Source organism: Hemicordylus capensis, chromosome 5, assembly GCF_027244095.1.
Source record: "Hemicordylus capensis ecotype Gifberg chromosome 5, rHemCap1.1.pri, whole genome shotgun sequence".
NCBI classification, from domain to species: domain Eukaryota; kingdom Metazoa; phylum Chordata; class Lepidosauria; order Squamata; family Cordylidae; genus Hemicordylus; species Hemicordylus capensis.
The window spans coordinates 91015188-91087276 of NC_069661.1; the positions used below are offsets into that span (position 1 = coordinate 91015188).

General features: G+C 43.8%; 1 long non-coding RNA gene across 8 annotated transcripts; it reads left to right on the forward strand.

The window, feature by feature from the left end:
- The first annotated feature begins 30369 nt into the window (after positions 1-30369).
- LOC128326838 (uncharacterized) lies at positions 30370-45487 on the forward strand. Of its 8 annotated transcripts, none has more exons than XR_008308308.1 (6): positions 30370-30402; positions 34938-35226; positions 35311-35397; positions 36360-36472; positions 42581-42833; positions 45347-45487. It is a non-coding gene; the product is annotated as an uncharacterized LOC128326838 (long non-coding RNA). The 8 variants fall into 8 exon arrangements; XR_008308304.1 differs by lacking the exon at positions 30370-30402 and adding an exon at positions 30415-30531; XR_008308306.1 differs by lacking the exon at positions 30370-30402 and adding an exon at positions 30596-30933.
- Positions 45488-72089: the final 26602 nt, after the last annotated feature.

A 72089-nucleotide genomic window follows, 5' to 3' on the forward strand; every position in this document is an offset into this window, starting at 1 on the left:
TTCTGCCTGTCCTAAACACAGGACATGCAAATAGGGATCTGTTGCACTGACCTGCTGCTAAGCATGTGCCAGCTGTAATTTTGAGCCAGACAATCTGTTGACTGCCGACCACTGTTGGGGATCACCTAGACCAGGACTGCTCAACTTTGGCCCCCCTGCAGATTTATTTATTTATTTATTATTACACTTGTATACTGCCCCAAACTCGTGTCTCTGGGCAGTTCACAATGATAAAACAGTTAAAAACACACAGTGGCGTATTGGGGGAAAACGGCACCCAGGGCTGGCCGGCCCTGAAATGGCGCCCCCCCGCTGCCCCCTCGGCCCCCACATACCTGGCGGCGGCGCGGCGCCCCCCAGGCGGCAGATCACCGGCAGTGGCGGCGATTCGGCGGCGGGCGGGTGGCGGTGTTGGCGATGGCCTGTAGCGGGCCGAGCGGCAGCGCGGCGGGTCGCCCGCGGCATTGGCTATGGCCTGTAGCGGGCCGAGCGGCGGCGTAGCGGATCCCGCCGAGGACTACTGCAGAGCGGTGCCGAGCCTGCCTGCTGGCCCAGCACTGCTTCCCAACTGCGCAGGCACGCCTGGCGGGGGGGGAACCACGGGGTGTGGGGGAAAGCCACTTTTTGGCACCCCCCACATGACTCGCCGGGGTGGCACCCGGGGCACATGCCCCCCCTGCCCCCCTATAGTTACGCCCCTGAAAACACATATAAAAACACATTAAAGAAATTAAAAACTAACAATGTTGGCCTACAGTTCCCATAATCTCTGGCTATTGGCCACTGTGGTTGGGGATTATGGGAGCTGTAGTTCAAAAACAGCTGTGGAACCTAAGTTGAGCACGCCTGACCTAGACACTGACCTGAAGGAGACCAAATAGGAGGAGACGGCCCCAAAACCAGTCCCTGCCTGATCCCCAGGCCCAATAACCAACCCAGATCCTTCAGGGCTGGAGCAGCCAGAGCTGTCCACTCCCTTGGAAGAGCCCTTGAGCACTGCTGACTTGATAACCACTCCCCCAGCAGGCTCCTGCCTCTTCCTTGCATCTCCCTCCATCTCCCCAGGTGACACCATGCCAGCAGTACTGGACTAACCTAGTAGCAAATGTAGCATTTGCTACGGGCCCCTCATTTTCAAAGGCCCCGCACTATCAGTGATCACGCTGATAGTCTATATAGTCTATAGTCTATCACGCCACTCGCTGCCCGAATGGGTGGCATGGCTGGTTTGCCTAACACCCCCCCCCCCGAAGAAGCACAAGGTGCAGGAGAGCCTTTCATTGGCTGCCCGGCCCACGCAGGAGCGGGGCTTAGCCCGCGCGTCCGACTTCGGTGTCCAGCCTCTTCAGTCTGCTCCGTGAAGGCAAGGAGAGCAGTCGTGGAGGCCAGAGCTCTGCTGGCTGAGTGGGCAGGCTGTGCAGGCTTGCGGCCTTGTCTCCGTGGGCGCGCAGTATGGAGGACAGGTTCCCACCCTGTGGGGTGGCGGCGGCAGCTGCAGCACAGTGGGGACAGCAGAAATGGGGGGGCGATTTGCACGGGTGGCATAGCAGGCCCCCTCACATGGCGGTTTGATTCCCAGGTTGTGAGCAACGGTTCCCCATGGGCAAGCCTGAGGAGGAGAGCGGGCGTGGGGCTGTGCTAGGGCCATAGCAGCCCCTTTCAAACAAAGATGTGGTTTAGTGGTATTGAAACACTTCCAGTGAGAGTTTATGTGAAAAGTCCAAAATCTCCAGAACTGTGTAGATGGGGGAGGGGGAGTTCTTCCTCTTTTAATTTTATTCTGGATGATTAAACACATAACTGTTCCTCAGTCAATGGTAACAAAAGCTTCCCACATGATTCTGCTATACAAAAGTTACCATAGTTCATCTTAGTAATTCCGTTTTCTTGAACTTTCCCTACTGACCCAATTCTTACCTTTCACTCCAAAAATGCGTAATTTAGGGCCCCTTTATTACATATGCTACAGGCCCGGCACTAGCTTAATCCAGCCCTGCATGCCAGGATGAAACCCCAGATCTGAAGGCAGAGTGCTTGCTTGACTGCTCAGAGCCTCCTTCTGATGGGCCTACGCAAGAGGAGGGGGAGGCTAGCTTGGGAGCCTCCTCTACAGTAGGGTTTAACTGAGGATCTGGAAAGGGGTGGGGGTTTCACCAGCTACATATATTTCTCAGCACCAGTTTTTTGCTAGTTCAACAGCTCCCATTCAGAGTTTGTGCCTCAAGCCTGCCCTGCCTGACCCAGGTTTACAGGGCCACACACGACATGCATTGAGATGATCGTGTAAATCTATGCCATGTGCATAACTTTGGTTTTTGTACACTATTACAAGGGCTGAAACCCTTTGCAACAGCATGGAAAAAGCTGGTTCATTTGAGATCTGTATGTAGCATTGGCATTGTGTGTGCTCCCTGCAGCGAAAGCCAGCACCAATCAACTCAAAACCCTAACCGTCTTCAGCCATTCCAATTAGGTATAATTAATGGATGAAGATGTAATGTCATTGAGGCCGCAGACACCTCCCTGACCTCATGTGTTCATTAAAATGTGTGTGCAGAACTCCCCTGCATACAGCTCTGTGTGTGAAGAAACACATCCTTATTGATATGTGTACATCAGGGCAGAGCCTGCTGGCACATTCCCCCAATTTTGAATGTCTAAGAAGGGCTCTCCTCCTCCACTGATACATGGGTACATTCTTTTGAATGTACTTATTTTGAATGTCTAAGAAGGTCTCAATGTCTATCACATACTGAAGATCAAACTACGATGTTGAATATACTCAGTGTTTCTTTAGTAAAGCCACAAGAGGCCTTCTCTGGATTGGGACCATAGCATGGGGAGAAGGCATTCTGACTGTACCCCCCATCTGCTGCTAAAAAGAAATTAAGTGTACCATTTCCAGTGACATGCTCATATAATGTGTAGTTTTTTTAATGCACAGTCATTTTTTTACACATGTAGTTTTTTCAAACAGTCATGAAAATAGGCCTTCAGTATCACTGAAATCAAAATAACAGAAGCCCCATTCGATATATCGATTCCTGGACTGCATTTTTTCAGACTGCTGGTGGAAGACTGAACATTGAATCCTCTCCTTCATAAAGTCACCACACAAACAGAATAAGAAGGTTCTGATCTAGCTTTTCTCCTGGTGTGCTAACCTTTATATATAAGCAGGGCCAGTGCTACCATTAGACCAACTAGGCAGCCACCTAGGGCGCAGACCTCAGAGGGGTGCAGGGTGTATCAAATCAATCAAAGTGATTTGTGTGCCAAAATGTTTTCTTTTGTATTTGAGAAAGATAATCAAAAATTGATGTACAGGTCGGGAATCCTTTATCCGGATTCCCAAAATCCGGAAAGCTCTGAAATCCGGACACCACACTGAGAGATTGGGGGGGGGGGGGATGCTTGTAGCTTCAACCTCCTCCAGTTTGCAGGAGTGATCGCTTACGGCCCCTAAACTTGCTGTTGTTGATTCCTCAGCTCATTAGCTCTCCTTTTACTTCTTTTTCTCAGGCCTTACTATCTGCCTTTTGTTTACTTAAGCTTCACTCCCAGCAGGAGGGAAGGAAAGGGAAAGGTGGGGAGGGGGGAAGACAAAAGAAGGTGTTTTTTTAAAGGTATATACACAAGAGTTTAGGAGATAACAGGGGCGCACAGAAAACAGATGAGTAAAGATCTAGCAGAATAAATACAAACAAACAGGAATAGATGAGAAGAGAAAGAGAGAAATGGTGCCTAGGCTTCAGCAACCGAGATGATGAGATTATTTTCATCTGAGTTTCATTTCGGCCTAAAATGCCATGTTTGAGTAAATTAAATGCTTATTTGATTATATACTTTAAATCAAACTGTTAAAAAAAACAAAAACAGTAACCTTTCATGCCCGAGGTATCTCATTTATAAAAATATTCTGAAATCAGGAAAAATCCAAAATCCGGAACACCTCTGGTCCCAAGCAGTCCAGATAAAGGATTTTCGACCTGTATTATCTGTTCTTGCAATTTAAAATAAATTTAGCAGTTTCAGGTTTTGTGCTTTTCATTTTTTCTACAAAACATCTGTTTTTAAAAATCAAAGTTCAATTTTTTGAGGGGGGGGGATGCAAATACTTAGCCTTGCATAGGGCGCAAAATAGTCTTGCACCGGCCCTGTGTGTAAGGACCTTTTTGATGCCGGGGGTGGGGGTGGTTCGGACAGCCTAGCTATAAATATACTGTGGAGGTTTCTGCCCATTGATTTCAGCTATTAGTTTCACTTAATATGAGGAAAAGATCAGCCAACAAAATGCACTTGGAAGCACCAGTTGGAAGCTTTTACAGCTGAGAATTTTGCCATCATTTATAATATCACTATCACTTTTCCAGGTAGGCATCTGATAAGTTTTATCTAAAGTGATAATGAGTATATTATCTTATCTTGGTTTGCTTCTTTGTGTATACTGCTGCTGCTTTCTACACATTTCTGTGCTATAAATCAATAAAACAATAAAATCTGAACTGTATCTAGATAACTTGAATTGCAGCAGAAAATTCAACAATAATATACATTTACTTATGATCATTGAATACCTTTGGAAATAAACAACCCTGGATAGAGATTATGAAGATTACTATAAATGTGGCTGTTAAGTGGAAATTATGTCGCTTCTAAGGTTCTGCGAAGCTTTAGAAGTTAATTTGCTTGGATAGAAATTGGACCCAATTTGACTATCGAAGCTTTAATTCAGATACAAATCAACTGACACACTGCCAGTTCGATCTGAATAAAGTAAATGTGACAGAACCAACCAGTTTATCCCCAAACAATGTATCTGCTTCAGCACCTCCCCTTACCTCACCACCCTTCCCAGACACCTATAGATATTTAATGGGCATGGATAGGAGACAGGCTGGCCTTTTAAATATTTTTCAGAGCATGGTGAGGCATCTTCTTTGAGATTATTTTAAAATCACTCCCAAAAACATTGGGTGGGGGGAGGGTTGTTTGTTTACTGCTTCTCCTGTGAGGCAGGGTGCCTCTGGGTACCAGTTGAGGGGGAGTAACAGCAGGAGAGAGGGCATGCCCTCAATTCCTGCCTGTGGCTTTCAGCAGCATCTGGTGGGCCACTGTGCGAAACTGGATGCTGGACTAGATGGGCCTTGGGCCTGATCCAGCAGGGCCACTGTGCGAAACTGGATGCTGGACTAGATGGGCCTTGGGCCTGATCCAGCAGGGCTGTTCTTATGTTCTTATGATTCTGGGGGAAGTGCAGGGCTTTCTGGGAATTGTAATCATTTCTGGGGCTGCAGTCATTGCAGGGGAAGAAGCAAACACACACAAAAACACTTTCAAATATTTTAAAATAATGCCACAAAAGATGCTGTTCCCTCACTGTATTCTGATTTTTATTTTATTTTATTTAGCCTTTCTCCTGTCCATAGCCAAGAGGTAACTACAGATGTCAGGGGAAAGTGATACGGTTGAGATAGAGACTAAAGCAACCAAATAGCTTCAGGATAAATTTGCCTGCTTCTGCCATGTTTGCTTTGATGTTGCTGTGTTGCCACATTTGATAATAAGTTATCATCACAGATTTCATAGCACCTCAGGGGCTAGGCCCATGGATGTTAATCTTTCCAGTGCTTTGGCAGCTTAGAAAACAGCATTTTAAATTAATTCTGCTGAATTTTGATATAAAGTAAGGTAAACTGTGCCATCAAGTCGATTTCAACTCCTGGTTCTCACAGAGACCTGTGGTTTTCTTTGGTAGACTATAGAAGGGGGTTTACCATTGCCATCTCCTGCACAGTATAATGAGATGATGCCTTTTAGCATCTTCCTATATCTATATAAATTCCTATATCACTGCTGCCCAATATAGTACTAGCGGGAATTCAAACAGGCAACCTTCTGCTTGTTAGTTAAGCATTTCCATGCTGCGCCACTTAAGGTGATGAATTTTGATGAAAGACAGACCAGAATCAAAATGTGCCATTTTGATTTGGCAAAGGGATTGTGAAGCTTCATTTTCATCCCCAGAAAAGGCTTGGGTTTTGATTTCACCCCGCAACCTTGCCTTAAACTTGTGCAAATCAATTCAAATTCAAATCAATTCAAATTTGGCCAATTTGAACAATTCAAATTCAAATCAAAGCACCCCTAAAAAGGGTAATTCAATTTGAATTTGACACAAATCAACCAGATTCAAATTCAAATCGATTCAAATCGATTCAACATCAGTTTAGGGACATTTTAGCACCTATTAAAAACCATTCACCCTGATTGGTCAAAAAAGGCACTAAAATAGGTCATATCAATTTGAATTTGAATTGGCCAGTTTCAATTCAAATTTGAATCTAATCTGAAAATTCTATTCCTGCACATTGCTACCTTAAATCCATCTCAGCAGGCCTAGATTTATCTGTTTATCTAGATATTTTACAGAGAGTTTCATAAATATGTGCTTCTCAATAAAGCACTCCCTTGTGGGTTTAAAAAGAAATTTTGTGATCCTTCCTTTTGTTTACCATATACCCAGTGATAAATCAAGTAGGCACAGACAATGATTTAATAAGCTGAACTAAAAAGTTATTTCACAAAAATGACTTAAAATACACCAGTTTAAAATGCAGGATTAAGCAGATGTACTGGACTATAGGCTTGTTCACATGACTGTGAACTGGGTGTCCAGAGAAGAAACACTTTGTTCTGTTACCTTTGGTTTTGCAGATCCTTTTCATTGTTCTTATGTCTAGTAGACAGATTGTCTAGCATGCCTTAGAAGACAGCATCAGAATTCAGCAGGGCTTCTACACTGGCTAGTTCTGGCTGAAGTAGAAAGAGACTTACAGTACAATCCCACATTGGTTTCCATTGGTTTACTTGGAAATAAATTCCTTTGTGTTCAGTGGGCTTACTCCCAGGTCAGTGAACACAGATCACAGTTTTTTTTATTGGTTCATTGATTGATTGATTGATTGATTGATTAAGTGCTGTCAAGTCAGTGTTGACTCTTAGTAACCACATAGATAGATTCTCTCCAGGATGACCTGTCTTCAACTTGGCCTTTAAGTTATCTCAGTGGTGGATTCATTGCTGTCATAATCGAGTCCTTCCACCTTGCTGCTGGTCGTCTTCTTCTTCTCTTTCCTTCAACTTTTCCCAAGATTATGGACTTCTCAAGGGAGCTGGGTCTTCGCACAATGTTTCCAAAGTATGATAGTTTGAGCCTGGTAATTTGTGCCTCGAGTGAAAATTCTGGATTGATTTGTTCTATGATCCATCTGTTTGTTTTCCTGGCTGTCCATGGTATCCTCAAATGTCTTCTCCAGCACCAAAGTTCAAAAGTGTCAATACTTTTTCTATCTTGCTTCTTCAAAGCCCAGCTTTCGCATCCATAGAATATAACTAGAAAAATCATTGTCTGAACTATTCTAATCTTTGTAGGTATAGACACGTCACAGCATCTAAATATCCTTTCCAAGACCTTCATTGCAACCCTACCAAGCATTTTTCTTGACTGCTGGATCCTTTACTGTTGATGGTTAATCCTAAAAGGCAGAAGCTATCCACCACCTCATTGTCTTCATTATCAATTCTAAGGCTGGTTGCTATACCCGTTGTCATTAGTTTAATCTTTTTTGCATTTAGTTGTAGTCCCATTTTCTCACTGTGCTCAACTTTCATTACCTGAACTTGCAGATCATCTGCATTCTCACCTCCCACGGCTTTAGATAATCATTCCAGCTGACGGCTAGCAACCAAATAAATTTCACTAGCATATTACATTAGTGGTTAGTTAAAACTATTGCTGTACTTGGGCAAATCAAGAGATATAAAGAGCTTTCTTTTGGTCCCAGGGTGGTGGACCACAATCATGGGTACAACTAGTCCAATCACAAGACAGCTTAGAAATTTCCCCTCAAGAAGACACTAATTCTTTTCCTATGGGTTCCTCTAACATTCCCCTATTGGTAGAGGGATAATACATAATATGCCACAGACAGTATCTGCAAACTCAGAAATTCTTCCCCCAGCAGACTAGAATTTCCAGTTCTCTATGTGATCAGAATAGTGGGATTTCCAGACACAGGTTGATTGATGATGGTGCCTTACATTCCGAGTGGGCAGTAGGTAAGCTGTGATCCACCAGTAGACCACCTAAAACCTGCTAGATGCTGGGATTCTTGCAAAAATAAATAAATCCTGGACTAGGCAGTCTATGGCCTATTGGTCTTACTGAGCAAGATACTTTTTATGGTCATGACTAAGCACCATTAAAATCAATGAGACAAAGTAATGACTAACTCAAATCCCATTCATTTCAGTGGGACTTAATCATGACTAACTTAGTCTGAATTCTGCTCTATGTTTGTAAGCATTGGTAGAAACAAATAATTAGTTATGCCTTAGGTGTTCAGGGATCCCGATTTGTATTCATGCTTACTTTTTAAATTTAAAACAAACTTGTGCATCATGTAGATTCTAGTTTGAAGAGGCGGGGTAGAAGCAGACCATGCAAGACTGAATACAGTCTAGCCCCACCTTGCACAACTCTTCTAGTTGCAGCAACTGAGTTTCCCTGGCATGAAATTGGAAGGGTGGGAACAGAAGACACTGCATAGAGTTTAGATTATTATAACAAAAGTAAATTATGGGCCTCACAGTAGTAGGATCTTCTTATTTCTGAGATTATTCTTTTCAGTCAAACTGTTAGATGAATGTCCATCTTTTCGCTACATTAACCCAGGAATATTAGACACCTCAAATCCCCAAAGCTGAGTTCTTTTACTATTTTCTGAAGCCACTTGAGCTTTACAAAGAAATCATTTTGTATTTGTAAGCCTTAAGAACAAATTAGGTCACCATCACTACAGGGATATTCGGCCTTTTATAGTGAAGTACATAATGGTCACCGTGACCTGGTAAGGGAGTCTCAGAAACCCTTTAAATCTCATCTCACCATTCTGAGCATGTGGGTGGCCTGGAAGGCTCTGGAGATAAGAGGAAGTGGGAGACAGGTTTCTGATGCTTTAGATCTGCCATGAGACAAAGATCGAAGTATAACATTAGGGCATGAACTCTTGCCGCCAGGATCTGATTATCTGCAGCTGTCCTTGGATAATAGTGTGAGCCGAGGGAATGTCTTAGCTAAGCTGCCGCTCATATAAAAAGAATTATTCTCCAGGTAGAAACATAAAATGGCACTAAAGTGGCTTAAGCATTAGAACTAAACAGATTGTAGGATGCCAAAATCCTCTGGGGAAAAGTGTGATTTAATATAAAGAGCTGCCTTAAACTGAGTCAGATCAATACAGCATAGCCTACTACTGTCTGTTCCTCCTCTCTGGCAGTGGTCCCTCCTGTTGGCCTTGTGGGCAGGGGGCAGCAGGTACATCACAGCCCTTTAGAACCGCCAAGGAATTGCTTCCCCATAATTAAAATGCAGATTCCGTGAAGCATTTAATATAACACAGTACTGTTATATATATATAAAACTGTAATGTTAACTATTAATGCCATCTCTCATGGCCAAGATCCTATAATGTCTATTCACAAGTAAGTTGCATTCTTGAAAAGATTTCTAGCAAATAAAGATTCATTTTTGCAGTGTCTGCCCATTTTATCCTTTTGTTGATTCTGTTTGGGGGAGGAGATTAGTGAGTAATTTCCCCTTGCATATTGAATATCAGTTTCTGTTCCCATATCACCTTCTGTTTTCTACCAATGGGGAATCCCTAGTTACTAATTTCTGCTCATTCTTTTGTTTTCTTTTTAGCCTACTTTCCAGTAGGCTTATGAGATCGCCCAGCATTCCACATGTGCGTGTGTATGTGTGTGTATCCTCCATCAACTTTGCAATGCCTGGACCAATATGAACCAAATCAAGTACAGCTGTAGGGTGTAGGGACACATAGGGACACTTCAACGGTGTAGTTTGTAATGATGTTATCCACCCCAATTCAAGATGAGAGGAGAGCTGATCTTGTGGTAGCATGCATTACTTGTCCCCTTAGCTAAGCAAGGTCTACCCTGGCTACATATGAATGGGAGACTTGATGTGTGAGCACTGTGAGATCTTCCCCTTAGGGGATAGAGCCACTCTGGGAAGAGCAGAAAGTTCCAAGTTCCCTCCATGGCTTCTCCAAGATAGGTCTGAGAGAGATTCCTACCTGCAACCTTGGAGAAGCCACTGCCAGTATGTGTAGACAATACTGAGCTAGATGGACATATGGGCTGACTCAGTATATGGCAACTTCCTATGTTCCTAAGATGGCGGATGCGTAAACATTTGAGGTGCAAGCCGGCTAACTTGTGAAGCACCCAACCAATTTGAACCAAATTTGCTATAGCTGTATGGACACAAAGGGACACCTCAATGGTGTAGTTTTTGATGATGTCACCCACCCTGATTCAAGATGGTGGATGCATGAATATTTGAGGTGCAAGTGGGCTAACCTGTCTAACTGATTTGAACCAAATTTTGTACAGTTGTAGTGAGTGACACACAGGGACACCTCAATGATGTAGTTTGTGATGATGTCATCCACTGTGATTCAAGATGGCGGACATGTAAACCTTTGAGGCACAAGTAGACCAACTTGTGAACTGCCTGTCCAATTTGGACCAAATTTAGTCCAGTTGTAGGGGTAGTGAAAGGAAAGTTGGCAGATTAGGTCATACTAGAACTACTTGTTTAAATAGTTAAATCATGCTATTAACCACAAAAAGTAGCACTATTTCACTAATTAAAAAAAATGAGAGGAAATCAGTGATTCAAGATCCCCATCCCCCACTCCCAACTTTGGAACAGAAATTGACCTAGAGGCTATTCAGAAAGCAATTATTCACTAATATCTCAGCCAGGCTCAATAGAAGCAATAAAACAGGTTGAACTTGCAAAGAAGAAATGTTTAATTTAAAGGCACAGGAATGCTGGAAGGCTTCATAGCACTTTGTCCACATTAGAAAGGCTACAGCTGCAATTAAAAACCACAGGAGAGGAATGCAGAAAATGCTATAAGTCAACTAGTATCATTATCTAGTTTTGGAAAGATGAACTGTATGCCCTGTGAAAAGGTGAGTCAACAGAAGGTCAGAATTCCAAATAAAAGGACTAGTGAGGGAGCATCCTTTTTGAAGGACACCAACACCTGGCTCCTAAAAGCTGCAGCTATGACCCCAATCAGCTTTAATCAGTCAAAATGCTCAAAACCCCTTTGCTGTTTCTCACACAAACACAAAATAATCTTATATAGATTTAACTAAGAGTTTATTCAGGAAGAACTCCAATTTCTCCTTCTCCTTTCCCTCCCTTATCCTTTCTGACTCCACCCACCACACTTTCTACAAGATCCCAACTGGGAGAAACTTCTAAACAACAAAACATAAAAGATGCTGGACAGAATACAACTCCACCACTGGGAAGAAACCTCAAAGCCCTTTCGACTCCTAGAGTGAATTAGGCATCTCCCTATATGCACCTTTGAAATTCAAGGCCCTTTCAAACTGCACTGTGACAACCATACTCACATGAATCAATCACTAGACTAGAGGATGCTCATGAATGGATCAAAATTTCACTGTAAATAAGGTTTTGTCCTTTGTGTGTAATTTGTAAGTAATGATTTCAGGATTCTGTCATGCAAAACTATATTAAATTTGTGCCTTAACTCCTAAAAAAAAACACCTGAGCTTCTTCCTTAATCAGACTGATTATGTTGTCACTCCCTTACTCAAGACATCTAGTGTTGTCCAGAGCGTAGATACTGTTGTCCAGAGCTGGCATCACTGCATAGCTTTCTGCCTGAACTGCCTGGGTGTAATATTAGAGTACCCCCATGCAGGCAACTTCATGACAAAGGAACTAAACAGTTTAGGCCCAGGGTATTTAAGAGAATGTCTTCTTTGCTATGGGCCCTACCACCCATTGAGATTATCTAAAGATGTCCATCTGCAGTTGCCATTGGCTCATCTGGTGGCTACACAGGGACAGGCCTTCTCTGTTACCACCCTGAGGCTTTGGAATGTGCTCCCTGCTGATATAAGAGCTTCTCCATCTCTGAGAGCTTTTAAAAAGGCTCTCAAGGTGCATCTATTCATCCAGGTTTTTTAACTTGAATTGTTGTTTTAGACTGATTTCATGTTTTAATTTCAGTTTGAATTTGTCTAATGTTGGAAACCACAGTATACAAATATACTAAATAAATAATAAGTGGGGGGAAAGGGTTGGAGGCATCAGCTGGAAGCATGAATGAGACAACAGAGAGGACAGTCACACTGATGTATACTGTAAACAGATAATGTATTGGCCCTCAGGTATATAAAACAAAAATCCTCCCGGCCTCCAATGGTAACATCTCAGTGGGGGAGGTGATTCATCTTCCAGTTAAGTGGGGATCTTAAGTAGGTCCAGGGATGTGTGGCCTCACAAACCCTATAGTCCCAGTAGAGAGACCTAAGAGCTAGCTGGCCTGTAGGAAGTTGTGGTTACTTCACCCTTCCACCAACAGTCTCTTCTTGGCATGAACAAGATGCCCACCAAGACTGTCTCTGACCTGCTCTTTGGGCTAGCCCACCAGGTCACCCTCAGACTCTGAGGCTATTCCCACGATCAGGAGAAATCGGGCTAGGGGAGCCTAGCCAGATTTCTCCTGACTGTGGGAACCACCAGGCTCGCAGGCGAGCCTGGTGGCCTCCAGACAGTTAACCCGCCAAAGTAACCCTCCCCTTAAACCGGGTTTGTGGAGCAAGCGCTCTGTAAACCCGGTTTTAAAAATTGTGAGTAGCTGAGGCGCGGCTCCACACCACGGCTCCTCATGAGTAGACCCCCAGCAGGAGGCTGAAAAGCAGCCTTCTGGATCGGGGATCTCCCCAGTATGCCCTGTGCGCTCACGCAGGGCATACTGGAGCTTCCAGGGGCCACGCAGCCCCAATCCTCCCAGCCCCCGCCGGCTCCATCATGGAGCCGGCAGTCATGTGGGCAGCCGATCTGGCCGCCCAGGGCTCCCGCCCTGCTAACTTTCACAAACCGGGTCTCACTGATCGTGAGACCCGGCTCTCTGACTTATATTGGTTTAAAAGAGGAAGTACCATTCTTCCTCCTCCTTCTGCTGCTTAGGGCTCTGGATTCCTCCCATTCCTTCAGTTCCTCCCTCTTATGGGCAAGGCTTGACTCAGCACAGCCCCACCCCTCGGCTATCACCAGCCCTGCCTCTCAGATGAGCTAGCTGCAATGCTACGCAAGCTCCTCCACTGCCTTCTGGCAGCTGTGTGTTCATCATAGCCAGAGCTGGAGCTGCTTGCTAGCCGCCAGAGTGCCCCACCTGCTTCTTGAACCAGGCATCCCAAGTTAGGAGGGTGGTGCTGCATCACATTGGGATTCTGATCCCAAACAACCCTTTCCTTATTCTTGCAGGGTATGCTTAGACACCAGTCACTTGGAGACAGACCTCAAGGGTCCACATTTTGAAGCCCTGAAAGTCCCCTGGAGTCTTACTGGGGATTCTCACAATAGGTTTCAGACTCTTCACCACTGTGACAGTTTGCTAGAAGAAGATGCTGCTTGCTTGGCCTCTGCTGTGTTTCACCACCACTGCAGGTGGTGAGAGGGTGGTATTGCAGCTGCCAGTTCAGCCAGGATCAGGTGACACAAGGGACCAATAGGGTTCCACCAAGCCCTATAAAGCTACTGACCCTAGCCTGACTCCTCATGCTGAGCAATTGGTCTCTCTCAAACATTAATTTCAGAGAACAGCTCGTTCCCTCTAGAGTCCCAGCCCTGGCACATCTTCTAACTAGAAATACCATGAACTGAATAGATAAAGCATGTGCTGGTGACTTCATTGTATTTACTTATCAGGGCTTCTTAATCTCTTTTTACCTACAGAACTACCTACCTACAGAGCCAGCATGGTGTAGCGGTTAGAATGCTGGACTAGGACCAGGGAGACCCGAGTTCAAATCCCCATTCAGCCATGATACTTGCTGGGTGACTCTGGGCCAGTCACTTCTCTCTCAGCTAACCTACTTCACAGGGTTGTTGTGAGGAGAAACCTAACTATGTAGAACACCACTCTGGGCTTCTTGGAGGAAGAGCAGGATATAAAATAAAATAAAAAAACTCCCAGATCCTCCAGGATTGCCCATGGAACCCCATCCTGTTTATATATTTTCATAAGACTCCAGTAAAAATGAGAGAGAAAGTACTCAGGATACTTATTTTCAAAAACTTTATTCTGGCTCACTAGAAAGCAAATTACGTTCACTTCAGCAAATATTTTCCATGAGTCACCTGGACCTACACCATGGACCCCCTGGGGATCAATAAACCACTGGTTAAGAACTCCAGACTTAAACAGTTACTCTGTCAGCCCTGAGTCACTTAGTTGTAGTCGAAGTTTACACAGTATTTCTTCTCTTCTCTTCCCTCCCAGATGTCTGTTCGGGAGAAAGAAGAGATTTGAAGTCAGGGGGTGGGGGGATGCAAAACCCAACTGTACACTAGGGATCTTACAGAAGGCTGTGGGGTAATGAGGAAAGACTCTGTTGGTCACAAAGGAACCCTCAGGGTTAAGTGCACTATGTTCAGTGTCTAGCCTGGTTTAGATAAATAGGTTTCATTTTGATTGTTTACTTGTGTGAGATAAGGTTCTTGGATAGATTCATATTGGTTCATGATGCCCAGCAGGACAGGCTGTTATTTACAGAAACAAATGTAATGCTTCTCACAGTCACAATCCTTACCTTTTATATCCCACATTTACAGTGTTCAAAGCGCGCCGCATACATTGTCAGTAATCCTTATGACAGCCCCATAAAGTAAGTCCATATTATTCTCCTCCTTTTGCAAACGGGCACTATTCTCTTTTGCAGAGAATAGTGGTTTGCCCAAGGCCAACTAGGGAATTCATGGCAGATGCAAGATTTCAACTAGAGACTTCACTGCTCACAGTAGTCATAGCCATTATGCAACCCCATCTCTCATTTCAGGATTTACCAACACTGGCTGACATCCTGACTAGATTTACTAGAGGTAGTCCTATTGAAATGTAGTAGTTCTTTTGAGTATCTCCTGAGTAGCACTATTGAATAATTGAATCAGAATGTCAGCCACTGTTTTGCAGCTCTCGTGGATCACATGAAATTGGCTGTCTCAGAACTAAATAACCAGAACAGCCAGAAATGCCAAGGAGCTGCCATGAAAATAATTATTTTCTTCTTTTATCTGCAGAGTTGGACAGCACAAACTCCCAGTGGAAACTATTATTCAAAAGCCCAGCCAATGGAAAGAGAAGTGATGAGAGACTAAGGACTTGCACACCACAACATTCTCTTCTTGCTGATAGGAAAATGCATTTCCCCCTCAATTGGAACAGATACCCAGCAGGAAGGGCACCTTCAGTTACAAGCATGTAGAAAACTGAACTGTATGGTGTATCTATTCCTGAATGCACATACTGTTGGGGTTTGTGATTATTTAGCAAAGTACCAAGGAAGCTACCACTCCAGTTACAGAGTGCAGAGTTTAGTTGTTGCAGCTATTTAAGTGACACGCATGGAACAATCACTGTAGAGTCTAAACTAAATAGGTTTATTAGTGAAATACTTTGGGATAGGAAAGACCTATCCTATCTATAAGCTACATAATGAATAGGTAAGGAGCGAGAGAGCTGTTTCCACCTTCTCTCTTGGAGGAAAGGAAGAGGACTGACTCACTACAGGAAGTACCTGAGGAGTCAAAGCAGGGGTCATAGAGCAGAGGAAAGCAGAGACAGGAAAGGAGACCGTCACTACCTACTTCTGCTTCCAATGCCCCTAGTGTTCATTAGGATAGTTATTGCAAAAGGTCAATGCACTGGAACTCCATGTCCAACACATACTGATAACTTTTGTCAATGAGGGCAAATCTTAGTCTATGAGAGTAATAGCCAAGGTCAAACTTGCATATTTCTGGAGGCTGCTTTGGTTCTGGTGTACCACAATGTGTCACTATAATAGAGAATCCCCATTTTTATCCCATAGCTTTGCCCAGCAATCTACTCTCTAAGGGTAAGAGCCATTTGCACTGGCACGGTTCTAACTGATCTCCATCCAAGGGCCAGCTTTCCCTATGCCTGCCAGCAGTTGATAAGTATGTGAGGACAGTTTCAGATTATCCTGACTTTTGCAGGGACTGAGCTAGCCCATCCTTGTGCATTCCTTTGCCTTTCTTCCTGCTGCCTTTGTTCATTTTCCATGACACCAAGGATGGGATTTGTACTTAAGTGAGACAGCACCTGTGTTTTTTATGTTCCTTGCAGGATTCTGAAAAGTAGTTGCATGTACAGTTAATCTGAAAAGTACATTTGATTCTAAAACAACTCTCTTCTGCTTTCAATCCCATATCCATCGTGTTTAGGTGACCACATCACAATCCAGAAAGCTGTTTTTATCTCATTCACATCCCCACAGCTCTACCAGAGGATTCAGCCAAGGCTTCTCCGTTTCATCTCCTTCATCAAAACCACAAACCTTTACTGGAGCAAATGGGATTCTTGTGCTGCCTTTCAGCACAGCAGGCAGAAGAGAAGAATGGCCAATAGGGTAGTGACCATCGGGTACCATTGCCACCTTTCAACCTGGACATCATCCACATGTCTTTAAATCCCCCAATGCAGGGAGAAAGAAGACATCCATGGCTTTTCTCTTCCATTTCCTTTGGCCCTCTTGTCTACCTCTGCACCTTGCTGTGCCTGCTATGGCAAGCAGTACATGAAGCAGGACCAAAGAGAGAAGGAGTAGGAAATGCCGTGTTTATCTCCCGCAGCTCTGGAGTGAATAGTGTCATAAGAACATAAGAACAGGGCTGCTGGATCAGGCCCAAGACCTATCTAATCCAGCATCCTGTTTCACACAGTGGCTCACCAGATGCCTCTGCGAAGCTCACAGGCAAGAGGCAAAGGCATGCCCTCTCTCCTGCTGTTCCTCCCCTGCAACCCGTATTTAGAAGCATCTTGCCTCTGATGCTGGACGTGGCCTATAGCCACCAGACTAGTAGCCATTAATACATCTGTCCTCCATGAATTTGTCCAAGCCCCTTTTAAAAGCCATCCAAGCTAGTGACAATCACCACATCACTGTGGCAGAGAATTCCATAGATTAATTATGTGCTGTGTGAAGAAGTACTTCCTTTTGTTGGTCCTAAATTTCCTGACCTTCAGTTTCATGGGATGACCCCTGGTTCTAGTGTTGTGAGAGAGGGAGAAACTTTTCTCTCTGCTCCATGAATAATTTTATGCACCTCTATCATGTCTCCACATAGTTGCCTCTTTTCAAAACGAAAATGCCCCAAATGCTGTAGCCTTGCCTCATAAGGAAGGTGCTCCAGGCCCCTGATCATCTTGGTCACCTTCTTCTGCACCTCTTCCAGTTCTACAATGTCCGTCTTAAGATAGTGACCAGAACTGCACACAGTACTCCAGATGTGGTCACACCATAGATTTGTATAAGGACATTATAATATTAATATTTTTATTTGGGTGGTAAACCTGCTACAGAGGAGGGAAGAGGAACAGAGGGGGAATGGCCATGGTAGCATCATCCTTTGTAGTAGCTGGACAAGTAAACAGGGAATCTGGCAATCCAAAATTATTTACATGGGCACGCAAATAGTGCTAGAGAAGGCGTTTTTGGCATCTTGTGGAAAAGCACCCTTATTTTCCTTTCAGATTCCTGCAGGGAGGAGAAATAACATCAGGTCCAATATGTGATGACAATAGAAAATCCCTCCTTATTTTACAGTGAAGCTGAGAATCATCTAACAATCCAGACTAACTTTACACCTGTGTCTGGGCTTTCATTTTAAATTAGCTCCTCATCAGCTCTTATTACTAAACAAGCACAGAGCAGCTGTAGCTCTCCAACTGTGATTAGCATTAAACCCCTCAAAATCCAGCCTAGCTCAGACAGCATTTCTGCCGTTGTACTCAATTGATTAACTCCTACTGGTTTGCAACTAAAACTAATCTATTAATTTAACAACTTTGGAAAAGCTTCAAATGAAGCGTGCTTCACGTCAGAGGAATCCAGATAAATCAAGCAATTCATACATCAAAAGGATGGCACTTTGGAAGTGTTTTAAGAGGGATAAATAACTGAAAAGACTTAAATTGCCCCATTTTGGTATGCCTTTTGGCTTTAAAACTGGGGATTGCTTTATTGATTTAACACACATTGCTCTCCTTTGCAGAATACTACAGGACTGGAATAATTTTCGTCTTCTTAGAGAGATGAATTAGAAGAGGGAAGTCACAAACCAATCAGCCTCCCCTACCAGCTGCCTGTAGCATCTGAGGCAAAGTAGTGGTCTACTGACATACTGCAAAGATTGGCTCCATCACACGAAAAAAAAGAAGTGTTCAGCCTAAAGCTTCCACATCACAAACCATCACTATGCAATCAATGGAACAGGGATAAAAGACAACAGGCTGTGATCTACAGATATCCACCACCTCTTTAAGTGGTTGATGGAAGAACATGAAATATTACCAAAATAAGAAAACACCCAGATGCAAATAAGATACCTTTTCTTTTACTAACTGAGGTTAACATGTTAAAAGTGCACATTGTAAAGTTATAGCTGAAAGGCCTGTGAGACTGGCCATTATTTCACTGGCGCATGTATCACAGGAGCAAATTACACTTAACAAAAGAGATCAATGATTGGTCTCCCGACATTTTAAAAAACTGAAATGCAATTGCAGGGGTGCTGCAAATTTGGAAGCAGCCATAGTGCTGGGGAGGGGTGCTTAACACAGACTGTTTTTCCTCCACACAGACTGTTTTTGAGGGGGTGGATATTGAGAACAAGCTGCTTCCCTACCCACAAAGGAAAAGCATTAAATCCCTGTCTTTTATTCTTCCACTGGGGAAAAAGAAATTTACGTGGGGGTAGGATTTTGGTTGCACAAACAGCCTGCAGGGAAAGGGTTAAGCATCCACTTCCCTAGAAGTGGCTTTTAAATTCATAGCCTCCCCTGCCGCCCCACAGTCCATGGTTGTATTTCAGTTTTAGGAAAATCAGCAGAGACCAATCACTGCCTGATATGTACTTTGGTCAGGGAGAGGAGAGCTGGTCCAGTGGTAGCAAGTGTGACTTGTCTTCTTAGCTAAGCAGGGTCTGCCCTGGTTGCATATGAATGGGAGACTAGAAGTGACAGCACTGTAAGATATCCCCCTCAGGGGATGGAGTTACTCTAGGAAGAGCAGAAGATTTCAAGTTCCCTCCCTGGCTTCTCCAAGATAGGGCTGAGAGAGATTCCTGCCTGCAACCTTGGAGAAGCCACTGCCAGTCTGTGAAAACAATACTGAACTAGATAGACCAATGGTCTGACTCAGTATATGGCAGCTTCCTATGTTGACCTCAGGTTCCATTTTGGAGGCTCTTTGGCTATTGGCAGTGGTGGTTTTATAGGAATCTATAGGTCTATAGGAATCTCCAGGGAATTGGTCTGGAATCCCCAGGGAGTTCTCCATACAGCAGGCTTTACCACAAGTTTTCTGCAAGGCTTTACTGCGAACTCAATGCTATCCAAAAAATGTAATGCAAGAACTGGATTTTTTTACCCTGGATATAAATTGGGTTGCCCTCTTAATGAGCAGTGAAAAACCTGAACTGTGTGTGAAGTGCTCCCCGATAGCTTACAGGGACTCCAGGGTAAATCTGCCCAATATGTGAATGCACCCATTCCATTCTGGAGGAGATGGAGCTAAAAGCCGGGTGTGGAAAACTTCCAGTTGGACTATTGAAAGCAATGCAGGAGGTCACAACATCTTGATATGTTTGAAACATATTTGAAAAATATTGAGGGAGAAAGCCTCCAAAAAGAGCTCCAGTCAGAGCTGGCTCTTTGGCTAGTGGCAGTGGTGCTGCCAATAGTGCTGGCAACCCCATGATGCTCAGCACAGAGCAGGCTGCCATTTGGTGTAGAATAAGGTGTTTGGATCTACTAGCTAGTTAAGACTGTGCTTGCATGCAAGTCAGTTTGATCCCATTGAGAGATTTCAAGTTTCAGAGCAGACATGCCGATTTCAGCACAGGAGTAAAACCCACAGAAAAGTTAAACACCTTGCTTTGGGATAAAGTCGAGTTAGTATAGACTGCTAAAAAGCATTGGCTTTCAAAAGGATTTGTTGTGGCTACCTTTGTATACTTCATAAAAACCAGAGGTATAGATATTCCTGAGGAATAATCAAGCGTAGCCTGAAACACAGGGGAGAAAGCCGGTGTCCAAAAAGACCATTTAGGGAGTTAAATGGCACCCCTTGATGTTAAGGGACTAAACCAGCTTTAATTCAGGAACTTTAGTTACGTGTGCAGAGAATGTCTGGAGGCAGGACCCAGCATCCAGGAGATAAAATATAGCGAAGCCGTTTAGAACAAACCACCCTTCAAATCCAAATGGGCAAAGCAAACCATGCCTAGCTGGGGAGCAATCACTCCAGGTCAGTTAGGAACATGTTGTATAATGCAATGATACAGCACTCCTGTGGGACAGCAAATACCATTTCAAAGGAACAAAGCTAACAGTTTTATCCCCAAGAAGTACAGCAGCAGTGAAAACTCACATCCTGCCAATGATTCCTTTTCTTTTTAAGCACTGCCAGTGCATGTGCCGAGGGAGGCTATAAACATCATCCAGAGCTGTCTCCTAAGATTTGAGGTTGGGGAATAAATTATAGAGACTCAACCGCCGAGTGCTAACAAGGCAAAGGGGGAAGATGCAGCCTAGCCTTCTTTAAAAGCAGCATGTAGACCAGCAAAGTGTTGTGATGTACAATCCTTCTACATACACAATAAGAACACGGGGCTGTTCTCATGCACATCCTAACCCAAGCTAGGGGAGCTCCAGCAGGGCAGCACCACCCAGCCCAGCTTTTCAATCTGGCTCTTAGCCTGGGCCAAGGGCTCAAGCGAGTCCTTAACCCAGGCTCCAGGACCATGCGTTCTCTGGGGCTATGTTCAGCCCCAGCAGACACAGGGACGGGCCCCTAGAGCATCATGCATGTTGCGCGGTGCATTGCCCAATACATCCTGCATGTTGCGCGGTGCATTGTGATGCATCGTCCCGGCCTCTGGAGCTCTGTGCTGCACCACACAGCATGGATCATCTGGGAGCACAGTCTGCACTCCCATCAACAAGCAACTGCTCATCTGTGGGAAAGGTGAGTTCAACTAGCCTTCCCCCCACCGCCAGTGGGGGTCATGTGAACCACCTCTAAGAGGCGCTTCACACACCACAGAACACTGATGGGGTTCTGTGGGGAGACCGGGCTTAGCCCGCTCTCCCCACAGACACGCAGCCGCTCGTAGCTGGGCGGCCAAATTGGCCACCCACACAGCTGGTTAGCAGAGCGCTACCTCCACTAACCTCATTTAAGGGGAGGGGTACTTTAGGTGATTTGATTCTGGGAGCCGCACAGCTCCTGTGGCAGCAGACGACCACCAGGAGAAATCGGGCTAGGCCCCCTTAGCCCAATTTCTCCTGGTAGTATGAATAGCTTCAATGTGTTGCTGTGGATATCAAGAAGGACAATCCCCAGAATTGTACTACTTTACTCAAGTATTCTCCTTTCACCCTTTCTCCCTCCCCTCTCCATCACAGGTCCAAAGTGGAACAAAACAACTTCAGAGAGGCATTTATAATTTGAGGAAACTGTACAGGGTAAATTCACATGCTTGAAACGTGGTACTCAGCATGCAGTGACTCCAGGGAAATTTCAGTCTGAGAGTATGGTTACCAATCATTTGATTACTCCATCGCACAGCCAGATTCCCGTGTAGCAGATTGCAAGATGAATAACCCTCAAAGACAGCCATGTTCCTCTTAAGCATTTTTTTCAATCATGCTTTAGTTTATCTAGAGTAAACCTTATTTCTGTCATATGGGAATACATTCTTGAGAAGGATCCAAGGTTCTGGTAGTCCAGTGTTACACAGCAGTTCTTGTTTAAAGCAATTACAGTAGTCAGGCAAAGCAAGAAGGATTTGAAATACTAAAGGGCAGTCTGTGGCTCAGGTCAAAGAAACAAGCTGAAGTAAATTGGGGCTGGAGCAGAGGTGGGAAAATTTGGCCCTCCAGCTGTTGTTGAACTACAACTTCTATCATCGCCAGCCACAATTTATTTGGGAAGATGGGAGTTATAGTTCAACAAAAACTGGAGGGCCAAGCCCTGGACTAGAGGCAAGGAAAGCAGAGTCAAGAAGAGCTCGATTGCTGGAAAAGAAGCAAAAGGCATTCTGTAGCAAGGATAACAAGATCACAGCTGAAATGTCCAGGAGCTAGGACTAGATAGATAGATAGATAGATAGATAGATAGATAGATAGATAGATAGATTTTATATGGCCACCCCACAGTAATTTTTATCTGGGTGACCATAAAACAACAAACAGTAGAATAAAACATAGGATTAAAAATAGATCAAAACTACAATAAAATACAACAATAACATTTAAAACCACTTCAAAAGCATTTAAAAAACATGAGTGGTTTTCACCTGGTGCCTAGAAGATAGCAACAACACCAGGTGAGCCTCTCTCTGGAGACTATTCTACAAACAGGATGCCCTACTGCTGAAAAGTAGGGCATCTCCCTAGTAGCCACGGGGCACATGTCTCACTTCATTTGGCAGGGCACTTGGAACAGGGCCTCTAAAGAAGATTAGGGGCATAATCTTCCAGTAGGGGCATATTGGGCAAAGTGCTCTCTCAGGTAACCTGGTTCCAAGCCATTGAGGGCTTGAAAGGCTGCACTTTATATTGAGCCTGGAAATGGACTGGGAGCCAACACGATGAACAAAGCACCAGCATGATATGATCAAAACACCCAGTCCCAGTTAATAATCTTGCAGCCCTATTTTGGATCAACTGCAGTTTTGAAGCCATTTTTAAAGGCAGCACCAAGTAAAATGCATTGCAGTAATCTAAAAGTGAGGTTACCAGAGCATGAGTAATTGTGGCCAGGCTATTTCCACTCAGGTAAGATTGCAGCCAGTGTAACAGCTGAAGCTGATAAAAGACTCCCCAAGCCGCAGAGGACACATGAGCCTCTAGTGACAACACTGGATCAATCTATTGATCCAGGCTTAAAACGGTTTACCAGACTTAAGTTCTTTATAGAAGGCTACCGGACAATCGGTAGGCCTATAAGAGCCCCCAAACGTTCCGGCAATGCTGAAATATGACCGTTTGGAGGATTTGTATCTTCATTAAGATGTTGAGGTTAATTGGGAATGGATCTACCTCAGGCTGGAACAGATCTGTGGTTTATCTACCCTAACTTGCAGCAGCTCTCTTGGGTCTCGGGCAGGAGTTCTTCCTAGCTCTGCGACCTGACTGAATCTAGGACCTTAGACACATCAAGGCCGGGTTCAGACATAACATGAAACTGGAGGTCCCTTCACTTCCAGTTTCGCTAACTGAATATCCGAACGCAGCAAACTGTAGTTAAAGGAGGAAATGGACTCGCAGTTTCCCTCTCCAAACTCCTTTCGATACCTTCAATTCTCTCTAAATTTCATTGTCCCAACATCTGGTTTGGTGGGGCCAGCATTACATCCGAATGCTGGCACCACTCTTAGCCTTGTCCCAAACCAGAGATAAAGGAGGAAGCTCCTCCCTCGCTCTGGCTGCTATTAGCTATGCGAGCTGTCCTTTGGGAAAGAAGGAAGCCTGCACAGCCAGCTCTCCCACCTCTCTGCAGTCTCACTGACAGCACAGAGGCCCCTCTCCCCATCTGAATGTGGAAGGTAGAGCAGGGGGGTGGAACCATGGGTCCATTGGACCCAAGGTTATGTTTTACATTTGAACCTGGCCATATTATGTATTCTGCACTAAACAATGGTTCCCTCAACAGGAACTGAGGTTTAGGGATGTGCACGGAACCGAACCGGTTCAAACAGTGGGCGGTTCCACCAGTTTGAAGGTGGGGGGGTGCACTTACCCCTCCCTCTGCTCTTCCCCCGCCAGTACTCCATTTCTTAAAGTCCATCAGGACAGCAGCGTACCTCCCTGCTGCTCCATTGCCCCCTTTACTGGAAGTAACCGGAAGTATCCAACATGCCTGTGCACACCTGGCATGGGCTCTGTATTGCCACTGTTGGCCAGCCAATGTACAACAGGTTGTTTGGGATTCACAGACAATAGGCTCAAACCAGTGCTGAATGCTAACAGAGGTTTTATTAAGCAAAGCTCAATAATAGTTTAAAGAGGATTACAGATGAAATGTGTTGGGAATTCTCTCTGGTAAGAGAAACCCTTTTTCATTATAGCAGAGTGCACAGAGGCACAACACAGCGGAATTTAGTTAGGCATGCGTGTATGCTAAGAGTAAAGTAACTTGGAGCCAGGTCATAGTTTCAAATCAATAAAAATGATATTTATTGGAGAACTCCATTCTAGATAGGAAAGTGAGGAGTTAGGATCTCTAATCTATCTGTCTAGCTGGATGCAGATGGATTCTGCATCTCTGCACAAATGATGCAGGGAGAGGAGCTTGCATGTTGCAAGGCAGAAGGAACAGGAAGAGAAAGGGAAGAGGAAGTGCAAAGCAGGAAGGAAGGAAGTTAGTCCCTAAGAGTAACAATCTACATTCCAAAGGGACAGTGTCAGAGCAGTAGAGAAGGGATGACCAATGTCTTGACCCTCTAGCCCTCTGACTCACTAGTCTGTCCTCCTATGTCATTGAGACAAGAGACAGCGTATAGTCCTTCACTTCCAACAAAATGAAACTAAATAATAAATCAAAAGGGAATCATAGAATAAAGAGAAGATTACAGAGTAAAGAACAGTCATACGTCCCTCCCCTGCTGGGGACCTTGTCCTTGGGAAGTCCACTCAAATGGATGGAACGATCCTCAGTGCCCCTGCTGGTGTGCAGCGTCGGCCACGGCTTTTTCAACCTACACAGAACTCCCAGCTTTAGGGTGTCTGTGTGCCTTTTTTATACCTTTGAACAGCCCTTGGAAAAGGCTGTAGGCCCCCTCCCCATCAATTGTGTGCATGTAAAGTTGGGCATGCCATTCCTTTCATCTAACAGGAAAGGAAGGAAGTGATAGGCCTCCTTATCAGCAAGTGTGTGCTTGGGTGCCAAGTGCATTCCAACCAAAGCCTGATTCATCTTCCCTAGATGTTTTGGGAAGCATTATTTGTGTCTTTAGCAAAGTCTCTCATCTTTCCCAATTATTTTGGGAAATATCAGTGGGGTCTAGCTGTACTACTTGGCCAGATATAAACACCTAGTCTGCACCTGGTCTGTGAGAGGCAGGGTCGTTCATCGTTCACTTCTTCTAAAAAGGCCCAAGGAGAAAAGGCCTGAAATTAACATTCTATATGCAGAAATATATGATTATAAACAATATATTATTATTAGCATGTGTAGAGGGCAGGAATGGGTTACACCACTGAACTCCTCGCCAGTCTTCCGCGGTGCCACTACAGGCGCGCACACATCACAGGGATGCACATAAACGGCAGGTGCATGTGCACCCGGTGCGCACAGGTGTGTCGGATACTTCCGGTTACTTCCGGTAAAGGGGACTACGGGGCAGCAGGGAGGTACACTGCTGCCCCGATGGACTTTAAGAAAACAGAGCGCTGGCGGGGGGAGTGGAGGGAGTGGTAAGTGCACCCTCCCCCACCCTTAAAGATGCATCCCACGCCTTCGAACCACCCCCGCCTGGTTCTGTGCACATCCCTACTGAGGTTTACTCCTTTGTATGCCAGCATCTGACATCTTTAGTTTAGTCTCTAAATGCTAGCAATCCCACACTCAGATTGATATCATCTATCAATTTAAGGGTACCCACTGCTCCTTCATCAAAGTCAAGAAGATGATGAGTACATTCTTGTTGAACTCCACTTCAATTATCAATTTTCCAGTTTATTTCCGTAAAAGATGTTTACCCTATCTTACCAAAAGGTCAATACTGCTTAATTCCAACAATAACTTCCTCCAAAAACAACAACAAAACAGTATCACAACTGCAGTAATAAAATGTTTTCCAACTATCCACTGTAGTTTGATGTTGCTTCACCAATTACTGTTCTTAGAATGCCGTTTTTAAGCCATTCCGAACTTGACATCATATACATTCCAATTTCTTCAATTCAAATCATTAGAAAAGTGCTGGTAACATCATTCTTCACTTTCTTCTCTTCATAATCCATTAAGTACTAAAGACATGCATATCCTGGTGAATATGGTATATACTTTGGAAATGCCACCCACGTTAAATATGCCACATCTGTGTAAGAGGCAGCAGATGACAGGCACCTAAAGGAAATCACATATGACAACTTGAAAACCAGAAAGCAAACTCAGCTACAATAAAAACTTTATATATTTTCTTCATTTACAAGCAATGCAGTTCAATTTATTTCCATTACCATCAAGAAAATGAGCCATTCTCATCTTTTAAAAAAACATAACTTGCACATTGAAAAAATATTTGTGTGTTTAAAAAAAAAAAAATACTAGCTGGCAAATTGCAGAATGGTTTTTTCTCCCCAAAGGCCCTGATTGAGACACTGATTGCTGATGGATCGAAAAACCTTACCCTGAGACAGAAGGGCTTGTCGACTCATATCTATACTTTTATGAAGAGGTATCTCACAAAAAAGATAGGGTGGGGAACATTCCACATTTCAAATGCATAATTATTGACAATAAAAAATAGCTATTGAGAATAAATCAGTTGTCACTGACATAAGGATTCTTTTTTATTGCTTTGATTCATGCTTTTTGCTCCCTTCTAGAATGTCATGAACGAAATATTTAGGTCTCAATCACATGTAACAACTATGGTTCTGGATGGAAATGCAAATCTAAAAGCACATCCAGTCCATTCAACTGGGAGTGGGTAGATATCGCAATGCAGATGCACATGTTTTGTCTGCACATGTGGAAGCTGGATACCACACACAGATCTTACTTGCTGAATCAGGCTAGAAGACTGGAAACTATTTTCTGCTGTTAGGATTCCTTCATTAAGTGGTTAAGTCAGCCCTAACTTTGAGAAGTAGAATATAAACCCTACTTGCTTTACATTTGCAAAATGCTCAGAGACCTTTCTGTCAAAAGCCTCTTCCTTTTCTGGATCGGGAATTATTTTTGTAGTGACAGCAACACCTAGTGGAGAAAGAAGGAATTCTCAAAAGCAGACATTTATTTTCTGGGTTGTTTTTTTTACAGTGTAGAAAAGCACATCTATCAACTTTTATTGAAATTTATTAGAATGAATGAGCCAGCCATTAACTGTGGGAAGCAAACTCTTTATACTTTGGAGGGAATGTTCCCTTAACCTGTGTTGATTGTATAATGGCTACGTGGTGTAGTGGTTAGAGTGCTAGAGTGTAGCCAGCGTGATGTAGTGGTTAGAGTGCTGGACTAGGACTGGGGAGACCCGAGTTCAAATCCCCATTCAGCCATGAAACTAGCTGGGTGACTCAGGGCCAGTCACTTCTCTCTCAACCTAACCTACTTCACAGGGTTGTTGTGAAAGAGGAACGCAAGTATGTAGTACACCGCTCAGAGCAGGATATAAATGTAATAATAATAATAATAATACACGGCCAATGTTTGTGGGGAAGTAAGCTGCAGAATGAAGACAAACACTCCAACAATATGCAGGAGGAAGTGGGATACCCACTGTTGCTATTAAAACACAAAACAGAAAAGCAAGAAGGATAGAACTAGCTGTATAAACAAGACTGAGAATTCTACATCACCAGGATGAATGTCAAGGCCAAACTATTTGCAATGTTTAAAATGTTATTAGCCCTGATGGGGCCAGTTTTGCTGGTAGGGAGCTTTAATTCCAATTCCCCTCCACAATATTGAACCATGAAGGCTCCAGCCTGCAAAGGCGCTCTTACCCCTGGACTTCTGGGCCGGTCCAGGGCCTCCACAGCCCCTGGGAGCCCCCAAATCCTCTGTCCCGGGTGGTGTGATCGCTTGGCCGAACATGATGATGCTTAATTTGAAGGGGAGGGGGGCCTCCAAAGGCCTTTAGGTCCAGGCTCCAAAATTACCTAGGTGCACCTCTGCCAGTCTGGCTTACTAAAGAAAAATTTGGGGCCACAGGGAGCTTTTTACAAGGTATGATGATCCCTTGCATATGATCCCTTGCATATCTGAACCAGAAGGTGAGGTGAAAACCCAGCTTCTATTGACTAAAGTAGAATTAAGCTCAGTAGGGCTAATGACACTTTAAATCTCTCTCATGTTTTTCAGGCCTCAAATTACAGGGAAGTCAGAAAGGGCCCAGATACCTGATCAACTGGTTTGAGGCTAGTGGGCACAAGATTTAACTAAAAATGGGAATCGGGTAGTGAGGCTTATTAAATTTATTATTTTCAAATTATTAACAATAATTTATTATTTATAAATTATATAATTTATAATAATTTAATATTTAATTTAATAATTTAATATAATAATATTAAGTATAAATATTAAATATAAATATAAATATAAATATTATTATTATTATTATTATTTTTACATTTATATCCTGCTCTTCCTCCAAGGAGCCCAGAGCGGTATACTACATAGTTAAGTTTCTTTTTCACAACAACCCTATGAAGTAGGTTAGGCTGAGAGAGAAGTGACTGGCCCAGAGTCACCCAGCTAGTTTTATGGCTGAATGGGGATTTGAACTCGGGTCTCCCCGGTCCTAGTCCAGCACTCTAACCACTACACCACGCTGGCTCTAAATATTAAATAATAATATTAAATAATAATAATATTAAATAATAATATTTAATAATTTAATATAATAATTTATAATAAATTATTATAATAAAGATCCGGCACATCTTGTGGCAACTTGGAACCGGGCCTTCTCATTAAATAATAATATTTAATAATTTAATATAATAATTTATAATAAATTATTATAATAAAGATCCAGCATATCTTGTGGCAACTTGGAACCGGGCCTTCTCTGTAGCTGCTCCTGGCTTGTGGAATGCACTCCCGACAGATATCCCATACTTTGGACTCATTGTTGGCTTTCAAGAGAGCCTTAAAGACTTGTTTGGCCTGGTCTTCCAAGGTTTTAACATTGTTTTTAAGTATTTTAATTGGTTTTAAATGACTCTGAATTGTTTTAAAATTTGTTTTTACATTGTTTTGAGTAGCTTGTTTTAAATGGTGCTTTTGTTTTTTACTTGTTGTACACTGCCCAGAGCCATTGGATGGGGCGGTATAGAAATGTAATAGATAGATAGATAGATAGATAGATAGATAGATAGATAGATAGGTTTTCATTAATTTTAATTACCATTGCACTGCCCAGACAGAAAAAGCAAGTGAGCAAATGAGAAGGTGAGGTGGCCACTCCTTCCAAGAGCACATACTCCAATGCACTTGGCTAAGGGTTGCACATCGTACTTTCTCCGTTGCACGTGGTACTTTCCCTCTAGGCACTGCAGCAGCATTCCCTCTAACAGAATTCCAGAGGTTGTTGATTACAATTCCTAGCATCCCCAGCTGCAATGGCCTTTGGCTGGGAATTATGGGAGTTGTAGTCAACAACATCTGGGATTCCCTATTAGAGGGAACACTGCGCCTGCCACACTGAACTGCCAAATTGGACCTGCCAGGGAGAAAGGGCAAGTAGGTGGAGGGTGGCAGCTCTCTCTCTGGAGAGTATCATGGGCCCAGTGCTCCTCACTACTGCCCACTTGCTCACCTTCTCTCTCTTGGTAGCCTGGTGGGAAGGAATGGACTAATTGGAGCTCAGGAAGAGGGGAGGCCCAAACCATGCTGCCGAGGACACACACACACCCCGCAACCTAAACAGCCATGCCAGGAGAGGGCATCCTATTGAGCACACAGGGCCAATTTACTAATATTCAACAACGATAGCATGTATATTTTATTTATTTATTTATTTATTTATTTAACATATTATTATACTGCCCAAAACTTACGTCTCTGGGCGGTTTACAGCAAAATAAAAACAGAAAGTAAAAGATTAGTTAAAAGAAAAACAAAAAGTTTAAAACATTACAACAATTTAAAATTATTAAAACAATATTTTAAAACAGCATTAAAACCATTAAAACTATCTATATTATTTCTCCAAGTGCATGGCGACGTGGTAGGAAGGAGGTGATTGGCTGTTCTCCAAGACGGGCCATGCGTGGCGACGTGGTGGGAAGGAGGCGATTGGCTGAGTTTGCAAGCAGAAGCACCTGATTGGGCAGTGGGGATTCCATATGCAGCGTATGCAAGCAGAAGCACCTGATTGGGCAGTGGGGATTCCATATGCAGATAGGGAGAAGGAGCCTGTGAGAGCAGAAGCGCCATGGTGATTGGGCAGTGGGGATTCCCTATGCAGATAAGGAGGAGGGGCCTGTGATGGTTAAGGTCAGTTGGAATGCAGCTGTTACTGGTTGGAAGATGTTCTTGATATAAAAGGATAGCAGGCAGGGGTCTGCAAAAAGACAGGTCATGAGGGAGGAAAGAGCCCCTTCAGGAGAAGGAGAATGCCGTTGTGTAAATGAAAAAAATCTGTTAACTCAGGGAGGGAGGGAGAAAAAACATGAAGGGAGGGGGAAGAAAGAGTGGAGAAGAGCAAGTGGAGGAGAGAGAGAGAGAGAGAGAGAGAGAAGGGAGGGGGAAGAGAGACAGAAGGAAGGGCAAGGGATGGGCCTGAGCCCGTCAGCAGCCTGAGGGGGATGAGTGGCCATGGCGGCACTGGCAGCAAGGAAGGGTCCAGGCAACCACTGCTGCTGTTTGGGGTTACTGAGGCCATTGTAAGAGGGAGGCAGTCAGGGATGGGCCTGGGCCTGTCAGCGGCCTGAGGGGAACAAGCAGCCATGGTGGTGGCGGCAGCGAGGAACGGCCCGGTCAACCACTGCTGCTGCTCCTGAAGGGAGGAGCAGTAGCGGGGAGCAGGTGAGGATGGGGAGGTCTCTGGGGATAGGGGGCTGCAGTTTGGCCAATAGGCAGCAGCAGTGTTGCAGCCACGACCAAGAAGGGTGTGGAGGATGGAAGCAACGGGATGGCGGAGGAGCAGGAGTGCAGCTCAGGTGAGGGTGGGGAGATCTCTGAGGTGAGGGGAGCAATCAAGTACTAATGCGCAGATGCTCTAGAGCGTGCAAGAGTTCCAGCATTGAAGTGGAGAGAAATAATGGCAGCAGTCAGGATGCAGAGGTGGAGGGCCGGCAGGCGAAGCCCCTCCAGCCAGAAGAGGTGGGTGGACGGCGGGCAAAGCCCCGCCGGCCAGGAAGAGGAAGCGGTGGCGGGGAGAAATGATGGCGGCGGTGAGGAGATGGGCAGACGGCGGGCAAAGCCCTACCAGCCGGGAGGAGAAGGTGGGAGGCGGTGGTGGGATGGCCTGGCCTTGGCCCACCCAATGGGTAGAGCTGCGGGGTGGAGCAAGCGAGCGAAAGTTGGGGGGGAGAGCGAGCGGCGGGGGGGAGCAAGCGAGCAGCGGGGGGGAGCGAGCAAGAGAGCTGCGGGGGGGGAGAGCGAGCTGCAGGGGATGTCACAGGCTCAGTACACAACTGCACAGATGCTCTGTCCGGGGTCAGCTAGTATTAATTAAAAGCCTGGGTGACAGATGCATTTTTAAAAACTTTTTAAAAGCTGTCAGAGATGGGGAGGCTCTTATTTCACTAGGGAGAGCATTCAAAAGCCTTGGGGCAGCAATGAAGAAGGCCCATCCCTGAGTAGCCACCAGACGAGCTGGTGGCAAATGCAGACAGACCTCTCCAGATGATCTCAGTGGGCGGTGGGGTTCATGACGAAGATGTTCTCTTAAATACCCAGGCCCCAAGCTGTTTAGGGCTTTATAGGTTATAACCAACACCTTGTATTTTGCCCGGAAACATATCGGCAGCCAGTGTAGCGCCTTCAATATATGGTCTCTCCGAGATGACCCAGAGTGTAACCTGGCTGCTGCATTTTAGACCAACTGTAGTTTCCAGACCACATACAAGGGCAGTCCCACATAGAGTGCATTACAATCATGTCTGGAGGTTACCAGCAGATGTACATGATAAATCCATTCACGCTATCAACACCTTACAAGTAAGAAAGGAGGAGCAGCTGGAGGACATTAAAAGCACAGCCTAGATTACTTCAACATGCTTTGTTGAATTAAAAACAGAACCTGTGAGAAATGGGTAGGAATGGATAGGAATAAAATCTCAGATAAGAAACAAGCACATTCTTCTCCATGGGAAAAAATACAGAGGGGAAAAGTTCTTAAGATGGCGGAGAGGGGGGAACCTTTCTAGCCCATGATAAAACAGTAGTGGGGCAGGAAATTCCACAAATAATACCTGCTAACTTGGCAAAGAGGCACCTTTTAAGGTGGTAATTCTCTTTACTTAGCATGGGGAGAGTAACTGGCCCTATCCACCCCCAGCACAGTACCTCCAGTGAATGTTGCTGGTATCTTATGTTTCTTTTTAGATTGTGAGCCCTTTGGGGACAGGGATCCATCTTATTTATTATTTTTCTGTGTAAACCACCTTGAGCCATTTATGGAAGGACAGTATAGAAATAGAATAGATAGATCATTGGACCGTAATTTCTCAATACTCTGTTTTCATGGGTGCTGTTTTCTCATGGCCAGTAACATGATTTTCAAGTAGCCTGGTGCTGATAAATCATGTTCTTGTCCATCTTACAGGGTACTGAAAACTTCTGTCTTTTTCCATGACAAAACAGCATCCATGATAAGTCATGTTCTCGTCCATGAGAAAACAGTGACCACAGTGATGAAAAAGAACTGTCTAGTCCGTCTAGTTGGTTTTTTAAAAAAAGAAAGTAAGATAATCTCAAAAATAAGAAAGGATCACAAAGTAGATGAGCAAACAGTACCAGAAGAAAATCTCAGCCCTATCTGGAGATGCCAGGGAGGGAACTTGGAATTTGCTCTTCCCAGAGCAGCCCCATTCCCTAAGGCAGTGGTTCCCAAACTGGGAGTCTCCAGATGTTGCTGAACTACAACTCCCATCAGCCCCAGCTACAATTTATTGTGGATGGGGCTGATAGGAGCTGTGGTTCATCAACATCTGCAGGCTCACAATTTGGGAATCGCCCTAAGGAGAACATCTTATAGTGCTCACATACAGTGCTCCCATTTAAATGCAAACCAGGGCAGACCCTGCTTAGCAACAGGGACAGTTCATGCTTGCTGCTACCACAAGACTATCCCATTTCATGCTACAGCTCAAACTAACTTATTCCCTGCCTTTCCCAGTGCTTTTCTAAACTCTCTCAGCCTCTCTTTCTTCCCGAGCGCCCAGTTCACCCGCCTCCTACAATATGTAAGGGCAAAAGCTTCAACTTCTCTAAAATGCATGCGCTCAGGCTATTTAGCAGTCACGACAACGTAGTGAAGTGTGTCCCTTAGGAGCCACTGTACAATTGACTTGAGTTTGTCCATCAGCTTCCGTAGTAGGAAAGCAAATATGACGGGATATACTTGTAAATACAAAGCTGGTTCTTAGAGGGGTAAAGCTGAAAGGTGACTTTTCTTATCCTGCTTAAGTTACTCTGTTTTTGGAAAAAGAAAATCTATATATTTTGCTCAGGGTTGAGAATTCTTCGGAGCTTAAATCTTGGAGCCTGTTCTCAATGTTGGGTCTTAGAAATCATCATAGAAAGTCCCTCTGAGCTTGTACAGAGTTCCCCATAGCTGTTCAGAAACCTCAGCTAGCTTCCACACATCTGCGGTTAGGAGGATTCTGCTTGTGAGTTAGAAATGCGACTAGTGAGAGCCAGCGTAGTGTAGTAGTTAGAGTGCTGGACTAGGACCAGGGAGACCCGAGTTCAAATCCCCATTCAATCATGATACTAGCTGGGTGACTCTGGGCCAGTCACTTCTCTCTCAGCCTAACCTACTTCTCAGGGTTGTTGTGAGGAGAAACCTAAGTATGTAGTACACCGCTCTGGGCTCCTTTATATATATATATATATATATATATATATATATGAGGTTCTTTGAGGGGAAAGTAAGACCTGAATGCTCACAAGCAAGGCTTAAGTTCGTGGTTGCCCTCTGTTTTTTACTCCTAGCAACGGTTAGTTGGAAGTATGCTACTTCTGAACATGAGGGTTCCATTTAGCTGTCTCTGAATACTGCTTAGATAATTCATTGCCAAGTCTTGTGGGGTTTACCTGGATTTTTCAAGGTTTTACATAGGTAACTTATGAATTCAGCTGAAAGATCTTGGTTATCTGTCTCCTCCCACCACTCCAGTAAAGAGCTCCTAGCAATAGTGGCATGCACCTATTATTAAACAGTCTTGGTGCCTGAATGGAAATAATTGTGCATATTCCTTGAGCCTTTGGTATCTGTTGGGCTATTCAAGGGTGTGCTTCTTTCCCCATGATGTGTAAAGTCCTGGTAATCCCCCTACCTTTGGTCATATGTATCTGTGCACCCAGCCACCTTGAGATTGTTTTTGTTTGTTTGTTTGTTTTTACTGTTAAATTTATATACCGCCTTTCATTAAAAACAATCCCAAGGCGGTTTACAAAAGTTTTAAAAATATAATAAAAATGACAGTTAAAAGTATTAAGCTAAAAATATGAAAATAAATCTGATTTAAAATATATAATATACAAACACAAAAACTACATGGATAAAAATGAAAGGCGGTATACAAATTTAACAATAAATAAATAACAGTTTTAAAAACGTGTTCTCTACAGGCTGTACAGTCTTTTCTTTGCATCTGTGTTCTTTCCACCACTTCCTCATTTTGACTTGTTTTCATGTTAAATTTTTGTTTTGAGCATGTGGGAATCTGTGCTATCCTGTGTAGGAAATTTACAGATTTCCAGAGTGATATTCTGAAATGAATAGTAATAGTTACACAGTTTACAGCTGGTAGAAAATATGAATTCCCATTTAATAAGCTATGTTGTCCCTTCACATACAGATTCTGGAGCAATTGCAGAACATTATCCCTCCATATGCAATTTGAAAAATGATTCCAGGAAAACACTGCCAAAATATAACCTGGAAAAGGCCATTGTACCTTTCTCTAATGGACCTCCATATCTTTACTGGATTATCTGGATTCACAGGAAATCTTAAATTTCAAGAGATCACACAGGAAAAAGGTTTGGGAATTCCAGGTTAAGAAATTCAGATGAAAGAATCCTACAAGCAGGAATTTTCCATGGTCATGTCCCCTCTCTCTTCAATATTGCTGTGTTTAAGGATAGGTATGTGTAAATAATGAGCTGTATGAGGTGGTGGGCTGATATGAAAGCATACTCCATATATTTTTCTTGTGTCCCATTTTGTAGTAAGAAGAAAAACAAAGATAAGAAAAGGAACTGAGAAGATGCAGAAGATCAGCTTGATATTGTTAGTTAGCTGACTTTTTGGTGGAGGTACATTAAGAGCTTTAAAGTACTGGAAATTGGGCGGGGGAGTGGTTCTTAAGGTTGCAAATAAAGAATTGTTTTTTAAAAGAACAGAAGTTACTATCAGATACAAATATGCTGGTATAAAACGCTTATGTCAGCCTGCCTGCCTACTACATAAATAGTTCTGGCACAGCTATTAGTATGTTTGTATTTTTGAGTCGTGATGAGTGTTTTTATGCTCATCCCTCAAGTCTGAAAATTGGGTTGATCACTACTGAAGGGCACAGACATTTGTCTTTAAATTTTTTTAAAAAATATCCAGCAACAATGTGGGCACTAGCAACATAATAGCTGAACACCATTGGTTTTTCTCTTTTAGTCTTGTAGTCTATCTTCTTTGCTAGGAAACCTGTTTTACCACAGGCATTTGTTACACTGTGGATGGTACACAAATGACAGTATCAAAAGAAAATAAAAATATCTTTTTAAAAAGGGAATATTTATAAAATTAAGATTCCTTGTAATATTTACACATTACTAAGATAAGTACAAATACAATACTATCTTCTCTTTACTGGACAGCTTAATTAGATTCCGTCAATATCTTCCATCACAAATTAGCCTGCACAGACAAAAATGAAGTAGTTTATTGGTGTATTACCATGCATTGAGAGTCGAGTTTTGACTTGACAGTTTGACTATACCTATACTATGGGCTGCTTTTGAAATGGTGGGTGTTAACCCGTTCCAAACTGAAGACTATAAAAATATCTTTTCAACAGTTTAATGTGTTCTTACTGGGAGTCTGTAAAGATGCTTTTTAAGCAACTGTCATGTTTGGTTTTTCCCTTTAATTAAAAAAAAAGCTATGAAATAAAGCTGTTGCTTGATATCTCCCAAGCTTTCCTGATATGCAGTTACTGTCTCTATACCGTGAAAGGGGCCTCAAATGTGTTCCTGTTTGGTTTGGTTTCCTCTTATATTAGAAGGCTGGTGGACAGTGACAAATTTTGGTGAATCATTGCAATAAAGATGGGTCATGGAACTTATATCAATACTCTTGACAATGGCTTTCTTACTCTTGGAGCACTACATAAAGGTTGGTATCACTGAAGAAGTTTTCACTTAATCATTCTTTGAATGAGTACGTCTAATTTTTAGATGATGTTGTATTACCCTGTTGCACCACCTCTACTAAACCAGCCTTACAAATGTCCTAAAAAATTCTAAATCATGTGTTTTTATCAGCTTCCCCATGTGTAACTGTGTTTCTCAGTGCTGGGAGAGCGTTACAAGAGAAACAGAGTCCTCTCTTAAGAGCTCTGTGAGGAAAGCACTGGGAAAGGCTACACTTCCCAGCACTCTCTGTGTATGCCTTCCAAGAGGATGCAGGGGCTCAAAAAGGTTCCATTTCCCTTAAAGTACCCTTTCCCCACCCACCCCCACCCCGTGCTGGGCAAAGCCCAACACTGCATGTTGAGAACGTTCCTCTCTGCATGGTGCCAGGAGACTGCAGAGTATTCAGTTTTTGCTGAAGCTTCACAGAAACAGTTAGGGAGCCACACTAAGGGATGATGGGGGCTGCCACTGGCCCTCAGGCCTTACAATGAAGAACGCTGCTTTAGATAGTGATGCTAATTGTGTTGTTGAGATACCAGTTTTGTGATAATGTTCCTGGGAGATCTTTCAGACTGTACGTGGTTTACTTTGTGCTCCAGGAGCTAGGTGCAAAATGTATGTGCATGTGGTGTTACATTTCTCATCAAACCCATCCACTGCTATATAAGCGGCTTATTTTTTGATAATTGTTTGAAGGATTTATATCCCACCCACCCCCAAATAATCTTTAATATATGCACATACTAAGCATGTGGTGTGCAGTTCATTGCAGTAATATAGTACAGTAGGACTCCGTTATTCGCAGAACCACTACTCGCAGTTCCACGTATCCATGCGATGTCTAATAAACACCCGTTTCCAGTATCCGCAGATATGGAGGGGTTAAAACCCATGGTTACATAGTTCCTAGAGCGGTGGAAGTGACTGTGAAGGGCACTTCCGGCCACCATTTTGTCTAAAAGAGTCTAGGAGGAGCCATTTTATGGCTCATTTATCAACACACACAAAAGACTTTTTGGGGAGCATTTACTCATTTTGGAGGCATTCTGGGCACATGCAGGGGAGGGTGGAATTCCTGGACATATGCAGACGGCCATGGAGCATGCCACAGTAAATTTGTAGCCATTTTTTGCTGTGTTTTTTGCTGTTTTCCCTCCACCCTGGAGGGAAACCTCCCTTTTCCCATTGCTGTATTGCCTCATTAATCGCGGTTCCGTTCTTCATGGTAGTAGGCAAGGAACAGAACCCCCATGAGTAACAAGGTTCTCCTGTAATTCTAAAAAAACAACAAAACCATACATACACACATGAGCTCACCAGCCTTTAGTCCTCTGACTGATGCAGAGGCCAGAAGGTGCTTCTTCTTAGATGTACCATCCCCAGGCAGATGGGCTAGCAGAATTCTTTCTAACAGGGAGAGTGGAAGTAAGCTTGCTGCAGCTGCTCCCTACATGGCCAGTGGTTATGATCAGGCTCATTTTCTCTTTTCCCTGATGTTCTTCCTAGGACATAGAGGTGCAGCCCTCAGCTCGATGGCTGAGAGCATAGCCAAAGAATGTTTCCTTTTAGAACCACAATTGTATATAAAAATATACAGAACTAGTATTTTTAAGCCCGTTATGATAACGGGCGCTAGCTTTCTATCCCGTCTTTTCTGTCTCTCTCTCTCTTTCTGTCTCTTCCCCCCACCCTTGTCCCCTCTCTCTTTTTGTTTTTTGTTTTGTTGTTGTTCTCTGTTTTTGTTCTTCCTTATTTTGCTTTTACTTTTTTTGGGGGGGGGTGGATGAATAACGGCCAAAATGGCCCATGAGAAGGTGGCCGCCCCCTCCTATCGCCCTCCCGCGCACCCAGCTGCCGGAGCCCACCTTACCCGCTCCAGCCCGAAGGAGAAGAGAGGAACTCGGAAACAGAGCTATTCTCTGTGTTAAGCTGCTGCCTATACTGTCGCAATGGACGCAATAGGCGTCCTTTGCGTCCATAGCGGCAGTTTGAGCAGTGACTTAGCACAGAGAGGAGCTCTGCTCGTGAGCTCCTCTCTTTTCCCTCGGGCTGGAGCGGGTAAGGTGGTCTTCAACAGCTGGGAGGGCGATAGGCGGGGGCGGCAACCTTCTCATGGGCCATTTTGGCCCTTAATCTTTTTGGGGGGGAGCGGGGAAGGTGATTTTGGGCAGCTGGGAGGGCGGGTGAGCAGGCGGCGGCGACGGCTGTGAGCGGGCGGGGGCCTCGTTGGCGGCTTTGCCGCCACCTCGCCCAGCTTCCCTGTCCCCCGTCTCGGTCTTCCCCCGCCGCCATTGCCCTCGCCTTTTTCAGGGCGGCCGCTTCTGGTTGCCTCGGCCTCCTCTCGCCGTGCCGCAGCTCATGGCCGAGGCGGCGGCTCTGCCGCCGCCTCGGCCACTTTCCCCCGCCGCCACACACCGGCTAATGGCCGCCCGTGGCTGTGGGACACTGGTGTCTGCAGTCCTGTGTCCCTTGGGCTCTTCTGGGCCTGCGCTTCGCGCAGGCCCAGAACAGCCCAGGGAGGCAGGGACGCAGATCCCCAACGTTCCAAAGCCATGGCCACTCACTTAGCCTTTTATTATATAGGATAAGACTGGCAAGGTAAACTGTGGGAAAACTCTTAATGTTTCCAGTGTCTTTGATATGTTTTCTGGGCCTCATACATCAGTAATCATGAACAGGATTTTTCAGCCTTAAGTGCCTCATGTCTTTTTGTTACCTTCAGGTGAAGGCCTTAACCTTCCTGAACAATTTACTTTCGTCAATTTGTCTGATATGAGATAATTACTTTCCTGGGCTTTAACAGAATTATAAACTTGATGTTTTGAGGTTCCTATATATAATAGAGAGCCAGCATGGTGTAGTGGTTAGAGTGCTGGACTAGGACCAGGGAGACCTGAATTCAAATCCCCATTCAGCCATGATATTAGCTGGGTGACTCTAGGCCAGTCACGTCTCTCTGAGGCTAACCTACTTCACAGGGTTGTTGTGAGGAGAAACTTAAGAATGTAGTACACCGCTCTGGGCTCCTTGGAGGAAGAGCGGGATATAAAATGTAAATAATAATAAGAAGAATATTGAAGTTCATGATCTCTTTCCAGATTTGCTTTCTAAACATAGCTTTAGAAATAATATTCTGTCCCCATTATAAATGGGTGCATGATATATGGATACATTGTATTGAGATCCAAAGGAAGCTATGTGATCTATTTTCTTTTGCATGTCGTGTGTGTGTATAGATAGGTAGATAATCCATTTTTTAATGGGAAATAATGCTTTTGGGGAGGGACATAGCACAGTGGTAGAGCATATGGTTTGCAAACAGGAGGTCCCAGGGTGTGCACTGATGGTTGTGTGTGGTTCAGTCCAAATTCAGTTCAGATACAGACCAAACTGCACCAAAGTGAATCGATTGGCTCGGCTGGTCAGCTTGATGAACCAGCTTGAACCGGTTCACATTTTAACTGCTCAAATTGGCCTGGTTCACTGCGGTCCAGTTCATGAGTGAACCGGTTCTGCACATCTCTATTCCAGGGTCAGTTCCTGGTATCTCCGGGTAGGATTAGAAGACTCCTGTCTGAAGCCCTGGAGAGCTGCTGATGAACCAATGGTCTTTTAATGTTTGAAAATAAAGTGCATTCCTTAGAGTGTGCCTTTTATCAGGAGGCTGAATCCCCACAACTCCTGAGGCATATCTTTGTGAGCTAAATATTGTTAGGCAAGGCCCTGTATTCTCTGCAAGAAGAAGAAGAAAAAGATTAAAGTTCTCTGACAAGGTATCCTGAATTCTTTGACCAAGGTGGACAAGGGTCTAAAGCGAAAGCTTTGCCCCCAACTCTCAACTTTTGAGATTTCAGTAGGCATTGCTTACAAACATAATTGTGTAACCACACAGTCTAGAAAGTTGCTTGATGATTATTTAAAAAGCTGAGATTCTCAAGAAACTGGATTACGTGTCCACTACCACATTCTGGTACTTTTCTGTGCTTCTGCAAAATCACAGCATGTACACAACAGTCCCCACAAAGAATATTACTTGTCATTGAAAAGTATTTTTTAAGTGAAATTAAAGAATTTCTTTAAAACATGTACAGCTGCAACTGGTCATTTTCTCAACAGTTGGCAAATGGTGTCCAACAAACAATGGACATGATCCAGCCAAAATTAAGTTTGAATGATCTTTTAAAGTTCCATTAATATCAACAGAAGTGGCTGTTGCCATGCTTATCTTCCTTTTTATTGAAATTAGGGAGCCTTAAAAACTGCATAACTTTGACTGGATTATGTACCATGTTAATGAAAACTAACTGGAGCCCCTCCAACCTCATTTCTCAGCATCAGTCATGTTTATTATTTTATTATTATTCACATTGTATCTGTGTCTGTATTTTAATGTCACTTTTTAACAGCTTGGGTATATCAAAAATCAGAATATAAATAAAAGCATAGTGTCCTTCCATCTTAAAGGTTGCTTCCACTTAGGTCAGTGGTTTTTAAACTTTCTATCTTTGAGAAACCCTTTTCACATTTCTCCACCAAAGAACCCCTGTAAGCCTACCATGGACCTCAATGTGTGTTAGAAGATACTGGGCATGTTGTTAGGTGTATGGTCAATTGAGATATGAATATAATGAATATTTATATACCACTTTTCAACAAAAGTTCCCAAAGTGGTTTCCATAGACATAAATAAAATAACTAATTAAATAAAATGGCTCCCTGTCCCCAAAGGGCTCACAATCAAAAAATGAAACATATAATAGACACCAGCAACAGCCACTGGAGGGATGATTGCTTTATCTCTGAAAAAGGTACTTTAATTTACACAATGCCAATGATGGAACATGTACTGTGAGGCCATAACAAGATTTTCGGAGTGGCTGTTGTGTTGTGTTCAGATGGGTAGAACTAGTTCCATGGCTTTGAAAATAATCCCAACACTGTTTAAATGTTAAATGCTAATCTGCAACTGCAAGATTAATTCTAGATTCCATTTTCATATGCAATTTTTGTGATGCTCATAAAATAAGTTGCAGCTTTAAATTAAACATATATAATGGCATGCATATGTCAACTTTAATGAGATTTTGTTTCAACACCACTGAAGAATTATCTATTATAAAATTGCTAAACATTGCTTACTTAGGAACATAGACATTATAAATTTAGATCTCTTTTTTTTTTTCCCCTCCATGGAAAAATGGCTCTATTGGCAGCAAACAGCTGCTTTATCTGCTGCAACAAAGAAGGTGATATAGTAGCCAAAAGTAAAACTGCAGGAAATTAGGAAATTTTTAAGGTACTTTGCATGGTCTGTGTATGCAGCACTTGTATTTATCTGTATATTAAGGAACGATTCAGAAACACATAGCAAATCTCCATTTGAAATTTCTTCAGTATCTGTTGAAGCTGAATATTTATGTTACAATATTATCTAACTGGATGACTTGGATCGCTTGTTTTACCTGGTATTCTTCTTACCAGTCTTAGTTCCCTCCCTGATATGATTTCAGCTAAAACCTATTTTTACAAATAACAGATGAGAGAGAAACTGCTCTTGACCCACTTCAAACAGCAGGTGGAAACTGATGTGGTTGATTGCATTCACACACTGTATACTGCATTTCTTCAGTATCTTCTGCATTTCTTCTACATTTCTTCCCTGCATAGTCCAGGGAAATACCCACCAGGCTTTTAATCGAAGCTGGAGAACAATTTGGGGCTCCTTCTTCTTTGAGGTATTATGAATCTGGGCAGCTTCAGTAGTATCTCTACTTTCCCCCCAGTAGCCCTTGTAATATACAACCCTACCTTCACACATAGATTGCCCATTAGTGATAAGCAGTTTGCTAGTGTAATAGAAACATGATTATTTTTTCAGTCTGTGTGTACAATGTAATTACAAAGGCCTTAACCACAAACTTTTGTCAAAGCAGATCTTTTGTTTACTGATGTGATTGTTGCATTCTTATGCCCTGTGAAGTGAAAAGCAGAATTCTGAAAAACTTAATTATTGAGATGAACTTAGATATATTGTGTGCGAAGTTTTGGCATCAAGTTTAAATAAAGTTGTTCCCCCTTTTACATTTAGATCAGAACATGTACTGAAAGAGAAGCCAAGCAGAAAGATGACATTCCAGAAGAAGACAAATGAAATGTTAAGTCATGTGAAACCAACTATGTGTGTCTAGTAGCCTTCTTGATTAGCAGTAAAAGCCATTTTTATCAGAGTGCAAATAAATCTGTGTCCCTGACTGAAAATCTTAAAAGGCCTTGGGGTCCTGATGGCCACTTCTAAAGCTGAGCAGACTTCATTCCATATGCTGCTGGCACTCAATCGTCTGGTGAGTTTTGTTTAAAGAAGCAAATTTCTCTCACAGAACAAGGGAGTGAGCTCTTATAGTAGTCTTTCATCGGAAAACATTACATTACTTATCACTGGCATAGTCCATAAATGGAACTCAAAACTCCTGATGCGTACTACTGATTATCATCATGTTTCATTGAAATGCCCTGTTCAGACATTTCTTAAAAGATACTGTCCCACCCCAAGAGTGTACCAGCAATCCCCACCACAGCACTGATATACTGAGAAGCCTTCCCACCCCTCGCCTTTCAATAATGGAAACAAGCTACATCATAGTTACAATATTTGGCACCTCAGACAAATGCCGTAAGCATTGGAGAGTACAGGGCAGGTAAGGCTTTTCGATGCATCAGCACTGGGGCAGGGCTTCCTGGCATGGTCTCAGGGGCATAACTACCATTAGGCAAGGGGAGGCGGCTGCCTGGGGGCCCCCACGCCTCTAGGGGCCCCCCAGAGGCAAGTCACATGAGGCAAGTCACATGACTATATATTGTGAAGTGTGTGTGTGCATCAGCAAGGGGCCCATTTTAAAATTTTGTCTCTGGGCCCACTCCAGCCATGTTACGCCCCTGCATGGTCTCAAAACACTGTATATAAGTACAGCATCCCTTCTCTCTCTCCCCCATAATGTCTGAGCAGAGTTAAAGAGAGCGTGTCTGTATTATCTTTCCTGGAATAGATTTCAGAGTTTAAGACCGTAAACTCCGAGTAAGCAAAGGAGACGACAAAGCTCTGAGAAAAGCTAGGAAAGAAGGCACTTCTCGTGAGGCCCTGTTGGACAGCTACTCTTCACATTTAGATAGCATTTAGAGAGCATATCAATTGTCAATCAAAGGTACTGAGTACCAGTGCTAGCAATAACTAGGCTGAAGACTTCTAATCGCTTTTACAGTCATTTAGTTTGGGTAGGTCCCTTGTTCTCTTGCTACTCCTGCCAAAACTGTAAGTGAAATTTTGTGGGAAACTGCAACTGGTGCACTGCATATGAGAATACTGGACAATGACTTTGCCCTCTGCTATTTTTAAAAGCAAAAGGTGTCATCTCTTTCTGCACAAGCACAATGGAGCACATGGAGGAATCATCATAGGGCCTAGGGGAACCCTTCTCTCTCTCCCTCCCTCTCCCTCTCTCTCCATCCTCTGCATGCACAATGCTCCCAGAGCTTTCCCACTGGAGCCTGTGTTCCTGAGTGAAGACTGGAAAGAGAAATGGTGTGCTAGCCTCCCACTCTAGGTAGTGGCCGGCGCACTGCAGTGCATGAATGTTGAGGGAGGGAGTAGGGCTCCATTAGGCACTATGGCAATTGCACCATAATGACAGTTGGGCTGAATCACACCCAAAAAGCTTTGTAATACAGTCTGGTGATTGCACTATTATTATTTTTTTAAGGGGGGGGGACCCAGAAATTGAGAGCCTTTAAACACTGCTTACTAGTATATTATGTGGAACACCATCATGGACACTTGTTTAATCATCTCAGTTGTTTACTATGCTGAAAGTAAAGATATTCAAAAGAAAGGACAAATGTACAAATACAATACCATGAAAGCTGGTTTACAAGTGCATGGTAGCTGTTGCTTTCTCAGTGTTCAACTCTGAGGCCTGCTCTACACAGACGAATGAATGAAGCAGTAACTTTGCTTCAGGGCTGTACCTTTTCAGAATGTAGGTGTGAGACTGCATGATTGAATGCCCTCTTTTTTAAAAAAAAAATTGCTCTTCAAAAGCTAGATATTAGGAAGACTGGAAGTAACCTAGCCTTCTTCCTGACACAATAGTTTTCTCTGTGTAGTGATTCACTGAACTCTTCTAACCGGACTCTACCCAAACCCGTAGGAACTCTCATACAGTGATATATTCTCTCTACCATTGCAACCACACATTCTTTTGTACGCGGCCATATTTTATTGGGAAATTCTATTCACTGCTATATTGCTTTTGTAAATCATATGCTAAACATTCTCTAATAAAAGTCAATTTGTTCTCAACGGGGGAATGTTGAAACATGCAACCACTACCACCATTGGTATGAAATGGTACAGTTCAGGAACAGTTCTATCACCTATGGCTGTTTCATGTGTGCACATTGTCACTTAACCATGTTTATCTAAACTTAAATGAATGAGGAGCAAGCTCTGGCTCTTTAACACTAATTCTACTTGGTTGGTTTTAAGTAAAGTAAAAGTGTACCATCGGGTCGGTGTCGACTCCTGGCGACCACAGAGCCCTGTGGTTGTCTCTGATAGAATACAGGAGAGGTCTACCATTGCCTCCCCCTGCACAGTGTGAGATGATGCCTTTCAGCATCTTCCTATATCGCTGCTGCCCAATATAGGTGTTTCCCATAGTCTGGGAAACATACCAGTGGGGATTTGAACCGGCAACCTCTGGCTTGCTAGTCAAGTCATTTCCGCGCTGCACCATTAGGTGGCTTGGTTTGAAGTATATAGGCATTATTTTAATCCCCCTTTTCTTGTTTTGACTTATAGGAGATCAAAATTGGAAGCTGACAGATAGTGCAAACAGGCAAAACAATGGATGGCCTTTACTTTTCTCTTCCTTCACTGGTGGCTCTTCTGAGAGCAAATGCTTTGAATAAAACATTTTTGAATAAATTTTAATTACATAAAGGCTTTGTTCCTTCTTTTGGAAGTCAAAAGTTCATGTTTAAAATGGTGAATGTGTTACCTGTCAACATCCATGTTTTTATTAGAAGCCATATTGTTATCATTCCTGAATGTTTTCCCATATTGAAAATTGGTATGCAGGAGTTTTACTCTAAATTAATTTATGTGCATATTTGGGGAAAGCATGTAAACCCACCACGTGATGTGGCAGCAGAATTGCTTCTGCCTGGCTGAGCTTGTCTCCACACAATCCTTACCCCTCAAAATGGAGGAGGCATACATTCTGAGCAGGATTCCCTCCAATGCATGGAAATGAGGCAGAGCAGGTGTCCTTCACAGCCCCATTGTGCATGGATGCTGCATATTTTCCCTCCACGTATGCATAGCGCTTACAAACTGTAGTGATCAAAGCCGAGAGAAACCAGGAATTCAAAGTAAGATTACTCCTTATACAGTGGTATATTGCCTGAGTGGGACTGCTCCTTAGTAAGCAGCTTATTTACAGCCTTAGTAACATCGACTTGGTTGCAATTAAAGTGGAATAGCTGATCAAAACACGCTTTCCCAGACATTTCGCAGGAGAAGAGAGGCTCCTCCTCTTCTCCCTCTTTCTCCTTCTTGGTCGTCTTGTTCATTCTTCATGTTCATTATCACTTTTACACCAACACAGCTTTTCTTTGCTAACTCTATCTTCTCTTAATATCTGCTAATTTTGCTGTTTATACTAGTCTAAAATGGTGCTGGTCAGTCTTTCTGTATCTTCTTTTTTCTCTTTGAACTGATGTACCTGTGAACAGGAGTGAATTCTGTTTCTCTTCCTGCTTCTATAAAGATGTGTATAGCCTGTGGATTGACTCCTGATTGGCTCTGCCCCTTTCTGTACTTCAGGTAGGCTGATGATCTTGCCATGCTATGTGTGTGAGTGTTTCCTTCAAGTGCCTAGTATGTTTATCCATTCTAGAGATGTGACGTCCTGGGGCAGGGGGGAGGGGCAGAAAAAAGGGAAGGATTTGGGGTTCTTTTTATTTTTCCTCAAATCCCCAGGCTTGGCGGGGGGGGGGGGGTTGCAGGGGGGAAAACCTGGGGTTTTGCTGGGTTTTTTTCCAGGACTTCACATCTCTAATCCAGTCAAACACTTGTTCAGATATTTTGAAGGTTTTAAAAAGTGCTTCTTCTACTGCATTTTAAAAATTATTCTAAAAACTAGACAGGATAGTGTTATCTTTGTAATTGCTACTGATTGGCCGGCCATTGTGTCTGTTCAAATCCAGCTTCTATGAAAACCACAATGTTAATGCTTCTTTAGTCTCCCAAGTACTGAATCAGAATTGTATCTGATTTCTCTCTTCGCTCCTTTATGCAAGCTATTGTGAACATCTCTGACTGCAAACATTCAGCTTTGTTAGCTGTCAACAGGAAGTTCTGTCCTTGCTTGGAGGAAGACCTGTAACCTGCAACTGCTAACCAACAACAGGCCAACATGACAGGGACCAAACTCTACAACAACATTTTTGTCCTATCTACTCAGGAACATTATCACATTAGCTATATTCAGGAGCCCTTTCACTTGCTCATTCTCCTTATGATATATGTATTTCTTGCCAACAAAGTCCCGTTGTCTACATAGGACAAATGGGCCAATCTCTATACAAAAGAATATGTGTACACATATTCCCTTTACTCCAAAAACAGTTTACTCACTCATTCTTAGATTATTCTATTCTGTCTCTTTCTACTATCCTTGGTTCGGGGCGGGGGGTCAGTCATTGTGGCCATATTTGTCCATTGTTACACATCCTTTGTTGCACACTGTTTTATGGGATCCCTTTCTCTTATTTTTAAAATCCCTAATTCCTTGTCCTCTGTTCATCATCTCTTTTCTACTGATGCTCTTCACTTGGTGAAACTTTGAGTTATTCTTTCAGTCTGACACCTCTGTCCCCACTAGAACTCAGTACTTCTCGAAAATCCACAATGCTCTCTCCTCCCAGGGGTTAATCTATAACATGATTGTGTTTCAGAAAAAGGTTTTCATTTTTATCATTTTGCAATTGGAGATAATTGTGTTTATGAATTGAGAAATTTATCTCAAGATCTTGTTAGGAAGGGAGGGAGGTTTTTTTCTTTTTTTTCTTTTGAAAGAGGAACATTTCTCAGGAATTAATGAAGGGGTAGCAGCCCAGTTTTGCCACTACTGAAAGCTGTACTTCCAAAATGTTTTCTGAGTGAAGACTACCACTGGGTCACGAGGCCTTCTGCTTCTGCTACTCCCTCTCACATGCAGGTTCGCTATGGCTGAGTAAATGCTCAGCACTTCAGATTGAGAAACACTTCTGCAAGAATGAGCATGTCAACCCAGGGTGCACTAGTCATTTTCATGCCTATTTAGCATCTCCAGTACCTAAAATCTGTTCTAATATATAGACATCTGGAGGGAATTTTTTGTTCCAGAAAGAGAAATTATCAAACATGTGGAGGGAATTTTGATCATTCATTCATTCATTCATTCATTCGATTTCTATACTGCTCTTCCAAAAATGGCTCAGGACGGTTTACACGGAGAAATAATAAAGAAATAGGATAGATCCCTGTCCCCAAAGGGCTCACAGTCTAAAATGAAACACAAGAGAGCGCCTTCTTTTACATAATCCCCACCGCACATTAAGGTCATCTGAGGAAGTCCGTCTCCAGTTGCCACCAGTTCGTCTGGTGGCAACACAGAGGCGGGCCTTCTCTGTAGCTGCTCCTGGGCTATGGAATGCACTCCCGGACGAAATTCGTAATTTGAGATCATTGCTGTCCCTCAAGAGAGCCCTTAAAACGTACTTATTTGGCCTGGCCTTCCAGAGTTTTAAATGATTGATTGTTTTAAACTGTTGCCCTGATTTTCAGGGCTTTTAGCTGTTTTATTGGTTTTATTGTGTTTTAATAGTTTGATTTTAATTGTTAATTTGTTTTAATTGTTTCCATCATGTTGTGAACTGCCCTGAGCCATTTTGGAAGGGTGGTATATAACTGAGTAACTGAGTAACTAAGACACCAGCAACAGTCGCTGGAGGTACTGTGCTGGGAGTGGATAGGGCCAGTTACTCTCCCCTGCTAAATAAAGAGAATCGCCAAGTTAGCAGGGGCCATGATGAAACATATGAACATGTAAAAATACAAGGCTTTACTGCTAAACAATATATGTAGTATTACCTATGCTTTAATGCCTGTGTTGGCACAAGTTATTTAAAATCAATATGCCAGTATTGTAGTTACAATCCACTCCAAAGATCTAGTGTGCATATACTTCTTTGTGCCAGCAGAGGGCTCCCATTCCCTTCAGTGCTGGAAAATAGGGATGTGCAAACTGACTCAAGGTTGAGCCAGTTTGCCATCAAACTGGGCCAGTTTGATGGCTCACCCTCGAGCCAAACCAGGCCCGGTTTGTTCAGCTCAACCTCGGGCCAAGCCCCCCAGGCAGGCTTGGGGGTTCTACAAGGTTTTCTTTTTAACCATTTTTAAAAAGAAAACTTACTGATGGCCTCTGGGAAGTACTGCCGTGGCCGCAAGGGGGTATCCTGCAGTTCCTGCTCCCCCCAGTCTTTTTATTTTATTTTATGTTATTTTATTTATTGTTAAATTTATATACCGCTTTTCATTAAAACAATCCCAAGGCGGTTTACACAAAAATTAAAAACAAGACTATAAAAATGACACAATTAAAATATTAAGCTAAAATATAAAACAAAGCTAACTAAAAAGATTTAAAATACAAGCATAAAAACTGTACAAGATACAAAGAAGCAGCAGTAGAGACAATCATATAAAAGCCTGGGTAAAAAGCCAAGATTTAACACGTTTTCTAAAAACTGTGTTTTTAAAATATTTCTAAAAACATTTTGGCCCATTTTCCACCCTCTCCCTGCTTGCAGTGACCATTTTGAAGGCCACTGCGCATGCACACTGGCCACTTGTGTGCCTGGGTCATGAGCAGGGAGTGGGCCAAAAATGGGCCTAAATGGGCCTAAAAAGACCAGGGGAGGCTGGCAGGGGAAGTGGGAACTGTGGAGACCCCCCACAGCCACTGCAGCAACCCTACCCCCCGGAGGCTGCCGGAAACTTCTTTTTTAAAAAATTAACTTGAACTGGTTCAGCCTCAGGCCAAACGGGCCCAGCTCAACATGCACAGAACTGAACCTGGCCCGGTTCAAATCCAGTTCGATTCAAACCGAACCAGGCTTCCCAGTTCCATGCCCACACCTACTGGAAAAGGCCTCTGCCACTGAAGAGATTGAAAGAATAAGAACTCTTGTTTGCTTGACGCATTAACATGTTCACCAAGGCCCACTGCAGATCTCTGAGATCACCACTAGGCCCCTAACCATAGGTAGTGGTGGAGCCTACTCAGGGCCTACCCAGTTACGTGGGACTATGGAAGGCAGTTTGCCTCTTGGAACCAACCCTGACATTTAAAATAATTCTTTGGAGCCCAACTAGTAACTACTTGAGTTGGTCAGTGTTCTTCACTGCAAACCCAGTGGTGGCTCCCATTGACCCTAAGTGCAGCTCCCTGACTAATTGTTTGTTAGGCCTATGCAAAAGCGGAAGCTGACTACTCCACACAGTCCCCTTGGCACAGTGGAGAGACAACTGTTCCCACCATGCAGTGCTGAACTTTCTCTAGTTCTAGGGCTCCTTACATAGGAACATAGAAAGCTGCCACATACCAAGTCAGACCATTGGTCCATCCAGCTCAGTATTGTCTATACAGACTGGTAGCGGCTTCTCCAAGGTTGCAGGCAGGAATCTCTCCCAGCCCTATCTTGATGATACTGCCAGGGAGGGAACTTGGAATCTAGATGCTCTTCCCAGAGAGGCTCCATCCCTTAAGGGGAATATCTTACAGTGCTCACACATGTTGTCTTCCATTCATATGCAACCAGGGCGGACCCTGCTTAGCTAAGGGGACAAGTCATGCTAGCTACCAGAAAACCAGCTCTCCAGAAGACCAGCTCTCCTTTACAGAGAATGCAGCCCTCTCAAGATTCAGCGCCATCTTGAAAGACTGGGAAATGTAGTTCTTCCAAATGTTTTCCTCATAGAGCTCCAGGAAAGCACTGAGAAGGACTGCACTTCTTATCACTCCATGCACACCTTCCAAGATGATGCTGGATAGGGATAGGCACAGACTGCGGAGGCGCGGTCCGACGCTGGGGGAGTGCTTAGGGGATGTACTTACTCCTCCCGCCGCTTTCCCCCCTCCAGCACTCAATTTTCAAGCAAAATCTTCAGGGCGGCAGCAGTCTTCCCTGCCGCCCCTGCCCCCTTGTTGCCTGCTAAAAGCAGAAATAACTTCCACACATGCGCCCACCACCACAACTTACTTCCACTTTTAGCAGACAACAAGGGGGCAGGGGCAGCAGGGAGGACCACTGCCGCCCCAAAGATTTTGCTTGAAAATGGAGCACTGGAGGAGGGAAAGCAGAGGGAGGGGTAAGTACAACACACACACCCCGCCCTTAAAGCCACACACACACCCAGCGTCGGTCCATCAGACCGCCGGACCAGCGAACAGGTTTGCAGGCCTCTAACATGGCCTGCGAACCAGTTCATGCACATCCCTAATGCTGGAGCTCAACAGAGTTCTGTTTCTTCTAAAGGGCCTCTTGACACTCAGGAAAGTGCAGCACTGCACAGAGGTCAGCACAGTGGGAAATGGCTCTCAAATTGGCCCCTGCTTGAAAAATAGTGAAGATCATTGGTGTAGGTAGTCTTGTTACCAATCACTTTTACTATAGGAACATAGGAAGCTGCCATGTACTGAGTCAGACCATAGGTCCATCTAGCTCAGTGTTGTCTTCACAGACTGGCAGCAGCTTCTCCAAGGTTGCAGGCAGGCATCCCTCTCAGCCCTATCTTGGGCTACAGATTCCTTCAAGATATATCCCAGCCAACAGAAACAATTCAAAAGTTGCCTACGTTCCTAGCAGCAAATTACGTTATTTCTGTTCTCCCAATTAGTTGAAGCCAGGTTGTTGCTATTTAGATGACGTGATAATGGAGAATAGTTTCTGCAATTGACAGTGCTGAAAGAACTAGATTATTATAGAGTGGCGGTGAGAAAGTACATTCTTTTTATCATTTAGCTGATTTTATCATGGTGTTCTCATTTGTTTATGCAATGCCTTTGCAATCTCCTGTGTGATGTCATTCTTTGAATGTTTCATAACTTTATTCTCAAGGAGAGGTTTTCAGTGATGCAGGTATGGTGAGCACTCTGGGATTGGGAGCAGCAGCAGAATTTTACAAAAGGTAAAGCTCAGACCTGTGTCTAAAATGGCTGGTTTGCAAGAAACTGAAGTGTGAACTTTGGTTTTGTGAGCCAAAGTAGCTGAAATGGAATTGTTTATTCTGTAGTCAAGGCCTGAGGAGAAGGGAAATTTACCCCGTCCTGCCTTGGAGCTTGTTTATGTATTGTGCTATTCTGGTGTCAGTCATGAGAACTAGCTTGAAACTTGCTATATTAGTCATATTTAGAAGGTCTTAGGGAACCACATTTTAGATTATATCAGTACCTACATATTATAGGGGTACATCTGTTTACCCAATAACTGCTGAACTGCTTTACATGCTGACTCCTAATAACATTCTTACATGCTATTTCCTAATAACAATTCTTTGCATGCTATCTCTAAATAACATTTCTTGGAACTGAAAAGTTGCCAATTTGGACCACAGACCGGTCAAAGCCGGGCACAAACAGGATTGTTTCCTTTGTGGATTCAGTAAACAATAGGCCCGGACCCCTACCACAGGCTCCAAACCAGATATCGGTACATGAGAACCAGAGAGGGAAACCGGGGAATTGTTTATAATAGGTTAGAGACACTCAAGAAATGATGTGGCTATCTTGGATGGGAGCTATGACAAACAGGTTTGGGGAAAGGTTATAAAAGAACTCACCTCTCCCACACAAGGAAATGCCACACTATAGCACCACCACACCACACCACTATCTGGACACCCACAGAAGGGAAACTTACTCAGACCCCAGGGAGCTGGAAGGGGGAGACACCTCCTCTGCCCCTTGGGTTAGTCTGGGAAGACAGCCTGGGCTTCATGGCCATTGCTGGATACTTTGCCTAAGCTGCTTGGGCAGCCACGGTCTTCCTGCAGATCCCAAGGCCTCCTGGAGATACAGCTAGCTCTGACGGGAAAATTTTTATCTACAACACTGCCTATAGGAATGCCTTCCTCCCAGATTAACATACATTTCTCATCTTGTCACCTCTCCTTTCAATCTCTGTCTTCTCTGCCTCCCAGGAGGGCTGCTCTCAGCCCCTGTTAGCTGGCCTAATTGCATTCTGCCTCATCCTGCACGCGGTGCCACCATCTTTTCTTCCCCCTCAATCCCTCCGCATTCCCTTTGCCTTTGGCTCATATTTCTCTATATCAGCAATGAGCTCTCTTCTCCCCCTCCTTTCTCTGTCTTGGCCTCTTGGCTCAGAGACTATGCATGGCTTACTGCTTTCTGTTTGAGCAACCTTGAGTTATTTGGGAACAAAACTGGAGATAACTGACATTGCTGAGCCTTGTTTTAGTTGCATTACAAAGGAAAAGAGGTGATTTTAAAAACTGCTTAAACTGCTTGCAAAAGTAAGAGGGAATGCCTTTCACTGCTAGAGCTGGACTATGAGATTGTTTTAGTTTGTTGCTATGCAGCAGAAAAGATAAGACTGAGTTTTGGCCGCTAGCCCGGACTAGACAGGAATGTGTCTCCAATCTACTCAGAGCAGATTTTATTATTATTATTTCTTGTTTACACAGTCAGACAGGTGTTATTGACTGGTTTTTTTAATCCAGACATCGAGTCCTTCCCAAGGACCTGGGATGGCTGAATTTTATTATCATTGTTGCTCTTGTTGTTATTATAGATATCATCACAGAATATAGGCTGTTCCCAGTAAAGTTGCTTTTTGTAATTGGCTGATGGTGATTTCTATGGCCCCTGTGGTGTTGAGGTGCTCTTCAAGGTGTTTTGGAATTGCACCTAGGGCGCCAATTACCACTAGGATTATTTTGGTCTTCTTCTGCCACAGCCTTTCAATTTCAATTTGTAGATCTTTGTATTTTGTTATTTTTTTCTATTTCTTTTTCATCTACTCTGCTATCCCCTGGTATTGACATGTCAATTATTTTGACTTGTTTTTCTTTCTTCTCTACTACAGTTATACTGTATCTGGTGTATTGTGTGGCAGATGTTTGTCTGTTTGTAGTTGGAAGTCCCATAATATTTTTGCATCTTCATTTTCTACAATTTTTTCAATTTTATGGTCCCATCAATTTTTGGCTACAGGTAGCTTATATTTTTTGCAGATGTTCCAGTGTATCATCCCTGCTACCTTGTCATGCCTTTGTTTGTAGTCAGTCTGTGCAATCTTTTACAACAGCTGATTAGGTGGTCCATGGTTTCATCTGCTTCTTTTCAAAGGCAGCACTTGCTGTTTGTTGTTGATTTTCCACTTTTGCTCTTATTGCATTTGTTCTTAGTGCCTGTTCTTGTGCAGCCAGTATTAAACCCTCTGTTTCTTTCTTCAAGTTGTCATTCTTAAGCCATTGCCAGGTCTTGGTGATGTTTGATTTTCCAGTTATATTGTGCAAATATTGACCATGCAGTGGCTTATTTCTCCATTTTTCTGCTCGGTTCTTGACTTGTTCTTTCTTGTAGGCCTGCTTTGGTGTTGAATAGTTTCATTGGTGTTTCATTGGTGTTGAATAGTTTCTCGTTCTTGACCATTTGAAGTGCATCTTCTTCACTGTCCTTTATATATTCTTCAAGGCCTCTTTTCTCCTCCTCTACTGTTTGATGGACTTGCAGCATTCCTCTTCCACCTGAGCTGCGAGGAAGGTATAGCCTATCTACATCACTGCGGGGGTGCATTATTATTATTATTATTATTATTATTATTATTATTATTTTGCTGTTAACTGTTTCCAGTAAGGATGAATGATTTTAAAATGTTGTCGAGAACTCTACATTACAATGAATAAGTATTTTGGTTGCATGCCTGTGTGCTTAATTGCCTGAATGTAATAATAATTTCAATAAAGACTTTTAAAGTATAGTCTGTGTGGGACACTTCTTATCTCCCTCTTTCCTGAATGTACGTGATCTCTGGATAACGAATCAGAGGTAGTCTGGTTGACTACAGTTGTGTTAGTGACAGCCAGACTGCTCACAACACAGGGAAAGGAAAGAACAAAGCTTGAAAGCAGTGAACATTTCACAATTCTTTTGAAAGATTTTTTTCTTAGTGTAGTGGTATCTCACAGGTTTTTAATTTTGAATCAGAGTTCAGAGTTTATCAGGAGCATCAGATCTCCTTGAGGATGCAAAGGAAGGGAGTGAATGGTGGGCTTGTCCTTAGGTGAGCCCTATGATTAGGTGCCATCCTCATTCTTATTGATATGAGCAAGAAGCATGCCTGGGAAAGAGAGGCAGAACCAAAATAGGAAGGTGAACATTTTAAAATTAATGGCAGTGTTACGAGTACTTATCATATTCGGAGATTTGACTCTAATTATATCACTTCTATGATCAGGTCAATAAGGTGTGGCAGTGTTTTGGTGGCAGTGCATGGTTAGACTGAGGGCCAGCTGCAGCTAAGGCCTCACAAGTAGTGGATGTGGTGGGATCCATAGAATGTGGGGCAGAGAAACCTTTGAGAAGTGGCAGACTTTGAAGCAGCCAACATTTCCCCCCAGTACAGTGAGCATAAGGGCTATTTCTGACCACCCGGTCTGGTCAGTAGAATAGACACCAGAAAACATGACAGCGTACATGTCTATGAATAAGGCAGCTTTGGTGGAAAGATACCAAACCAAAGGACTGTCCTGAGAAGGAAAGAGTGTGGACGTGATGGAAGTTTTCTTCATCCAATCTGATGCAGCAAATAACCCTGATCCAGAGGAGCAGTGGAGTCCAGAATGGATAAGGTTTAAGGAGAAGGAACTGGAAGTGCTGCAAGAACAGCGAGAGGCAGATCGTCGCTTGGAGGAACAACGTCTTCAGCAGCAGGAGGAAGATCGTCACCTGGAGGAACAGTGCCTTTGCTTGCAAGAGGTACAGATCCAGCAGCAGAAAGAACAGCACAAGCATGAGGAGGAACAATGCAGCCATGAAAGAGATGCTGCAGCTTCAACAGCAACAGCCTGCCAAAGTCATCCCAAAGGATTTCAGGGGAGGACCTTCATGTATTCCTGACCACCTTTGATTGGGCAGCACAAAAATGGTGGCTACAGAAAGACAAGTATATGGAATTTATACCAAACCTAATAAAAGAGGAACTGGCAGAGCCAGTGCCATAGGGAGAATGCCAGCAGACCCTGTCCAGTCTGACAGCAGTGGCCTCTCACCACCCAAGCCACTCCCTCTGCACATCTGACATCAGACGCAGGGGTATGGCCAGGGTGCCAGGCATGTCCCCTGAGCATGGCAGCCCGCGTTCTTTGAAAAAAAAACCCCACATGCAATGGTAGTATGTATAGTATAGTAGCATGCTAGAGGGAGGGGCTGTTACTTATGCTGTGTTTAAATATACTGTGTAGGAGGTTTTGCTTGGGGCCTGAACACTTCAGGAGAAAATTTAAAACCCTGGAGCCTCAACCAAACAGGTCTCTAACTGAATTTGGTGTTATGTTCCCCCAGAAGGAACAGGTACGCAGCTTGGGAGTGCTCTTGGATCCAGGCCTCACCCTGGTATCTCAGGTGGAGGCTATGGCCAGGAGCGCTTTCTATCAGCTTCGGCTGACAGCTGTGTCCATTCCTTGAAGAGAACGATTTCAAAACCGTGGTGCATCAGCTGGTAACTTCCAGGCTCAACTGCTGCAATGCGCTCTACATGGGGTTGCCTTTGTACGTAGTTCGGAAACTTCAGTTAGTTCAAAATGTGGCAGCCAGATTGGTCTCTGGGTTAACCCGGATAGACGATATTATGCCTGTCTTAAAACAACTGCACTGGCTGCCAATACGTTTCCAGGCAAAATACAAAGTGCTGGTTATTACCTTTAAAGCTCTGAATGGCTTGGATCCGGGCTACCTTAGAGAGTGCGTTCTTCGGTATGATCCCTATTGCTCATTGAGGTCATCTGGAGAGGTCCGTCTCCAGTTACCACCAGTATGTCTGGTAGCGACTTGGAACCGGGCCTTTTCTGTAGCTGTTCTTGGTCTATGGAATGCACTCTTAGCAGATAACCACAGTTTAGGCTCGCTGTCAGCCTTTAAGAGAGCCCTAAAAACTTATTGTAAAATGTTGTTGTTTTTTAAAAGTATTTTAATTGGTTTTAAATGGTTTTAATTGTTCTTGAATTGTTTTTATATTGTTTTTAGCACTGTGTTTTGTATTGTGTGTTTTTATGTTTTGTTTTGTTTTTAAGAGGCCCAGAGCCTCTGGATGGAGCAGTTTATAAATGTAATAATGATGATGATGATGGATAATTTAAACAAATTGATGCGAGGGATTAAGGCTAATACAAGGGGTGAAGGTTTTAGAAACGTTTGGTTTAGACCAATTCTCCCATCAAATCCCCAGAGTAGTAAGCTGAAGATTAAAGGCGGGGCTCCTGAAACTGTTTCTCAAGAAGCTGAAATAGCTGAACAACTGTTGTTAAACAGGGAGGGTTGGGAGTCAAGATTTACCAGGTTTGGAAGAGAAAATAAAGTGTCTCAAAAGGAGGGAGAGTGGAGTCTGCACCTAAAAGGGAATTGACTTCTCCTGTAAAAAAAATTCAGGAAAGTCCCTGGTGTAACCAATCCTCCAAGTGTCCGAGGTAAAGCCTGTTACATCTGTGCTCATGTGGGTCATTTGAAAAATACCTGTCCAAAATTACAAAAGTTACCACCTCACAAAAATGCTTCTCCCACACCAGGGGGGGAAACGGTCCAGGAGGTGGCAAGTGTAAAAGAAACACATTACTATGGGTTTGTACAGGGAAGTGGCCAGCAACAAGTTCAAAGAACCTATTCTTGTGCAAGATAAAACTATTCTTGCAGTGCTCGATACCAGCACCATGTCCATCATACGTTCTGATTTGGTCTCGCCTAATGTTATAATTCCTAGAAGGTATATGGAAATCCAGAGACTAGGCAGTCAACCTTTTGATGTACCTGAAATATGTATAATAACTCGCAATCGGAGGAGAGTGAAGGAGCAACAAGAAACCCAAATTCCTCCTAAAGATGCTAAATCAAGGAGACCGATGAGAGTGTAAAATTTAACTCCCATGTCCAAAATGTCTCTGACTTGCCAGTAGAAGAGGGAGAGCAAGTTTCAAACCAGGTGTCAAAATCTGAGATGCAGCAAGAACAAGAGGGATTTATTTATTCATTTATTCATTATATTTCTATACCACCCCATCCAAATGCTCTGGGCGGTGCACAAGTAAAAACAAAAAATAAAACAAACACAATTTAAAACAGACTGCTTAAAACAATGTAAAAACAAATTTAAAACAGTTCAGAGCCATTTAAAACCAATTAAAAATACTTAAGAACAATGTAAACGCCTTGGAAGGCCGAGCCAAACAAGTAAGTCTTTAGGGCTCTCTTAAAGGCCAACAACGAGCCCAAACTACAAATATCTGCCTGGAGTGCATTCTACAGGCCAGAGGCAGCTACAGAGAAGTCCCAGTTCCAAGTTGCCACCAGACATGCCGATGGTAACTGGAGACCAACCTCTCCAGATGATCTCAATGTGCAATGGGGATCATATAGAAGAAGGCGCTCTCTAAGGTAACCCGGACCTACTCAGGGGGCTTTAAAGGTAGTAGCCAGCACTTTGTATCTTGCCCAGAAAAATATTGGCAGCCAATGCAACTATTTGAGAACAGGCATAATATGGTCTCTCCGTGTTACTCCAGAGACCAGTCTGGCTGCTTCATTTTGAACTAATTGATGTTTCTGAACTATATACAAAGACAGCCCCACGTAGAGCACATTGCAATAGTCAAGTCTGGAGGTTACCAGCTGATGCATGACTATTTTGAAATTGTTCTCTTCAAGGAATGGACACAGCTGACGAATCAACCAAAGTTGATAGAAAGCGCTCCTAGCCATAGCCTCCACCTGGGATACCAGGGTGATGCCTGGATCCAAAAACACACTCCCAAGCTGCATACCTGTTCCTTCTGGGGGAGTGTAACCCTATCCAGCACAGGAAGTTCCTACTCATCCCTCAAATTCCAATCCTCCACAATGAGCACCTCCAACTTGCTTTGATTCAGCTTCAGTTTGTTGTCCCTCATCCAGGCCATTACTGCCCGTAGACAGGCATTTAGGGAATGAATGCCATTTCCTGATGATGATGATGATGATGAGGAGGAGGAGGAGGAGGAGGAGGAGGAGGAGGTGGTGGTGGTGGTGGTGGTGGTGGTGGTGAAACAGAATTGCCAAATGTGTCTGGGAAAGAGGTTCATAGTAAAATTCTGGAGGAGGTGAAACCAACTGAGTGTTTCAGGCAGGAGGTACTTACCGATCCTAGCTTAGAAGACTTAAGAAAAATTGCATCCCAACAGGAGATTCCTTTAACTGGGAAACGGAGGGAACAAGTGATCTGGAAAGAGGAGCTATTATGCTGTATGTTGTATTGCATCTGATTAGAGTGACATGGTAATAAAGGATTTACTTAATTACTTAGTGGAACCTGCTAGGCCTTGGGAGAGAGTTGTTTTGTTTTGTATTTTGAACTCCACTCTTGCCAATTGAACTTCACATCATTTATTTATCTAGCTATCTATCTATCTATCTATCTATCTAATTTTAGTTTCTGGGTGGTTAACAATAGCATAAAACCAGTTAAAAACATATACAAAAAACTTAAAAACAATTTAACAATTTAAAAATAAACCAGAGATTAAAACCCAAATTTTTTTTAGGAAGCTGAGAACGCTTGGGCAAAAAGATGGGTTTTAAGGTGTGTTTTGAAAATTGCCAGAGATGGGGAAGATTGTATCTCAGCAGGGAGCACATTCCACAATCTCGGGGCAGCGACCAAGAAGGCCCATCTCTGTGTAGCCACCAAACGAGTTGGCGGTAACTGGAGATGGACCTCCTCAGATGACCTTAGTGGGTGGTGGAGCTCGTAGTGAAGAAGATGCTCTCTTAGATACCCTGGACCTAAGCCGTTTAGGGCTTTATAAGTTATAATTAGCACTTTGTATTTTGCCCAGAAACCTATTGGCAGCCAGTGTAGCTCCATCAGTAAAGGAGTAACGTGGTCTCTCCGAGATGACCCAGAGACCAACCTGGCTGCCGCATTCTGAACCAACTGAAGTTTCTGGACTACATACAAAGGTATCCCCATGTAGAGTGCATTACAGAAGTCAAGTCTGGAGGTTACCAACAAATGTACCACTGTTTTGAGGTCATTGATCTCAAGAAACGGGCGCAGCTGACGTATCAGCTGGAGCTGATAAAAAACACCCCTGGCCACCGCCTCAACCTGAGAAACTAGGGAGAGGTGTGAATCCAGAAGTACTCCCAGACTGCGAACCTGTTCCTTTTGGGGAAGTATGACCCCATCTAGAACAGGTAGATAAAAATCATCGCTAGAGTTCTGATCCCGCACAATAAGTACCTCCATCTTATCTGGATTCAGCTTCAGTTTATTTTCCCTCATCCAGCCCATTACTGCTTCCAGGCAGGCATTTAGGGAGGATATGCCAGCTCCTGAAGTGGTAGACATGGAGAAGTAGATCTGGGTGTCATCAGCATACTGGTAACACCCAGCTCCAAATCCCCTGATGATCTCTCCCAGTGTTTTTATGTAGCTGTTAAAAAGCATTGGATAAAGTATGGAGCCTTGAGGGACACCATACTTAAGCTCAGATTTCAAAGAGCAACAGTCTCCGATCGACACCATCTGGAATCTATCCGAGAGGTAGGAGCGGAACCACTGTAAAATAGTGCCTCCCACCCCCAAACCCTTCAGACATTCCAGAAGGATACTATGGTTGATAGTAACAAAAGCCAAAAAGAGATCCAAAAGGAACAACAAAGTCACACTTCCTCTGTCAATTCCCATTTGGAGATCATCCATCAGGCCGACCAAGGTAGTCTCCACACCATAGCCCGCCCAAAAACCAGTTTGAAATGGGCCTAGATAATCGGTTTCCTCCAAGACTGCCTGTTGCTGAGAGGCCACCACCCTCTCAATTACCTTGCCCAGCCATGGGAGGTTGGAAACAGGCCTATAATTGCCTGCATTAGGGATCTAATGCAGGCTTCTTTAGAAGAGGTCTAATGATTGCCTCCTTAAGACAAGGAGGCATCTTTCCCTCCCTCAGAGAAGCATTTATGATATCCACCAGGCTATCTACAACAACCTCCCTGCTAGATCAAACAAGCCATGTTGGACAAGGGTCAAGAGAACAAGTGGTAGGCCTCACCGCTCCAAGCAGCTTGTCCACATCCTCAGGAGTCACAAACTGAAACTGGTCCAGTTGAATCACATAAGAGTAGTTGTTGGGCACCTCCAGCTCAGACATCAAATTAATTGTAGAGTCTCCATCTAGCTCGGCCCAAATCGAAGAGATTTTGTCTGCGAAAAACTCTTTAAACACATCGCAGTGGGTAACTGATGACTCCAAATTCTGGTTCAAGGGAGGGGGAGCAGATACTAGTCCCCTCACAACCCTGAACAACTCCACTGGACATGAACTCGCAGAGGCAATATGGGCAGAAAAGAACCGCCTCTTTGCCACACGTATTGCCTTACCATAGATCTTTAGATATGCTCTATGTCACAATCTGTCAGATTCAAGTCTAGTCTTTCTCCACTTGCGTTCCAGTCGCCTACCTTGCCGCTTCAGCCCCTGTAGATCTTTCGTATACCGAGGGGCCAAATTTGAAGCGGGTCGGAGGGGACACTTGGGAGCAATCGTGTCTACTGCCCTGGTGAGCAAGCTGTTCCAATTCTCAACCAGGGCATCAACAGGATCCCCGGCAAAGCCAACACTGAATCCCTCCAAGGCTTCTTGGAATATTACTGGATCCAATAACCTCTTTGGGCAGACCATTCTAATGGGCCCCTCACCCCTGCGGAGGTGGAAAGTGGTTGTAAGTCCAACCGTAACCAGATGGTGGTCCATCCATGACAATGGGGAAATCACAGGAGTCCCCACCCACAGAACACCACCCTGATCAGAGTAAAAGACCAAATCAAGTGTGTGACCTGCAATATGCATTGGTCCAGAGACCACTTGGGATAGGCCCATAGTTGTCATGGCCGCTGTGAACTCCTGAGCTGCCCCAGACAGATTGGTCCCAAAAAGAACATTGAAGTCCCCCAGCACCAAGAGTCTGGGAAACTCCAACGTGAGTTCCGCGACCAAGTCCATGAGCTCAGTAAGGGATTCCGCTGGGCAGCGGGGCAATCGGTACACCAACAGAAGTCCCAGTCTACCCCTGGTTCCCAAACTCAAGTACACACATTCCAATACCCTAACAGGGACCCTGGTAAGGGAGATGTTATCCTTATAGACCACAGCCACTCCACCTCCCCACCCACATCCCCTCACCTGCTCCTCTACAGAATATCCTGGAGGGAGAAGCTGGGACCAAAGTAGACCACTAGCCTCCCCCAACCAAGTCTCGGTAATACATACCAGGTCAGTCAGCCCCTTCATCCATGATCAAATCATGGATGAGTTCAGATTTATTTTGGACCAACCTGGCATTATAGAGGAGCAATAAAAGGCTATGTGGGTTGTTGGCAGTGCTTCCCAAGGTCAAGAGCTGGCAGGACAGCCGGAAGGGAAGACAGCTATTAAATTTCTGACTACCCTTCCCCTGGAATGGCCTGCTGACCTGCCAACATTACTTCTTCTATTCCCCACCACCACCAGGATAGCTGCCCCATAGTCAACAAAAGTGCTCCCTGTCTCCCCATCTCCAGACGAACCCAAACACATTACAGCAACTTCAACCCAAGTCTAAAACATCTTAAAACTAATTAAACAGAAGCCCTCTAGCCCTCGTTCTCCCTCGAAGTGGCTCCCCCAAAGGAGCGACCCCCTTTGGTGTCTCCCCGCCTGTGGCAGGTCCGCCACCACAAGGAGCCTTCCTATAAAGCCCAAAACTGAGCAGGTAACTCGAGGAACAGCTGAGTCACTCAGGGGCTCGTCCCAATTCTGCCCACACTTCCCACAGATGTTAACCTGAGGCTGCAGCCCCACAGTGGAAGCAAAAGCAGGCAGGCAACAGCAGAAGGAACCCCAGCACCCACCTGGTCTCTCACTCCAGGCAGCACTGGGTGGGAGGTAGATGGACTCTCCCTTTCCCTCTCTGCTGGGCTTCTAACACCCTGAAGACACAAGGAGCCTTTCTATAAAGCCCAAAACTGAGCAGGTGACATCATTTGTTCCTGTACTGTGTGTTGAATCTTTACAACCTTTTATTATAGTAAACCCGTTCTTGTTTTTGTACTATTTTACTTGTGTCTTTGCCAATTTGGTCCCAGCTCACACCCACCTGCCCATTTTATTTACCACACTACTAAGTTTTGATATTGTTTTTGAAGGACAGAAGGTTCCATGACTAGGAGTGGAACCGGTCACACTAGCTAAAGATCTTATTTTGGTGGCAGTGCATGGTTAGACTGAGGGCCAGCTGCTCCCAAACCCTAGCAAAGACTATTCAGAAACTTCAAAGGGATGCCAATTTCATTGGCCCACTGAGTCCTATCCTGGCAGAGATTGACCACCAATAAAGTTTTAGTGTTCCATTGTTCACATTGCTCCCCATTTTTCTAGGCAAAGTAGCTAGTTATGACTATAAAGCGCTTTAGGACTGGACTCTACACTTGCGAGGCTACCTTCTCTCTATGTCCTGCTACAATGTCTTGGGGTACCCTCTTAATTTAATCACTAGGCTATGCACAGAAGGCTTCTCGGTAGCTGTTAGAAGCCACAAATAAATTGAATATTTTAAATTCTTCACCTGCAGCAACCTCTTCAGCAAAACTCGTTTACAGTCTGCTATCAAGAAGAGACAATATATATGAGATCCCAGCCCCCCACCCCATCACCAATACATCACCCATTCTTTCCAGTTATGAGAAGTCCAGATTGTATTCAGGTTGCCAGATGGCAATAAGTGATGGTCAAGGCACAGCTTGTCAGGAGTCAACTTAGTGGGCAGTGTATAACAGTAACCTTTCCCCCTCCCACCCTTGCTAGTGGGGACGGGAGGATGCTGCTGCCAAAGAATTGCATCATGGGAAGAAGAGGCACTACTACTAACTATTACTATTATTTACATATCACTTTTCAACATAAGTTCTCAAAGTGGTTTACATAGAAAAATAAAGTAAATAAATAAAATGGTTTCCTGTTGTCATAGGGCTCACAATCTATAAAGAGACACAATCTATAAAGAGACACCAGCGACAGCTCTGAAGAGGCACTGTGCTGGGCTGAATCAGAACAGTTGCTCTCTCCCTGCTGCCATTTTGAAAAGTGCCTTTTTGCCCAGTTAGTAAGGAATAGAATAAGAAGTGAATATAATTTAGACAGTTGCTAAGATTTCTGCTATGGATGTTTATGCACAGTTGCATGTAGCTTCATAGAATTCCACTTCAGCATTGATTATTTTCCTCTGTAACCTTTGCTCTCATACATTTAGTCACCAGGATAATATGTCTGAAATATGGGTAGATAAAAGCTGGGCTGGAGGCATCCCTGGAGTAGGGATGTGCACGGAACAGATTTTGTGCTTTATTTTGAGTTTGGGGGAAAATACAGATGGCTGGAACCATTCATCGAAACAGCAGTCGAACTGGTTGTTTCAACTGCACAAATTGGAAAAGTATCAAGTGTTTCAGCCATAGGGAACAATGGGGAAACTCAAAACACTCCATTGTTCCCCATGAGCAGCTCCTAGGGACACAAAAGTGAGTCGGGTGGTAAGGCATGATGGGTGCTACCTGCCACCCAACCCACAAAAGAAATGGACATGTGTGCAATTTTAAACAAATTTTTAACCTTTTTCCCAATCCCCCCATAGGATTCAGAAAACCAGCCAGGCCTCCAAAATGGCGCTTGAAACAGCGAAACGTTTCTACTCAAAATGGATTTGTTTTGTTCTGAGCTTGGAATAGGCCTTTTATTAAAAGGGTGTTTTGTTTGACACTTGAAACATGTGAAATGGTCTGTTTCAAGTCAAAACATTTTGCACATTCTTACCCTGGAGGTCTTCACGATAGCCATAAAGACCCGCCTTTTCAGCCTGGTTTTTAATAATATTTAGGTGGCTTTAATAGTTTTTAAATGTTTTATGTTAACATTTTACATGGTTTTATTTTAGGTTTTAACATTTTAAATGGTTTTATTTTTTATTGTTAACTGCCCTGAACCATTTTTGGATGAGCAGTAGATACATTAAATAAATAAACATATCAAAAAATCAGTAGCAGCAATAATACAAAACATTTATTATTATATTTATTTATTTATGCTCTGGGCGGCGTACAACTTCTAAAAAGACATAAACCCACAATTAAAACAAAGCTAAAAACAATATAAAAACAATTCAAAAATTATTAAAACTATTTAACACTTACTTAAAATACTTTTAATTTAAACAACAGCACTTTATAAGCCTTGGAAGGCCAGGCCAAATAAATAGGTTTTTAGGGCTCTCTTAAAGGCCGACAGCGAGCCTAAATTGCGGATATCTGCCGGGAGTGCATTCCATAGACCAGGAGCAGCTGCAGAAAAGGCCCGGTTCTGAGTCGCCACCAGACGTACCGGTGGCAACTGGAGACGGACCTCTCCAGATGACCTCAACGAGCAATAGGGATCATACCGAAGAAGGCGCTCTCTAAGGTAACCCGGACCCAAGCCATTCAAGGCTTTAAAGGTAATAACCAACACTTTGTATTTCTCCCGGAAACATATCGGCAGCCAGTGCAGCTGTTTTAAGACAGGCATAATATGGTCTCTCCGTGTTACCCCAGAGACCAATCTGGCTGCCACATTTTGGATTAACTGAAGTTTCTGAACTACGTACAAAGGCAGCCCCATGTAGAGCGCATTGCAGTAGTCGAGCCTGGAAGTTAGCAGCTGATGCACCACTGTTTTGAGATCGTTCTTTTCAAGGAATGGACACAGCTGTCGAATCAGCCGAAGCTGATAGAAAGCACTCCTGGCCATAGCCGCCACCTAACAGAGGCCCTAACAGAAAGTTCCAGCTGAAATAAAAGTTTTCAGTGCATAAAGAGATAACGAAAAGACCATATACACCTCCTTTGGGGGTGCTATTCCCTAATTTCAGAACCACAACCCAAAAGGAGTGTTTCCACTTGTTGCACCTTTGTCAGCAGGAGAACAGGAAGGCAGACCTTGGAAGCTGAGCAAAGTTCTGGAGCAGGTTTAAATGGGAGGAGATGATTTCTGAGATACCTCAGTCTCAAGGCTGGTCCCAGATAACATGATGGACCATGTTGTAATTTCCAGACTGCCTTCTAGATTTTCCCTTATACAAATCTATGGTGCAGTCATATTTGGAGTACTATGTTCAGTTTTGATCACCATATTTTAAGGAGGACATTGTAGAACTGGGGGAAAGTGCAGAAGAGGGCAAATAAAATAATCAGGGGTCTGAAGCACCTTCCTTATGAGGCAAGGCTACAACATCTGATGCTCTTTAGTTTGGAAAAGAGGTGACTACAAGGAGACATGATAGAGGTCCATAAAATTATGCATGGAGTAGAGAGAGTGGACAGAGAGAAATTTCTCTCTCTCACATACAACACTAGAACCAGGGGGCATCCCCTGAAACTGAACGTCAGAAAATTTAAGACTGACAAAAGTAAGTACTTCTTCACAGCGCATAGTTAACTTATGGAATTCTCTGTCACAGGATGTGGTGGTGGCTACTAGCTTGGATGGCTTTTAAAAGGGGCTTAGACAAAGTCATGGAGGACAAGTCTATCAATGGATACTAGTCTGGTGGCTATGGGCCACCTCCAGCCTCAGAGGCAAGATGCCGCTAATTACCAGTTGCAGGGCAGCAACGGTGAGAGGGGGCAAGCCCTCACCCCCTCACCAGATGTCAGAGACATCTGGTGGGCCACTGTGTGAAACAGGATGCTGGACTAGATAGGTCTTGAGCCTGACCCAGCAGGGCTGTTCTTAAGTACAGCTTTGCATAGAGCACACTATATAATGAGCCCCTGGTGGCGCAGTGGTAAAACTGCCGCCCTGTAACCAGAAGGTTACAAGTTCGATCCTGACCAGGGGCTCAAGGTTGACTCAGCCTTCCATCCTTCCGAGGTCGGTAAAATGAGTACCCAGAGTGTTGGGGGCAATATGCTAAAATCATTGTAAACCGCTTAGAGAGCTCCGGCTATAGAGAGGTATATAAATGTAAGTGCTATTGCTAATATGATGTGAAGGTGACTAGAGCATGAATGGCCAAGGTAATGCTGATTCATCCAGAAAAGGACACAGCTGGAGTACCAGATGAAGTTAGTAAAAGGCATTCATGACTATTGGCACTACTTGTGCATCCGGAAACAATTAGCAAAGACTGGTTCAGGGATGCCTATTCCCGTAAGTTGATATCGTGATCCTAGATGAAAAGGCCTTACTTTTATTGTGCACAAAGAATGCTTCTATTCCTTTACTTATCAAGATAGGATTTTATGACTGCCTGAGCCGCATATCAATATGGAGGACACTAATTTTTATGCGACCCCTTGAGCACTCAGTCAAACTGCCAGTGTAATTAAAGTTCAGCAGTATTTACTGCAGGACTGGGAAATTGCACTGACCCTATAAAAGGAAATGGTGGAGAAGAAAAAGCAAGAGTATCCATACAAAGAGTGTGGCTTGCTTTATTTCCTTTGAAGACTGGTGCTCTCTGAGAAACACTTTTCTCCTAAAATAACTTCCTGTGTCACTAGCGCATCTCACTGTCAAGTACTTCAGTCTGAAACCAGTATCTACAAGCAACAGAGGGAAGAGTACCTTAATGAAGAGAGAACCAGTGAGGTTAAGGCAGGCATTTGGCACATATAGCACATCTTTAAAATCATAGGCCAAGTTAGACATACAAATTAACACATGACCAACAAAGCCCACTGTGTTATGAACTTAAAAATCTGCGCGTGGATTCCTGGAACAAGATGCCTACAATATCTGCGTGGTCCAGAAATAGCCGGTTGGTTGCAAACAAGTCTCCTTCTTTCAGCTGCTTGATGTAAATCTATTTTTCCTTGGATGGGGGGAGAAAGAATATCTTTTGACACGTTAGTAAGACATGCTCAGCCTAATTTCTTTTTCTCCATAGGAAAAAGGATAGCCGTAAACTACAAGCTGATAAGGTGTGCATTTGTTAAATGCTAGGCCCTTGCTTCAGCACAGATACTAATTCTGCAACACAATTGGGACAAGAGAGTCATCAAGGATGGGCTTATAAATAGTAAATAACCGCTTCCACCTGACTTGCATGTGGCCATAAGGATTGCTTCTAGTTCCCTGTCTGACCAGATAGAGAAGTTTTGTAAACTGGAAAGGAGCTGGTTCTCTTTTTCTTCAAGGCTTTTAATATACCACAAATGACTAATTGCAGGGGGGCGGGGGCGGGTGTAATAAACATGTTTGTGGGTCAGTGGCTTTTGCAAACTCCTTTGCAAGGCTGATCAAGAAAAACACCACTATCAATTGCATTCTTTAAAAAAAAAAAAAACTTTGCAAGGAAGGTTGAACTTGCCTATTGGAAGATGACATCATGATTCTCAGTTTCCTAAATCTCAGCATCACTTTTGTTAGTTACGACCACTCTGAGGGGAAAAGAAGGCGAGGGGGCAAGGCCCATCTTCATTTTTTGTCCCAGGGCCCATTCCAACCTTTCGACACCCTTGAGCACCAGTATTTGCCAAGACTTCTCATGCTTACTTTACAATTCCATGGAAACCAATTCCACCTCCATCAAAAAAATTGATTTCTTCCCACTGCCTAAGATTTCCACTCTATGCTTACTCTAGGCACATTTTGCTTCCCACCTTTATCTCACTTATGCCATCTCCATCACTGAAATCCGGTCATTATCCCGCTCTTAACCTGAATGCTGCTGTTTCCAGTCAGCTGGGTTTGCGTTACTTCATGGAGATGAGATGTTGTATAACTGTATGAATAATTAATGCTTTTGGTATATTAATATCTGGAAGGCTTGCCATGGATTTTATGAGGCTGACATCAGCATTAAGATAAATCTGCCTGTTCAAAGAGGCCACTACAGCTGGACATTCATGTCCTGTACTCCTAAATTATAGTACATTACAAAAACACGCTGCTGTTGAATTATTCTAATGCAAATCTATGCAAAATGTAAGTGACATACAATGTTACAACATATTGATAATGTTGAGAATACAACATATTGATAATATTGAAAATGTTTGCATTCGCAAAAGTTAATTGAATCTCAGTTGCTGTTACATTTGGGGACAATCATTTAGGGTGCCCCATGGGGCTTGGACCCCCAGCAAATGGCTCAGAGCCCTGAATCTGTTACCTTAGAGAGCACCTTCTTCTGCATGATCCCCACCGCATGTTAAGGTCATCTGAGGAGGTCCGCCTCCAGTTACCACCATCTCGTCTGGTGGCGACTCGGAGGCGGGCCTTCTCTATGGCTGCTCCGGGGCTGTGGAATGCGCTCCCTGCGGAAATCCGTAATTTGAATTCTCTGTTAGCCTTCAGGAGAGCCCTTAAAATGTATTTGTTTGGCCTGGCTTTCCAGGGTTTTTAAATTTTAACCCGATTTTGGGGCTTTTAATTACTGTAAACTGTTTAATCCTATTTTAAAATCTTTTTATATTGTTAATTGCTATATTGTTTTAAATTTGTTTTAGTTTCTATTGTTTTAATTGTAAACCGCCCTGAGCCATTTTGGAAGGGCGGTATATAAATCAAATAAATCATCATCATCATCATCATCTCTAATCACTTCCTTCTCAACTGGGGGGTGGGTGGTCTCTCCTGTCCCTCCAGCACCAACAATTGCTTCTCGTCTCTGCCTCCTCCCTAAAAGGTGCTGTGCTCAAGGTCCCAAACAGGTGCTCAAGGTCCCAATACAGCATTTGTCTCCTCCAGTTTCCTTTTGGGGAGGAGTCATATGTAATTATTATTTGGGGAAAATGATTGAGTTTAATTATCAAGGTGGGGGTGGGGGCTATGTGGCTGGGGCCTGGATCTTTTGTGTACCTAGCAATGCCCCTGACAATCACACATAATTTTCACTTTTAGCAGATTGATCCCATTCATATTCTTATTTTTGAGATCATCAGAGCTGTGTTCCCGGCAACCCCACTTTTCATAGCTTAGGTGGATGTTTATTAGAAATATATATACACATTTTCCCAGTGCTGCTATTCTTTATATAGCCTCTTATCTGTGAATATACATGATGCCCTACAGCAGGGGTTTTCAGTCAGGGGTATTCAAGCCCCTGGGGGTGCTTTGAAGCCTTGTCAGGGATATATGGGGTGATTCATCTGCATGCTACACCATTGGCTCCTTAAGTGGCGCAGCGGGGAAATGCTTGACTAACAAGCAGAAGGTTGCCGGTTTGAATCCCCACTGGTACTATATCGGGCAGCAGCGATATAGGAAGATGCTGCAAGGCATCATCTCACACTGCGTGGGAGGAGGCAATGGTAAACTCTTCTTGTATTCTACCAAAGAAAACCACAGGGCTCTGTGAGCACCAGGAGTCAAAATCAACTTGACAGAACATTTACTTTACCAGAGGGGAAGAGTGTCAGGCAGCATCCTTCCCTCCTCCTTTCCACATGGCTGGCTGGCTGACTGGCTGGCTAGGTGTTCAGGCTCAGCCCATCCCTCCCTCAGCCCGACAGAAAGGCTTGGCAGGGAGACAAATGTTGGGTGATGCTCAGCATCATTGCCTTTGCTGCCAAGCCTGTCAGTCAAGGCTGAGGGAGGGGTGGACTGAGCCTGAGCACCTAGCCAGCCAGTTATATGGAGGAAGAGTGCGGTTAGGTCACGGGTATGCTGTGAAGACCTGGTCATGAGGCTCCAAAGGAGAGGAGGAGGAAGGAAGCCACAGCACAGAGTTGGGTTTGTTTTGTTTTGTTGTTCCTGCTCGATTCCAGGGCAGAGTCACTCAGCTTGCATTTTATTTCCTAACAATTTTGGCAATATTTACTTCTGGGGATCACAATTATCGGCTGCTAATGGGGTACCTGATTTGAAGCTTTGAAATAGTGGAGATACACTTGTTAAGGAAACCCCCTGTTTACAGAGCTGCATAAGCAAAAGACAGGTCTCTGCAATAAGGAATTTACAATCCAAATGTAGACAGTGAGGAGCAGGGAGAGAATAGGAGAGAGGGGGCGGGGGCAAGCAAAGAAGGAATGTGAGCAAACGCAGTTATACATTCTGGAACTCTGTTTCATTTGGGAATGAGGTCCAATTAAACAAAAGATTTCAGAGAGGGAATTATTTCATTTAGGATATTGCCTTGTGTAAAGCCATCTAAAGAGACAAAGCTAGCAGAAGTTAAACAAAACAAGAAAAGAGTAATAAATTAACTTTTCCTTAGCACCAATTTGAATTTGAACTTTCCAGGAATAAAAGTTTGTGCCACTGAAATTAATTCAGGATTATCTGAATTAATTTCACTTTGTTTCACTTGTGAAACAAGATATTGCTTGGTAATCCCAGTTCCCAATAGGGATGTACACGGAACTGGCAGGGGCCGGTTCGAAGGCAGAGGGGATAACTTTAAGGGCGGGGGAGGGTGCACTTACCCTCCACCACATTTCCCCCACCAGCGATCGCTTAAAAACTGGTCTGTCAGGGCAGCAGTGTACCTTCCTGCCGCCCCGTCTGCTCCACGGACTGGAAGTAACCAGAAGTCGCCTGTGCACATGTACACGTCAGCACATGCACATGTACCTCGTGTGCACCCAATGTGAATGTGAGCATGACATGAGCATGCGCCACTTCCGGTCACTTCCGGTCTGAGGAGCAGACGGGATGGCAGGGAGATACGCTGCTGCCCTGCTGGACCAGTTTTTAAGCGAGCGCTGGCAGGGAAAATGTGATGGGGGAAGGGGGTAAGTGCCCTTAAAATTATCCGCCCTTCAAATTACCCCACCCCCGTTTGATCAAACCGTCCAGTGTTCGAACTTGTAAAAGAGCCTCCAAACAGGTTCATGCTCATCCCTAATCCCCAAAGCATTTTGGCACAGTACCACTTTCTATATATCTAGCATTGGCTTTTTATGAGGTTTGGAAGTCGAAGGAATGTTCATGAAAGACAGGTCTATCAATGGCTACTAGTCTGGTGGCTGTGAGCCACCTCCAGCCTCAGAGGCATGATTCCCCTCAATACCAGTTGCAGGGGAGCAACAGCAGGAGAGAGGGCATGCATATACCTCTTGCCTGTGGGCTCCCCAGAGGCATCTGGTGGGCCACTGAGTGAAACAGGATGCTGGACTAGATAGGCCTTGGGCCTGATCCAGCAGGACTGCTCTTATGTTCTTATGAACATTTAATCAAGACCCAGCCCAAACAAAACCTTCCCATCTCAAGCTCA